The sequence below is a fragment of the Hemitrygon akajei genome, chromosome 27 (assembly GCF_048418815.1).
Source record: "Hemitrygon akajei chromosome 27, sHemAka1.3, whole genome shotgun sequence".
Taxonomy (NCBI): Eukaryota; Metazoa; Chordata; class Chondrichthyes; order Myliobatiformes; family Dasyatidae; genus Hemitrygon; species Hemitrygon akajei.
In genome coordinates this window covers 27,184,705-27,235,785 of record NC_133150.1, presented here as the reverse complement: position 1 = coordinate 27,235,785, position 51,081 = coordinate 27,184,705, and the positions used below count along the sequence as shown (strand labels likewise).

General features: G+C 38.2%; 1 protein-coding gene across 1 annotated transcript; it reads right to left on the bottom strand.

Annotated features, from left to right (window-relative positions):
• Positions 1-1,307: 1,307 nt before the first annotated feature.
• Positions 1,308-50,771, bottom strand: strip1 (striatin interacting protein 1). Its single transcript, XM_073030510.1, has 21 exons — positions 50,573-50,771; positions 47,776-47,845; positions 42,184-42,258; positions 41,272-41,406; positions 40,206-40,326; positions 34,269-34,337; positions 33,274-33,380; positions 29,996-30,123; positions 29,311-29,493; positions 28,510-28,730; positions 26,831-26,896; positions 24,751-24,814; positions 23,793-23,864; positions 22,664-22,738; positions 20,310-20,407; positions 19,686-19,812; positions 16,739-16,839; positions 15,235-15,301; positions 10,641-10,745; positions 6,405-6,609; positions 1,308-4,102 (listed from the first exon to the last, which is right to left on the bottom strand). The coding sequence occupies exons 1-21, from the start codon at positions 50,729-50,731 to the stop codon at positions 3,855-3,857; spliced, it is 2,496 nt and encodes an 831-aa protein (XP_072886611.1). The 5' UTR covers positions 50,732-50,771; the 3' UTR covers positions 1,308-3,854.
• Positions 50,772-51,081: the final 310 nt, after the last annotated feature.

Here is a 51,081-nt window from a genome sequence, read left to right as displayed (position 1 = left end):
AAACCAGTGTTTACTAAGCTGAATTTTAGCTAGAGTTAAAACCAGAGGTTCCGAGCAGGGGTTCCCAACCTTTTTTTAATGGACCAATACCATTAAGCAAGGGGTCTGTAGACCCCAGGTTGGTAACTCTAGCTGTGGAGGGATTAGCAAACATTTAGGATCTAATTGACCTGCCTTTCATCATGCATATTTCATGAACAGTTCTAAAAAAAATCTACAAAAGCAGGAATCTGCATTTAGAAGTTTAAGTTCTGTCACAGGACAAGAACACACTGGTTTATTTAACAACAGTAAAGAAAACCCATCTTCATATCAGAACAAATTTCTTAAACAGGGAATACAAGCTTGTGAGATTCAGTAGTGGACAGCTGAGTGCATATTTATGCCTAAGTGGAAATACACTTGAAGAATCAGAGTAGGAGAAATATCCCAAAGGTTCAGTAAGTATATGAAATGTGATCAGATCTATTACCTGCATTTCCAAAGTTAGTTGAGAAGGCATTTTTGTATGTTCTTTTATTTGAAGGGGCAAAGAAAGGTTTTTCACTTATTGGCAGGATATTGAGAAACACTACACTTTCCACCATGTGTAGAATTTAAACACATATGGTCACAAGGCAATGAAAAGAAAAAGCAATTTGAACTTATTCCCTCACTTTTGACATTTCTAATATAAACAAGTAAACTTACCACTTTTAAGAGCTGGACCTTGATGGATCAATGTTCCAAGCCACACATCACCTTGACTTGGAAATTTATTGCTAGTTCTTTATTGTTGCTGAGTTTAAATTCTGTAACTCCATTGTGGGAATACCTTCCCAGAATGACCTCAGCAGATCAACATGTGGATAACCACCACCTTCTTAAGCATCCTTAGGGTTGGGCCATAAATTGATGGTCTTACAAATAATTCCCTCATCTGAATAATAAATTTTAACATAATCAACAGTACTGGAGTTTTTAGAGATGTAAAGCATTATTTTGGTGCAGGATTGACAGATGGATTAAATGTGGCAAAGCAAATAATCTGGGTAGCTGGGCTGGATTGGCTAAAGGATATTTCCCGGCTGAAACTGTGGCTTTTTTTTATTACCTACCACTAAAAGCACTCATACCATTGTTATATTCAGCTCTAACAATCATAATACTGGATATCTGCAATTCTCCAGCATTGTAAGCTTCTTTTACCAAAATGATCCTCTGTGCAACCTTAAGCTCAATCATTCCCTTTCTGACTATCTTAGCATCTCCGCATCTCATATTTTTGAATGCTTCTGCAAAACCCATCTTTATGTCACAACATCTCCTTTGGGTTGATGTCCATTTTATTCCCATATACCTCACAAAGACCATATTTTTCAAAACATCAACAGCCTACTAGAAAAGACAAAGTAAACATAAAAAGATACAGCTCCATTAAAAAGAATTCAAAAACAAATTTTACAGAAATTACCTACTTTACTGACATACATAAAACCTTGTGTTAAATATCCACAACTATATTAATACAGCACCATAACAAGGGATACAGTGTGATTGCATTTTGTAGCAATGCTTTGACAGAAATGTCCTAAATTTCAAGGAACCTTTAGTTACTCAGATTAATATGCTTTGCAGGTATAAATTAACAAAAAGTCCGTGGTCCTGCAGACCTTATTCAGCATTTTGAAGGAAGAAAAATAAAACCGATGTACTACAGTTATCCCAATTTATAGAACAGCAGACCGAAGTATTAAGGAATTGGTGCAAGTAACTAGGTGAAGGAAAATTTTTAATTAAAATTTACATATGTAGGTACTCAACTACCAAAGCTAGAGGTGGGAATGTGCAAAGATTAATCAGGCCCTTATTGAATGCTGGAAATATAGAAAATGTGAAAACAGTAACATGAATATTTCAATTGATAACTGATCTGCTGCAGATTTCTAACATTTGCACTCTTAGTTTTTGCTCTTCTGATAAATAACCAGATTACATTAAGAACATTTTTATATTGCAAAATTAAAATATAATTATTATTTGAGAGCTAATAAGACGCAGAGTGCATCAGTGCAGTAATGTTGATAAACTATTTTCACAGCTTAGTGTATCATCCACAATGCTCAAGTCACAAAAGAACAGATAGCTTGATATCAATAAAATTTCAATAATTCCTCATCCATTTCACTCAACATATGGTTGCTTGAGGGCACATTCTTCAATATGGGAAATAAAACAACTTCCTTCTTTACCCTGTAAACATTACTCATAATCTGAAATGTTTTAACCTAATGGTTGAGGAACGTTTACAGATTCAAAATACACGTCACAGTTTTCAACGATTTTTCAGTATTATTGTCATGAGTTACTGTATCGCACATTCCTAGTGTACAAGAATGAACTTGAGTCTTGATCTCCAAAACTAGTTTCGTGATAAAAACAAGTGAAACTTTGCATCATGCATTAAATAATGTATTCAGCAAAATGACAAGGCTAATATTCAAACTAAAACATAAAACAGTAATGTTTTGTCTCGTCATAGTAGATAACAATTCTCAGTGTGCTTAACATTGGCAAAAGGCCATTAGGAATTAATACGTATTCTGAATACGCATGGATTCTTTGCATTTGGATTGAAAGTTGCATAATCAGTTGAATTTAGCTTACTAGAATCCTAAACAATGAAAGTGAATTGGGGGAAAGTTTTAATTTATTGAAATTTCATAAAACAGAAATTAATGGCAAATAATTCAATCCATCAAAATCCTACACATGGGAATGAAAAAGATGGGCTTTTTCACTGCAGTTCTCCAAAACTATTTTAGTTCACCGGAATTCCATAAGCTCTGATACAATGGAATTCAATGCTGTGAGATTCCTGGATGTACTTTTTGAATGGGCAATCATAATTTTGGTCATGACCAGGTGAGAAGAGCAAAAATACATTAAATCACACAACTAAACTTCAGTTCACAATGTCTCAAGGGTCAGAAAATCTGCCATTACATAATGATTAAATAGGAACAATTCAAAAAGTACACCAGATCACAATGCTACTAATCCCTCAGTTGACTACATCGCACAAAGTAGCTCTTCATAGTTATTAAGGAATATGATAAGCCCATAGTACTGATGAAACTAAAACAGGTTTAAAAAAAAGATAAAATTAGTCAAGTTGATATTGTGAACAAATGAAGAATTCCACAGTTTTAAGGTCCTGGGAGAAAGTACAGTTTGTGATGATCATCTAAACTGGGAATTGCGAGGAGACAAAATTAAAAGTAAATCAAGGACAGTTACATCAAAAAGCATTGCATTTGCATTCTTTGTCACCAAAAAGCATATTTGGTCCATTCAGATGTAAAAAATAATCAATTAACAGTAAATATCCAATTGAGAACTAGTCTAGTCACTTGACTCAATTTGCCATAGTAGTGGTGGATAATAATTGGTTGCCCTTTTGCTGACAACCTTTAGGGTGATATTCTTGCTTTAATTTTAGTAATCAAAGTAGACAAGAATAAAGCTGTTTCTTAACTGTTTTTTTTCGCTGTTTCTACTTTCTCATCAGAGTTAGTGGGCATGATTGTCTTCCGGAACCTTAAGTATATAATGTGAGAAGCAATTAAGGTGCTCAATCATCTGCCTCACCTCAAGCTAAATGATGCCTCACCCAATATCTACAAAAGCATTTTCCAGCAGGTCCTCATTGTACGGCATTTAGCCTCAAACCATAAATTAATAGAAAGTAACTTTGCTAGAATTCTTGTCATAAATTAAACACTATGATCTCTCACAGCCTGCAAAACCTAGCAACTTACTGTATTTATACACTGTTACAAACAATAGACTAATGTACAAAATAGAACTGGAAATTACTGCAAAAGCTCTTCCCAGCTGATTGGCTTTGAGAAAACTTCTCTTTCAAGCCAAAGATCATAGTTCATTTGGAATTCTTCCGGTAATACGAGTTGTTGCCCCAGGACGCTCTGTAAACAGTTATCCACGGGGGCAAAATCAGGGTTGCTTGGGTTTTTGTCATATCTGCGACTGTTAAACCGTTCGATGTTGGCTCTCAATGCACATTCCTCTGCTTGAAAATCCCACGGACGGGCATCAAGATCTAAAAATAATAATTGTAAACATCAGAAAATTGTATTTAAAACTTAATTTAAATGGATTTCCACCAGGTTTTCTGGTGTCTCAGATTTAGCTTGTGGTCATGAAAAATCTATTCCAGAACACTAATACTATCATGTGCCTTAAAGGGCTTTCAGATCTCTTCTCAAAGATTTACATTTTTACTTGAATATACAGTGCCTTGATGAAGTATTCAGCCCTCTACCTTTTGCTCACATAAATGAGTATTACAACTAGGGATTTGATCAATTTAACTGCAAATTTTTATTTGTGAATCACATGCTCCCTTCCCCCCACACAGTACAGCCTGAAAAACAAAATTATAAAGCATGAAAAACTAAAAATTCAAAAGCTGAAAAATCAGCTGTTCAAAGTATTCATCCCCTTTGTTCAGTACTTAGTTGAACCAGATCTCACAGCTATTACAGCCATAGTCTTTTTTGATACATCTCTATTAACCTTGCACAAAGTGATAGAGCAAAATTTGCCAGTTCCTCCATGCAAAATTGCTCAAACTGAGCCGGCTTAGTTAGAGAGCAGAAGTGGAAAGTAATCTTGAGGACTTGCCAGGGATGTCTGGTTGAGTAAAGATCAGGACTCTAACACTGAAGGACATCAAATATCCCTTTTTTTTGGCCTCTACTATGAAAAAAAGAGCATGTGATTCACAAATAAAAGTTCTCTTGAATTGATAAATCCATGGTTGTAATACTCATTTATGTGAACAAAGGTTTGGGGTTTGAATACCTTTTCAAGGCACTGTATACCTAAATGCAATCTTTAATATTTCACCCAAATAATGTATCACATCTGCAAATAGCAATAAAAATTAAGCCCAGATTCTGTATTTCAGTCATATTAGCTTGGAAACCCAATAACCCTAATTTTGAACCATTGTATGGTCTTTAGCCAGGCAGTTTCACTATTCAATTGACCCCTTTGAAATCAAAACTATCTGTCCAGAGTAAAGATCTTGCTTTAATTTAGCTTGAGTCAGATTTGGCTCAGTGGTTAACACATTTGCAAATCAAAAGAACATTGGTTCAAGCTTCACCCTAAAAATTTGAACTGGTATTCCACATTAATATTTACAATACCAGATTAGGGCCACCAAAGAAAATATGGAAGTATCCCCCAATACCAGATGCATTCATCCTTCCAGATGAGTGAAGTTGCAAGCCAGCGTGTTAGGAGCAAAAAAGTTAGTGATTAGTTACAGTAATGCCACTGAAGGATTGCACTCACAACAATCACAGCCCATTAGCATTGGATGGAGGTATAGATGGTATATTCATCATCTAGTAAACAGGCACTAATGTGTGATGGAATATTCTCCATTTGCCACAAGGACTGCAGTAAAATACAGTAAAATAAAGAAAAACTAATAAACAAAATAGGGCAAATGTAAATGGATGCTTGATAGTTGCATAGACAAAATGTCTGTTTCTATGACAATATTCTGAAAGCTTACACTATACAAGATTCATTAGTCTGACTCAGACAGCCATTTTCTCCATCATTCGTACATCTTGGCTGTAGTGTATGACTTCTATTCCAACACTGACATTAGGCACAAAAGAATGCTAATATATCACTTCCTATTTTTCCCTCAAGACATACACATACACACAACATTCTTTCTTTGTAGCTGGGCCAAAATCCCAGAGTCCTGATCTGACAGCCAGATGCAAGGAATGCTCTCAGCAGATCAAGGTAACAACACTTCAATGGCTTCTCATCAGGAAGTTCCAAAAAATACAGGTCTGCCTACATCTAAAGAACTAAAATGTTAAAATAAAGGCACCACTTAAGTTATTCTGAGGTGGGCAGAATTGGTATACTGCTTGCAGGTGTAATGCTATGTTTGGATGATTTTCTTGCAAATCTACAAAAAGACAAGTAGTCTCCCAGTATTCCAGCCATTATTCATCATCAACCCATAACCATAAAAACAGAAGTGTTATTTGAGATATCTTGTGATATTAAGATAGACCAATACATATACTTATAACATTAATGACTGCACTTGAAACAAATTAACTTCACATGAAGCACCAACATATTGTGATATAACAATGCATCCTGAGGAATCAGATGTCCCTTTTTAACTAATCTGTTTAAAATAATTAACACTTTAAATTGTCCTTATAACAAGTTGATTTTACATTTGATCAGATGAAACAAAAGTTATAAGCAGACATTTGATCACTGTAGAGAAAACACTAAAAGCATTAAGATTTGTATTTCTAATCTTATGTGTTAGAGAAATATAAATGGACACATACCATTTCCATAGGCCCAGTCATCATTCAGACGGTGGCGCACCTTTTGATAAATTGCAGACATCGTCTTCATGTTGCTCTTCCGCCACTGGCGCCCCAGGTATTTGGTTTGCACTTTCAGTAGCTTCAGGACGTATAACTGCATCATGGCTTGTTTGACCTTGAGTGCTCGTTTCAGTATTGGGGCCGACTTAAAAACGACAAGCATCTTAAAAAAAAACAATAATCTTTATTGAAGATAAAAGGTCCCAAAATAATCTTCTTCAGATAACTGATATTTTAGAAATAAAAAGCTTTAGTAATTATGTCAACCACAATTGGTAAGGTAATGAATTTCTAACAGGTTTTTGGAGGCTAGTAGCTATATTACCTTAAGTACTAAGTGCAAAGTACATTTATTATCAAAGTATCTATACTATATACAACCTTGAGATTCATAGGCAAAGAAACCCAATGGAACATCAAGCTGAACACCAGCCTGTCCCACTCCTCCGCCCCAGCTACCTGACCTTTTCAATCATGCCTGGAGCTTAAATAGGCCAAACAGCAGGTGGCTCCTTGCTATGGACCCGAGCCCTGCCTCTTCGTTATGTTCTCAGGCCTGGGACCTGCTGCAATTTAGTTCGTATGTAATAAAATAGAATGTCCACATGTCCTGCAGTTTTCAGTAATGAAATGGCATAAACATTTTGCATGCAAGTTAAGATTACCATAAGGATATGTACTACTGTATATTCTTGTCATTTTTTTTCTAAGACCTCCACAGGAAGCCCTCTATAGCCTAAGGGAGTCTAATTTTAATTTTCCCCACTGAAAATGGATAAGATTGTTTTGAATATAGTATTATTAAGGTACAATGCACAGATATTCTCCTAAATTGGTAGTTCTAAAATCAGGTTTGCTGTCTCAATTCAAAATTATACTATTGTCACACTGAAAAGGGATGGGGGATTGTAGAGCAAATCAAGAACGAAGTGTGTATCTTGTGTATAGCTCAACAATGAAGCAACCTTGAAGCTGACATATCTGTACGCCCCCAAGTTGAATTTTGCATGAAGACGTGTACACTGTGCCTTCAATTTTTTTTAAAGTGTCTTTAGTTTTCCTAAAACCCCTTCAGGAGGCCTTCTAATATGTCAAACTAATGTTAATTTTCCTTATTGAAAATTAATGGTTTTTTTAAGACTCTTTTGAAATATTACAAATCTGTACTTTGACCAGATCCACATACTGTTGGTCTACCTGAACTACAAAGAGAGACTGAAAATTTGTGCAATGGGTTTCTGAGGGAGACCAGATAAAACTTAAACCAGTCAGACGAATACAGTGGATTCCGGCTAATTTAGTCATCAGTTAATCATGGCAGCTGCTTATTTGGGACAACTCTTAACAGTAAAAATGAATTGAGAAAATAGCTGGGATTCCCTTCATTTAATTGGGACACTATGTTTCCTAATTGGGGCAGAAGACTGTTGCTGAAGAGTGTCTAACCAGCATCAGATGCACGCTCCTGAGTGGCCGTTACATACTACACCATGCTTAGAGTGAACTGTTTTTATATAGCATCAATTACATGTGCTTGTGTTTAAAAAGCAGTGATTTTTGTCACTGATAGTTGGTGAGATATAAGCTGTAAGACAATTTAGAACTGTTTTGCTCACCACAGGCTTGAAAGCAGTGAGTTAGATAGCAGGGTTAAGATGGCGCCAAGTGACTGCCTCTTCAAGCTCATCTGCAGAAACAGCTTAAATTCCTTTCTTTAAGGACTCTTTTTTTCCCCTTTTCAAGGTGGTTGGAGTTTTATGGAGGTCCAAATCTGCAATGGCACTCAAACTCACAATTGTAGGCCGTATCTTGGGTAATGATGAGTCTGAGTACAGAGAGGAAATTAAGAACCTGGTAGCATGGTGCAAAGACAATAACATATCCCTCAACATCAGCAAGATGAAGGAATTGGTTGTTAACTTCAGAAGACGTAGTGGACCGCACGACCCCATCTACATCGGTGGTGCGCAGGTGGAACAGGTCAAAAGCTTTAAGTTTTTCGGGGTGAATATCACAAATGACCTGACTTGGTCTAACCAAGCAGAGTCCACTGCCAAGAAGGCCCACCAGTGCCTTTACTTCCTGAGAAAGCTGAAGAAATTTGGCCTGTCCCCTAAAACCCTCACTAATTTTTATAGATGCACTGTAGAAAGCATTCTTCTAGGGTGCATCACAACCTGGTATGGAAGTTGTCCTGTCCAAGACCGGAATAAGCTGCAGAAGATCATGAACATAGCCCAGCACATCACACAAACCAATTTTCCATCGTTGGACTCACTTTACACCACACGCTGTCAGAGCTGTGCTGCCAGGATAATCAAGGACACGACCTACCCAGCCAACACACTTTTTGTCCCTCTTCCCTCCGGGAGAAGGTTCAGGACCTTGAAGATTCATTCAGCCAGATTTGGGAACAGCTTCTTTCCAACTGTGATAAGACTGCTGAATGGATCCTGACCTGGATCTGGGCCGTACCTTCCAAATATCTGGACCTTACTTTCCCTTTTCTATTTTCTAATTACGATTTATAATTTAAATCTTTATAATATTTACTTTGATTTGTACTTCAGCAAGCGCGAAGCACAGATTCAAATATCGCTGTGATGATTGTACGCTCCAGTATCAATTGTTTGGTGACAATAAAGTAAACTGCGTTTTTATTAAAACAGCAGATTCATTTGCGTTCCTGGAGCTCACCAGTCAACCATTTTCTGACATTTTTTGCCTCCAGGATACAGCTCTGTGGACAACCGATTCCAGGCTGGTGTTGCTGACTGAGGTGTCGCTGGAGAAGGAGCAGCAGGAATTTGCTGTGGCGGATGTATGGATGGAGGTCTCTGTAGTCAAGTGATCACACTTTCTCTCTCGATGGTGGGGAGAGTTTGCTGCTGATTCTCGAGTTGGGAATTTTGGAATAAAAATCGACGCGGCAGAATGACTATCAGTCTCCCCTCTCACTGTGAAATAAGTGATATCTCTCTGTTCCTTGTTAGTGAAAGCGAGAGCCTGTGGCATGTCAAAATGTCAGGTAAGCAACAGTTTTTGCTGACTGTAGATCATGGTCTCTCATTGGGTACTTTGCTATTGCTTGGTGGGTGCTGAAGCCTTTTGCTGAAACTGGAGGGGAGGAGGGAGAGGTTGATGTGTTGATGCTTGCTGCTGTTTTTCAGGGGAAGGGGAGAGAGGGCTTCGGGATTCTAACATCTATCTGTCGTTCATTATTTTGGGGTTCTTCAGTTCTTGGATGTCTGCGAAGACAAGTATCTCAGGTTGTATACTGTATACATTATCTGATAATAAACAGAACCATTTGAAATGCCAGAAATGGCCAGCAGTGAAAATTCACCCCTTCAAATTCTTCATAGTTCCTAACTTATTGAAGGCATTGACATTCATCTTGAAGGTTACAATGAAAAATGAACATTTGATGGAATTAATCATCAATAGCATTATGTAAAGGGAGTCCATTATCTACATGTTTACGCTGGTTTTGTTTACTTAGTCAATCAAAAGAATGTGGCAGTGTACATTGGATGAATTCCTCTGTCAATAACTATGAACTAATATAATCTTATAGTACAGTAGTAGTATTGATAGTGTTCTAATTTGCTCTGTATTTCATTTAAATACACAATTTGTTAGTTACAGTAAATGGTAGTTTGTCTTTTTTTTTTATACCTTTTAAGTACTTCCATGAAACTTTGGCTAATTGGGCAGCTGCTTAATTGGGCCAAAATATACGGGTCTTGATGTGTCCCAATTAACCGGAATCCACTGTATAGATGAGAGAAGGAACCGTTCAGTGGGATGCCAAAGAAATGTTTGAGATACCATTCTGAAGGATGTTCTCAATAGCCAAGGAATTTTTATTATACTTCTGGTGTAATGGGAAAAGCTTTCCTTATTAATCTGCTTTTGGATAACTGCCCTGGCCATGCATCATCAGGCATTGCTTCAACACTTATGACGGGGCAGAGCTGCCATTGGGACTTTAATTTGACCAATGTAGAGCCTTCAATAGGTAAAACTGGTTGAGAAACAACAAAGGCAAAAATTACAAAAGACTGTAAGCTTATTGTCTGCGGTGAAATTTCAATGGAGTACAGAAGAGCCATGGAACTATTAAATCACGCTTTTATGACGAGAGAACTATATATTACTTCTAATTATACAATTGACTTCCACAATACCTACCATGGTCCTGGAATGTTTCCATTTGGTCAATTTATTGAGAATTCGAAGGAGGTTAATACAAGAAAAGAGGTTCCGCCAGCAGAACTGGTTGTTATCACCTGCTTCCTAAGTGGTGCAAAAAGATATGAACTTTAAGGATCTTCTGCCATTAAAGAAGTAACATTACATTAACCAGCAGAGAACAGTAATCTTGTTTTTTTTAAGCTACGGTAGTTAGATAAAATATATTATTACACACAGGCATTGTAACTATATATAATTTTAAAAAAACACCATTTCCTTGATTATAACATTTCTCTGGCAGAGCAGTCAGGAGCTACTCTTTTACACAGCATGTGGACAGATACATGAATAGGCCAGGAATGCAGGAATGTAGATATGCTCAGGCAGATGGGATTAGTTCAAATTGGCATCAGTTATCACAGATCCCAAGGCCTGATCTTGTGCTATTCTGAAATACTGCAGAAGTATCTACTTAGTCTGGAAAAATACAATAGTAATTTTATGGACACTCTAAAATTGTTGCAGACTCCAAAGGCTGGATGTGGGAGCAGATATAGCCCTGGCCAAGGAAAACAGAATTAGAGGTCCACAATTCTGAATAAGGGGTAGGACAATTCAAACATGCCAAGAATGAAATTTCTTCATTCAGAGGGTGGCAACTCTGGAATTCTCTGCTTTCGAGTTTACAAAGCTCAGCCATTGAATTCATTCAAAGCAGTGATTGGTGCACTTCTGTACACTAAAGGAATCAACAAATGTGGGAATAGCACAAAAAGGTGGAGCTGAACCATGAAGTCAGAGGGTAATAGAGTAGAACACGAAGAAAGCCTACCCATGGTGACTGGGATACCATATAATCTAGTCCCATTTGCCAGAGTTTGGCTCATATTGCTCTAAACCTTTCCTATCCAAAGGTCCTTTAAATACAATGCTGCTGCCTCAACCACTTCTCTGACAGCCTGTTCCATATACAAAATGCCCTCTGCATGAGTGTCCCTCTAGTCCCTTTTAAATTGTTCCCCTCTTACATTAAATCTATGCCTTCTAATAGTTGACTCCCTTTCCCCAGGACGATAACTGCATACATTCAATCTATACCCTTTATGATTTTACACACTTCTCCAAGGGGCCCCTCAGTCTCCCCAAGTTTTATTGAATAAAGTTCTAGCTTGCCCAATCTCTCACTATAACTCAAGCACTCAAGTCCTGGTAACATTCTCGTAAATCTTAAGCACTCTTTACAGCTTAATCATACACAACACTCCAAGTGCGAACTCACCAACTGCACGGAGCAGATCAGCTGTGATCTTGAAAAGTGAAACAGGCTCAAAAAGCTATATGGACTACTGCTGCTTCTTGAGTTTTTATGTTAATTAAAAATTGCAGTTAGTGTAAAACTGAGCAAAAAGTTGATGACTACAGGTTTGTCAATGATAGGAATAATTTTAGACTTGCACTTAAAGGTATTGTCACATAGTCAAAGTGACTTGAGTGCCAACAAAGCTAGTGAGCATCGTCATAGATCTCTAATTTGCTACTTGACTTTTAATAAGATTTCCGAAGATTGTTTGAAACATCAGCTATTTTAAGTAGCTTTCTCATAAGTTTCCCCAGCTATTAACCTGTTCCAATGATATACCATTTACTAGATGCATAAATTTTACAAACAAATTAACCAAACATATAAAAATTGAATATTGTGGAAAAACATGGACATGTTTCACTATTTAGTTTAATTATTATTATTGTTTACTTGTTACATACACCTGTTAGGGTGCATTCTCCAGATAGCTAATGAGGTAACCGTAGCCTTCAGCCAGGAGATGTCATCAGGTGGTTCCCAACCTTCACAGAGTGCTTCAACCCTTAACCACGACACTCTCCAGTTGGTGGGCCGGCAGTGGTGGCCAAATCACCGCTCATCTGCTCCTGGCTTCCAGCTTCCCTCCTCTCGTCTACTCCAAATCCCACAAGAGGCTCGTTCTGCCTTTTCCCCCCATCCTACGCACTGCTTGTTTTTTGCTCCTTTCATCCAGGCCCAGAGCTGACAACCACCACCATGCTGATTTGGCTGGGAAACCTCTGCAGCCGATCTCCACAGGGAACAACCATGCCTGCCATCCCTTGTTTTTGCACTCCTGCATTAAGGGCTAGTACTTCAAGACCTTTCTCTTGTGGGCCTCTTCCCATCCCTCCTCCCAAGGCACCGTCAGTTCAACCAGAATTATCTTTTGGTCTTCAGTTGACAACAATACAATGTCCAGGCAGAGGGTTGTGTGCCTCTAGGAACTGGAGCGTCTGCCTCACCTCCGGGAACTGGAGCCTCTTTCCCACATCGACCCTCATCTCCCAGGATCTGGCTGTTGGCAGCAGATTTGGCTTTGGTTGTTTGGTTACAAAAGGCCTAGCTCCCTCTTTGATGAAGGTGATAGCCTTCCTCAAACCTGTGCCAGCTGTCCTCTTCTTACATCTCTCTCGCACTAGTGTGTCAACAAGAGCCAGCAGCACCTATACCACCCTTGAATTAGAGCTGTTTTACACTTGGACAGTATATGAGCCAGTGTCCCCTTTTGACCACAGAGCTTACAGTTCGGGACCTCTCTCATCCCCCACGTGTACAGATGTAATGGCGAAGGAAGGATGTCATACACGGATCACAAGAGGAAGGAAATACGGAAGGGCAACAGTCTCCATAACTCTGCCCATGAGATCTTGCGCTTGGGCAGATCCCATTTTGTCCAGGCACCCTGGGACACTTGTTCCACTGCCTTTGACATCCACTTCTCTTCCTCACGGATCCGTACTTCTGCCTGTACCATGCTGGAAGTGAACTGAGCCAAGGCCTTGATGCCCGATGCAGGGGTTGCCGATGATACCTCATATATGTAAATATATGTAAAATTTGATTAAAATATAGTTTAAAAATAATTTTAACGAATTATGAAGAATTTGTGAAGTTTCTCTATAGATGGAATCAGCTGTACTATCAACTCATTTGCCTGTAGGATGCACTGGCCAGTGTCATGAAAATAGTTTTAAAAATGAAGTAAAAACAGGGACAGAAATGGGTGACAAATAAAAGCTACATACAACTGTAGTTTAAAAAAAAAGAGGATTTTTGGGACTTCACTCTAGAGGACATTTGGCTCAGAATAAATTTTGTTAATACTGTCCTGCAGCTATTGGCTGAATAAGATAAAAATGACACATTCTGACTAACAGATTCACATTTGATCAGAAAATCAGAAATGAGCGTAGAAGGTTGGGGGGGACTTGATAGAGGTATTTAAAATTATGAGGGGGATAGAGAGAGTTGATGTGGATAGGCTTTTTCCATTGAGAGTAGGGGAGATTCAAACAAGAGGACATGAGTTGAGAGTTAGGGGGCAAAAGTTTAAGGGTAACACGAGGGGAAATTTCTTTACTCAGAGAGTGGTAGCTGTGCGGAATGAGCTTCCAGTAGAAGTGGTAGAGGCAGGTTCAGTATTGTCATTTAAAGCAAAATTGGATAGGTATATGGACAGGAAAGGAATGGAGGGTTATGGGCTGAGTGTGGGTCAGTGGGATTAGGTGAGAGTAAGCGTTCGGCACGGACTAGAAGGGCCAAGATGGCCTGTTTCTGTGCTGTAATTGTTATATGGCTATATATGGTTATTTATTTCCCAGGAGACAGCAAAGTGAACTTGCTTTATATCCCATGTTTGAATGAATAAAATCCAATAAAGTACATTCTGCCAGCATTTATCACTGTCTTAAACATTGACAGGTGTCCTTAAAAACATCCCAGTATTATGTTCCTTCTATTCATTCTATGTCTCCTTGTTCATAGGAGGCAGGTGGTTTTAACCAACACTATACTCTGCACTAATGACCTTGAAAAGCAAAGAAATGCAGATGCTGAAAATATGGAATCAAAACAAAAAAAAACCTACATTTACTCAGCAGGTTCATGACTCTTCTATGAAGAAACAATCTGAATGAACGTTCTCATCAGAATTGCATTTGCTTCTCCTGGAAGCTTGCTTCATCTGTAAACATCCTAATCATTGCAATCACATTTCGAAGATCGTGATAAACAACAATAGACATTATTTGCAACAGTCTTTGGGATGTTACCAAAGACCCCAGCAAATTTCATTACACAGTGGAGACCATTCTGACTGGCTGAATCAGACATGTATGGACAATCCAATGCACAGGATCACAAGTGCACTCATCCAGCTCCATCACAGGCACAACCCAGCCCTTCAAAGGAGATCTTCAAGAAGCAGTGCCTCAGGAAGACATTATCCTTCATTAAGGACCTTCATCAACTGGAACATGCCTTCTTCTCATCACTACCATTGGGGAAGATTTACAGGGGTCTCAAGACTTATACACAACTACTTAGGAATAGCTTTCTCCTCCCAGTCATCAGATTTCTAAATAGTCCATGAACCCATGGACACCCTCAGTATTCCTTCTTCTGCACGAGTTACTTATGTTGTAACTTATCACAATTTGTTGTCTTTTACTTGTATGCTGCTGCAAAACAAATTTCACATCATGTAAGGCAGTAATAATAAACCTTATACTGATTCTGATTACTTACCAAGCTCTCTGCAGTCAGTTCAGGTAGTTCATGTACAACACAGTAGGGAAAATCCAACACAGAAATACTACAGAAGTGTGGGTATAAATGCAGAAAATTAATGATAAACAAGTTTAAAAACAAATATCAATAAATACCCCTGTACTGATGACTATATAATGCATATGCACTGTTCGCCATGTTTCAGAATCCTTCTAAAACTCTTGCTCGTGAAGGTCAATGTGGATTCAAGTTCCATTCCATAGACTTGAGGAGATATTCTCAACACTTCAATGAAATCCAAAAGAACACTGAAATGGCAGGGACGCTTTCTTTGGGTGACTTTAAACCATAAACATTTACCACCTTAAATGGTCTGAAAAGAGTAAGAGGTTCCACAAATATTTAATCCACTATTTATCTATCAACCAAGTAAATTTTCTTAATTTTCTTTCATTCCTTTGTGGAATCTTTTGTATCAACTCTACCTATATTATAATAGAGTATTATACCAAAGACACTTCATTGCTCCTGAAGCACTTACGGACATTAAAATGTCATAAAAAGGCTACAGAAATTATTTTTTTCATAATTACCAGACATAATAGGTCATAAATCAATTACAATGTTTAAGTGTTTTAATATATAGATGTGATCAGCCATTTATGCTAGGGCATCCAATCAGAAATATATCTCTCTCATGCACCCCTGTATCAGCAACAGTTATACCTTTTTATTGAGATCCACACTGCCAAAGTTATTAGGAATACGAAATAATTGAATAATAACGTGGTATTTATTTTTGTTTAGAACAGTGCTACTTAAAATGGGGTAAAATGATTAGGACCATGCCTGAACTTCCAGTCTGGAGAAGGAGGGGTAAATATCTGATAGCAGTTTTTATCCTGAGGTCTGATCCAATCGTGCTAACATTCCAATGACCATTGTTCAATTTCATGGCAACAAACAGAAAGGATTATTCCACCACAAGGTGCATCATGCCAAAGTCAATGCATATTTTCAGCAGGTCTGATGAATTGCAACTTGGTCCTGAAGTCTGGCAACACTCTTCAATGATTAAAGAGTTCGCTAAATACCACCTTGGCACAACTGGCTTTATCTGCATAAACCAGCAATTAAATTGCTAAAAGTTTATCCTCTTTTATTCTATTATGCTGCTCAAAATACTGAACTAGGATAATCTACAAGTTACTGTTGTGCGTAAAAACGGATTTACAAAGGAAATTTTTAATGAGACATATTCAGTCGGTATATCAATCCAAAGTGCCACTTAATCTTAGAATACCAGTCTGCCACATTAATCTCAAGTTACCTACTTTGACCAAGATTACAGGAGGATCTGCTTAAAAAACGGAAGAAGCCAACAACATTTTAGATGAGCACAAATAACTCAATTGCTGATGAGAATAGACAACTCACTATGCAATTTGTTGGATAATGATTCAAGTTTTGGAATGATTATAATCTGTGATATAAATATCACAAGGGTGTTCAGAGACCTTACCTGTTCTTCGCTGTAATGTAGGACATAATATTCTGATTGAAGAACTTCAAAATAAGTGGGATGCAGTTCGCAAAAACCAGATGTTGTGCCATGTACTCAAACTGCAATAATACAACATTAAATTTAGGTTCATCAACATTGTCTCAATACAGGCAAAGAAAGAAAAAAAGTGTTATATTCATTCTAATAGCTCCTTGTTTATGTATTTGGCAAGTCCACCATCTTACTTTGCAATAAGTTCTACAGACCAAGCCAATACCTGATCAGCCCATTAGGAGAATTTTCAGTATCAAAGGTGTTTTATAAATGAGAAGGGTTACTTAAACTGCTGACCTCAGCAGTGGCAATGTTTAGGAGGACAATTATGATTGTAGATTCTGTTATGTTGATACCTGACATCAATGCCAAATTTATGTCTAATGAGTAGCCTCTCGGAGAAACTAGCTAAAAATCTCTTTGTCAGCAATTTACCAAAGGCTTTGTCAACCATAGTTAGTTTTATCAGGATCAAAAACTACCCAGAGTGTAATCAGCCTTGTGTGCTAAAAGTGGGAAGTGAGTAAACAGATCACTTGTATGGGCTGCTTAGAATGCATAGCTTGTTACTGAACTTTACATTTCTAAAATCCAGAAACTAAAATTGCTGCACTTTGACTATGTATTAAAGCCATTCTAGGAGCTTCCTCCTTATTGTCAGTTGGTCCAGAAGTTTAAAAGTTGTGGTTGAATAATCAGTTTTCATACTTTGGAAATGCATGCAAGGGAATTGGGGTGGAGAAGACAGGAAGTAAGGAGAAAAGAGGAGTGGTTTGAATATTTATGTTGCAGAATGCCTAAAGAAGTGATAACCAGGAGGAGGGTGGAATAATTGTCTGACTTTATGTCCATTGCTTTGCTTCACTTCGCCTGCAGTAACTACACTCTTGCTTTTTTCAATCAGTTTTCCTTTACACCCATTAAAAATACCTCTTTGACCAAGTTGTTTTCTTTGAATGTCCTTTTAGATGTGGTTCTTTTCTCTCACCTTTAAGGAAGCTTTTCAACATCAATGGTGCTTTCTAAATGCAATATACAGTATATAACATTGTTATAAAATAATGGATTATATTCCATATATTGCATTTAGAAAGCATCAGTATTTAGATGAAATACTGAGTACAGTGCAGAAGGGATAGCAAGATTGAAGAAAATTTCATTATATCAACAGAAACCAGCAATTGCAAAAGAAATCACAAATATGCTTAGTCTATGAAGCAAAACAAAACAAAAATGGGAAGTGAATCTAAATAAATTGCTTAAATGTACAAATATGAGAATAACTAAAAAAGGATGAAAAGTGTTGAAGCTGTGGCAAGGGTAAATGATTGCTTTTAAAAGGGCAGGTCTATTAATTAGCAAAAAGGACAGTAGTACTAAAATATAATAAAACCCAAGACAGCAAATGCAACTGCATTAAAAGGCATGAGGATTTTAAAAAAATGCTTATGTCCCATATATAGCCCAGCAAAAGAGCATTTTGTCCATTCCTAACAATTATAGGTGTTTTCTGGGAGCTGGGTCTTATGTATATCAAATATAACAGGTTCCCTTCACTGAAGTTATCTTGTGAGCTTTCAAACTTATTTTATTACCAAAGCAACTGGATTTTAATTTTCAGTATCACAATGTAACATGATAGAAGATGAATCTGGGACTTCTTAGTTCAGGAATGCAATTATTGATTTTGGTGACTGTAACTCCTCACAATCATAATGTTAGCATGCAGGTAAAGAAAAGCAGCAGCTAAAACCAGCTGGGATGATTGCTTAAGATGATGACGTAACATATATAGGCACTGATATTGATCGATTGCAAATATTGACAAAATGCTCATTTTCTTTCAATAACATTTCATTCACTAGTTTTTCTTTGTTTCTGGTCATCCTATTTTTTATTTGTCCAAATCCAAACAGAAGTAGTTCAAACTTATCACATGTAGACAATTTTCAAAGCAAAAGATACTATTAAAGCAAGAGATTAATTATGATGCAATTAAAATATAGTCTGAGGGATTAATAACCACAGGGTCTTGAACCAGTGGGGACAACTTCTCTCAGCTTACCTTATGCTGTCTTTGAACTGTTCCCACAACCTATGGACTCACTCTTAAGGACCCTTCATCTCATGTTCTTGACATTTATTGCTTATTTATTATCTCCTTTTTCTTTTGTACTTGCACAGTTTGTAGCATTTTGCACATTGGCTGTTTGTCCGCCCTATTAGATGTGGCCTTTCACTGATTCTATTAATATGCTCATACACACACACACACACACTTTTTTAAATATATGTATGTATGTATATATGTATAATGTGTGTGTGTGTATCTTTTTCTTTCTTTTTTTGATAATAAATTTACTTTAAACCTTAAACTTTGATTTGAAGTTGGAGAGGAGACTCATTTTGATTTTTGTGAAATGTTAGACTGAGACATTTTAGTTACAGCAAGTGCAGAGTGACAGAAGTCTTTATTTATAACAAATGTTTAATCTAATATTTGTTAGAGGTACATAATTGAGACTTCTCAAAATGACAAGTCAAGATTTAGGAGAAATCACAATCCGGCGATCACAGAAGTTTTATCAGTTTCAAGAGAAGAGATTTACCATTTTTTTCCCTTTAAAAAGTGCATGGATATTTAAATTCCAAAGACATTGGTTTTACAGATCAGTGATATTAGTTGGTAAATCTAAGGTATCCCAGATTCAGCTGAACTGGGAAACTATTGTTCCTAAAGTGGCATTCTCAATTAGGATTTACATATACTGTATAATGTCCATCCGTATTAAATACAAGAGCCAAATCTGTTCCAATGACACCAACACTAGGCAGAGCAAACACTTGGATAGAAAACACTGTTTGCCAAACTAAATATTAATGGGTTAAATGGTTCATTAGCATTACTTACCTGATAGATGTGGTTGAGTTTGAAGTGCTTAAGCAGAAGTAATAGGACAGCAGAAATTGCTTTCACAATGATCTCTTTGTGTCTGTTGACATCTACTCCCAGCTTCATACTCTGTAGCACCGTGGTACTGTTAGGATAAAGTGCGCATCACTGCATTACTGTACGATGGGGTGACACAGTCACTGAGGCAACAGAAGATGAAGAGGCAGAAATAAAGCTGCTGGGATAAGAGGAGTGGGGATGAGAAATAGTTATTGGCCTTTAAGAGCTAAAGGGAGAAAGCGCAGGCCTTAAAGAAAGCCAATGTGGATGAAGAGTTAAAACCCTTATAAATGGCAAGAAAGTACTGACTTTATAGAGAACTAATGGTGAGAAAGAAGGCTTACCTGTTGGAGAATAGGATTTCACTAAATGTAGCTGATTACAGAAAAAAGATCTCATTGCTTCTGAGACCAACAGCAACTTACCAAAATAACTTTAAAAAGTTGCAAAATATTAAGTGAATACAATCTTAAAATTATTTTCAGCGGGTGCTAGAATTTTTATGGGGAATTAAGATTCAGCTTTGAATGAGCTAATATGGGAAATCAACACCCCTATTCCTAAAAGGAGGAAGATACATACGGCATTTCTTCTGGTAGGACATCAGCAAGAATGTTGATTGAGTCAGTTTTTGCTTTTGAGGTTGGAGCTGCAGCCAAAAGAATCTTCAGTAAGGCAATCTATAAGAATAGTTGAAGACAGAAGTTGAAGGAGGTTATTTTTTTCTAATAAGATTTGCATTAAAACTCTATTGATAAACTTTATAAAGGTTATCCTTCCAAAAAAAATGGATTAAAGAAAAACAGCATGACAGCCTTCCAACAGTGCAAACAATAACGACTGAATCTTGTGAACAATACTACAGCTCAACTGGCATGTGAAAACGGAGAATAACATCCCTAGAGAGCAAATAGTCAGGACTGAAAAGAGGGTACAAAACACACATCCTGGAGGTTTCATTTAACTCCTTTGCAAGATCATAAATTTAAAGACATTATTCTTAAATGTTTTTCGTGTTTACTCATCTGAGTAGCTAGCATTAGAGCCTGTCAAATTTTGTTTCATGAACTAGATGTGGTGATGGTGCAACATGGGTAAAGCAATAGCTAAAACTGAGCAGTGAGACTGTTCAATTCTGATGAACGATCGCATGCAATTGCTTATTAACTTCAAATAGTGACAAAGATGAACATGTTTGTCCTATTTCTAACATTTAGTCTTCAGTTAAACTTGGTTCAACTTTCCCTAAATTTATCCAAATTCTATTAGAAATAGTAAAAAATATTCAAAGATAAAATAGTTAAATAAATAATAAGATTAAAAATAAAAACGAAGTAGTTTCCACAGTTAGACTCTTTTTAAGCTCCTGTCTTTTAGTGCTTCATCTGAGCATGACGCTTCATTTCTACATCTGTAATGGACAATAATTTGGACTAAATCTTGTGTTATACATTTCCTCTCAGTGAGGAAATGGTATACAGCAACCAAATGGAAGTAAAAGGGCAATGATAACATCAGGAACAAATGGGGACATAAATGATTATTAAATTGAGTTTCGGATTAAAAGTACAAAAACTGACCCAGAAAAAAAATCTGTGTCTTAATCAGGTTATTTTCCAACCTAAAGCAGGTAACTGATATTTCTGAAGCACCATTGATAGAGCAAAATAACAGTAATATATGGACACAGAAAAACCAGGAATTATTCCAGGGTAGAACCTCCCTAGAAGAGGAAAGGGAGAGACTGGATGACTATACGTACTATAGATGATAGTAGTAGAAAAATGTACAATTTTAGACAGCGCAGCAAGTAAAGTGAGTTCAACTACATTTCCTTAATTATGATATAATTTGTTCAAAATTAAACATGACAAAAGCTAGTGTAATTGATTATTATTTTATACAAAAGCAAAACAATAAGGATATCAGTAGTCTTTAACAGAAACAGAAAGTGCTATAAATATTTTGGCAGTCCGATCATACCTGTGGCGAGAGAGCTAATGTTTCAGATCAACACTTTTGCTGATATATTTTAACAAATTCTTGAACATTTATTCTGAAAGACTAAGAATAATAGACAAAGATACAAAAGAACAATGGGAAGCATTTAAAACAGAGCTTGAAGAACCTAGTAAACTCCATTCCTTCAAAAAATCAGAACACACTAAAATAATGAAATCAGTGAATGAACAGCATCCAAAGGGAAGAAGAATGAGTAAATAAAAAGCAGGAACGATGAAACTAAATGATTAAATGTCATGTAAAATATTCATGTATTAAAAGGGAAAAACTAGGAACGGAACAGAGCAACAATATGAGAGACCAAAAAAGATAGTAATAATGAAAATACTACACTTTTGCTCTAGTATTTGACAGAATGACTGATCAAGTTTATGTTACTTTGAATGTGAAATGACACGCAAGGGAAGGAGGAAATAAATTAACCACCTCAGTAGATTAAAATCTCTAGGCCAGGCAGAGTACATTTATAAATTTTTAAATAACCCAAGGAACAGATACCTTCAAAATCATTAAAACATAATAATCATAAAACTATAATGCCAGATAATTAGCATGTATCTATCTGTATAGCTATAATGAAATAACCTACAACATGCCAAATGGAACTATACAACATACAGCTGAGCATCTGTATGATGTAAATTCTATTATCTTACATGAAAGGAGAGAATACAAGACTATCTAGAGAGCAGAAAACGTAGTCGTGGAGTAGTTACATCAAATGGTATTGATGCAACAAAAGAGAAGCAAGGTTAGCATTCAAGTTTGAATGAAATAGAGCTTTACAGTGAAAAAGACAGTGAAGGAAAAAAAGGGATGCAAGCATTGTATGAACACAGCAAAGACTAGCTGGCTCACTTCTGTGTCAAGTATCTGTACAATCCTAAGCCAAAAATATACAAATTCATACTAACCATGTATTGAGGCAAACTGGGCAATATACCCTGATAAAGAACTTCAGCTGGTGTCAGGTCAAATTCCTCATCTCCCTAAAAATAAATAAATATGATCTCATAAATTATTCTAATTATTCCTGAAATTGAGCACTGCCTAGAAAACGCTGGAGGAGGCATACCATTATGATTATGGATGCCAAGTTTATTACAGGGAAGCTTTGTGGACTAACCACAGTAGTAAAGAGTCAAAACATTTTACACAAGTGCTGACATACATTAGGTTATAAAGATTAACTTAATAGATTGAACAGTAATAGAAACCACCAGGTTTTGTAAAAGCACAAAATAAATTTATACTGCGAAGGATAATGAACTGAGCAAATATTACTTTGTTAAAAATTCAGAAGCTTAATGGTAAATTACAGAGCATAATCTATTGTTTTATTGGGGATCATGCTTTACAGTGAGTTATCTTACTGTTGAACAATATATAAACAAAACCATTGAACCAGACTTGATTCATTCATATCTCAAATTCAATTATTCACTTTTATTCCATAACCCTTGGCATTCTACTTGACTAAAACATTTACATTTTGCGCTCAAAGCTATCAGTTATCCATGGGTCATCTCAAAACTTCTGAAGAAAAGCTTAGGTTTCCACCATAGCAAAAAAATACTCCAGATTTTAAGATTATCCCCTTTCATTTTGGTTTCATAGACAGGTACCACTTTTCCTATCAAACAATTATTGTTTAGAAAGTTTTAATTCTCCTTGTTCAAAAAGAATCTCTCGTTTATCAATCCAAGACAAAAAGTGTGTTCAAAACTAGATGCAATAATCTGATTTAGGGAACAGGGGAGGATGTATTTATTCCCCCTCCCCAGATGTTTCATGATTATTTTGCTAATAAACCATCACTTACAGGCAAATAATTATACTATTCCCTCAAAGAATATCTCCTGCTCATGAAAGGATGCAAGCACATTTTTTCTGTCTTCATCAGACAGGTAAAAACAGAAAATGCTTGAAATACTCAGCAGCTGACCCGATTTCCAGCATTTTTAGATTTTTTTTCAGATTTCCACCATGCAGTTTATGCAGATCTACTTGTACATGACCAGACCTTAAAAATACCACCCATACCGCAGAAAGTGGCTTTTTCAGATATTCCTCCTCTTTCTTGATCTGGACTTCAGCAATTGCAATGTACTTATGCTGTAGAGTAAATAAACAAGTGCATATATTGTTAGAGAAAATCTGCACATCTGTTCAAAAATACATCCAATAAATACTTAACCACTGATATTTTTAAATCAATATCAAAGGCTACAGTCTTGGACAAAGAAGCACTTTCCATGTGAAACATTCAGTGAGAAATATGTGTTTTTGAAGTACTAGAATAGATTCCAGTTAACTGGGCCATCAGTTGATCGGGGGTAGCTGCTCATTTGGGACAACTCTTAAAGAATGAAAACTTATCGAGAAAAGAGCCAGATTTCCCTTCGTATATTTGGGACATTATGCCACTTAGCTGGGACAGGAGACAGTTGCTGAACAGTTTCTAACCAGTGTCAGTTGCGTGAACTTGTGCGGCAGTTAGAAACTACAGCATGCTTAGAGCAAAGTTTTTACATAGTGTTCAGTTGTGTGTGCTTGTATTACATTATCCAGCAGTCAAAATATTTTTGTGCCTTTTCTACCCGAATTCATGCTATATATGGCAGTCAACTATCACATTTGCTCATTCGCATCCCAACAGAAGCCTGCCAAAGTGACCGCTCTGGTTTAGGTCACATTTGTTACATCCACACTTTGATTGGTTATGGCAATCACATCTTAAGCCGGACAAAGTAAGGAGCATTTATCTTTACTGAATGAGTTTAGCAAACAAAAATAAAAAAATCAGAAAAGCAACTGCTATCCTTTGTGATGAATCATTAAAGGGAAAAAAGAAACATACCAAAACACCTGGATATAGTTTCCTCTGTAGATTTATTTCAAATATCAAAAAGGCAAATGAGTTCTACAAAAATCTAAGATTGCATAGTGCAGATGATATGACCCTCACCATATAGGCTAAAGTTGTATCTCCTTCACCTACCTGCTTAAGGGTTTTGATACTTTCATGGATGGGTCGTGGTAATCCAACCACAGTATCAGTATCACTGCAAAGGAAATTATGGAATAATTTTTTCAGGTTCATCTCTCAATGCAATTATTCTGCAATTCTTTTGGGTCTACATAGATATTGTTCCCATTCACAGATTAATTTCTGATGAAATACACAACTTTGAAATGCTAATGGACCATTTCTACTATTTCTATTCTTAATATTGAAATGTGGCAATTTTAAGATACATTTAGGTTTACCATTCTTATACAGTGATAGCTACTCAACTATCTGAAGCTAAAATTCTATATTGGTGAGAGCTTCCTGAACTAACTTTCAAATGTTCCTGACATGACCTAGGGCCATCCTTAGCATTCTGGAAGTGCACTGCGGATCTATTCCAAGATATCTGGCTACTAGCTGTAAGAAGCAACCATATCATTGTACTGTAAGTCACCATTAGGAACTGATTATCCAAGGATGGAAATTATATTATAGACAAAGCAACTAATCAGGTAGAACCAAAAATGTTAGTTAATTGAGTACAATCTGGGATCAAGGAAGATGGAAAGGATGTTAACTCAGATATTACCATTTATGAGCAAGACACATTTGTTTGGAATCAGGTATTCAAATAAAAATTACAAGAGGAGTTAAACGTCTCAAAATTTCAGAAGCTATACCCTGCATGGTATGGAGGGAAAAACAATGAAAATAGCCACATTGATCCTTGTGATGAAGCCATGTAATAACTGAATACAATTTACCATACTGACTTGACAAATCTGTTAATGACTCAGATATCTAATGGAATGCTCTAATCTCACTATTAACTTGACCTCAGGTTGCGTTTCTATTAATTACTGCCTACTTCGTGTTACATAAATCTGCAAATATAATATTTTATTAACTCTTCATCAGCAATGAATTTGAAATTGTTACTTGTAACCATTAGAGAGCAATTAATTCGACTTCTTAATGATTTGGAAGAAAATGAATTCATTTGTTTAACAGCTTGAGAGTAACTTAATCGAAGGTTAAATTATGCCTATATCAGATTAATGAGACACAATAAACCTGAGCCCCTCAATGATGAATTCCTTAGTGAGGAGTTAAAGGGTATTAAGGATATATTTTAATTCCTTAGCATATATTTGCTAAAATATTAAAAATCAGTTTACTTATAAAACTCGACCTGTAAATGTACATTAGGTCAATAAAGAATTTTGTTGTACAATGGGGTGAAGGTTAACATATTTCTGAAGGACTTAAATCTCACGTTTATTATATAACTGACACAAAGTCCCCTATTCCAAAAACCTTATTAGTAAAAAGCTCATTTTAAATGTTAAAATTCTGAAGGTGAAATAAATGAATACTTTTCAATTGCAGACATGGACATGAGGTTTAGAGTTGCTTGCTAATTGACCAGAGACAACTTCCAGAAACAGTGTCATAAATAACAGTGAGATGAACAGTGAATGATTCTGGGAATGAGAGGGTTAACATATGAGGAACATTTGACCACTCTTGGACTGTACTCCTTGGAGCTGAGAAGAATGAGGGGTGACCTCATAGAAACATTTCTAATGTTGAAAGGCATGGATAGAGTGGATGTGGCAGTTATTTCCCATGGTGGGGGAGTCTAGTACGAGAGGACATGACTTGAGGATTGCAGGGCGCCCATTCAAAACAGAGATGCGAAAATTTTTTTTAACCAGAAGGTAGTGAATCTATGGCATTTGTTGCCACGGGCGGCAGTGGAGGCCAAGTCATTGGGTGTATTTAAGGCAGAGATTGATAGGGATCTGAGTAGTCAGGGCATCAAAGGTTATGGTGAGAAGGCGGGGGAATGGGACTAAAGGGGAGATTGGATCAGCTCATGATGTAATGGTGGACTGATAGGCCAAATGGCTGACTTCTGCTCCTTTGTCTTATGAAGTGACCCAAGTCCTAAGCACAATAACAGTAGCAACAGTAACTCACAAATTTATAAATTTTAAGAACACTTACTAAACTTGCTGAAAATAATAGCCATTACCACGAAAAAAAATCAGAAAAGAATACGCACCTTCCTAATGTATAACCGATGAACTTACTTCTGCTGGATTCTAGAAAAGTTTCAATGTCTTTTTCTCTGTGAGAGCAAACAAAAATTGCTTATCATCATGGGAAAGACCTAACAAAGTCTGCTGCAAAGTTGGAAATTCAAAATTCTCCTACAATACTGGAAATCTGAAACAAAACGGAAAATGCTGAAAATACTCAGCAGGTGAGTTAAGATGCAAGTTATGATGAACCTATCTAGTTGAGCAGCCCAAATTGTGAATACCTACTGCAGTACACTGGATTAAAAGATATTCAAACAAATTGTTGCTTCATCTGGAAGTACTATTTTCGTCACTAAGTAATGGAATACAAAAAAATAGGCCACCAAGACTCTCAAGCCTGCCCTGCCACACAATATGACCTCAACTCCTGAGCTAGCTCCCAATAATTATAAAAATGGGGGAATTATCCATCTCCATCTTAAATATATCTAATGATATGTGCCCACCAACTGGGAGCAGAGAATTCCAAAGATTCACTAGAGCAGAGAATTCCAAAGATTCACTACCTCAGAGAGAAGAGATTTCATTTTTACATGACCAGCACTTGACTTTGGAAATATGTCCCCTTGTTTATGGTTCTCTATCTCGAGAAACTATCTCAACCTCTACCGTCAGCTCCCGCGGAATCTTATATCTTTCAAAGGAAGAGGTAACATAGCAAATGCTACAATTCCTCTCTACTGGAGAAGCCAAGGTGACTGCTTTGTGAATTAATTGTGCTTACTTCAAAGTGACAAACCTGAGCACGTTATTGCCTGTAAATTCAGCTCTCCAACCTACTCTGCCTTCAGTCTGTGACCTCCTGCAGTTGTAATGTTAGGTTTTCTTTTCCATTCTTCAGTTGCTTTCTGACAATGCTGAGTAATGCTAGCACTTAGTTTATGTTATTAAAAATTAAAATGGATGGAATTCTTTTGTTTGGTAGTATTCAAAATTTATCATCTGAAATTTTCATCTCCAAATCCCAATATAAAAGTCAACTATTGATTAGTTTCTCCATGGAGCAAAAAGATAACCTTGAATTCTCAACACAGCCACGTAAGTGTCAAAAAGTATTTTTACAGGTGGATAACCTGTTAATCATCAGCCTAAAATTTTAACATTCGTCACCGTATTCACTTTAATGGAGGGATATTAATGAAAGTGAAGTGACAGCCTAGGCAAGGGCAGAAGTAGAAACTCCTGCCTTTAACTTACACATCAGATTGAGAAAGAACTGTTGTAACCAACACAATGAAACATTGGAGGAACTCAGCAGGCCAGTCAGCATCTATGGAGGGAAATGAACAGTCAATGTTTCCGATCAAGATTCTAGGTTAGGACTGGAAGAGGAGAAAAACCAGTAAAAGAGGGTAAGGGGAGGGAGAAGAGCACAAGCTGATGGGTGATAGGTGAATTCAGGTGAGGGGGAAAGGCAGGAGTACGGGGGACAGGGTTGAAGGGAATGATGTGAGGATCTGGTAGTTGATAGGTAGGAGAGCAAAGGGCTGAAGAAAGAATCTGCTGTAATCAATGTCAGCAAATGGGAACAAGCTTTTGTTAAACAAATACATCAACTTTTGCATGGGAAGCTAGTGATACAGCCCAAAAAATTAAATAGGCAGACCCATTTAGCAAATGTCTACGATATGCTCCTTACCTCACTTTAGGTGCCCAAGGCAATCCCTTGGGAAGAGATAAACGCTCACAGGTTGGGTGAGGAATTGGTGGCGGTAGAACCTCTTCCCTTTCCAAAGGAAATGTTTCTGTCTCAAGTGAGTTATCATTATCGTCATTCTCATCATCATCCTCACGGGGGTCTTCAGTTTTGTATGGGTCCTTCTCATTATAAGCATCCAAATTATCTTGCTTCATAAGTGCCTGAATTTGGAAGTACAACAAATGAACTTTCACAAATAAAATCATTTTCATCAAAACAAAAATCAATTTCTTCTGTCCAAATTTTTCAGCGTACTTTTGAAAGATCCTCTTCACAATGACTCTTTGTTCCCTCTAAATGCCATCATATCAGATTTGCAGAAGTCTGATTACTTTCCATACAACATACAAATGGTATATTCCTCTCTTTTTATCCCCAGTCCTTTAAACAAAATATCTTGTAAATCTATTAAAAACCAATGGGACACTACAATTCCACAGCAACACTGTGACAGATTAAGTTCTACTGAAGGGGAAAAAATCACAGAAAATTGTTTTGGTTTTAAATAAGAAGTAGCTAGAAAATGTGAATGGCCAAAATAACCCTAACACAAAGACACTTCTGATAATCAAATTTAAGAACATAAAATAACAAATAATTTTTGATTGTCCCCATGTTTTAATTAGTTAAAGTAAACCAGATACAATTAGCCTGTGAACCTAAGAGTTAAACTGAAGCTATGCTAATTTATTGTTACATTCACCATTTGATTGTACATTAGTGAAAATACATGCACCTGACCTTGTGCTCTCTGCGGGCTCGCTTCTGCTGCTGTTCTATTAGGTCTGAGGCAGATGCTGGCGGTGAGGCAGCTCTCATGTTACGGATAACTTTGATGCTGTCTTCAGGAAGTGGCGGGAGACCAAGTGCTTCACGTTTCTTCACTTTAAGAACCTGCAAGTCTTCAAAGCCTCCCAAAGATAACTGTTTCAAAAGTAAAATAAAAAAGAGATCAGCAGATGTTTACCTAACTCGTCACAAATCCAACTAATTACTCAGCTGTCAAAGTCAGCTGAAAAAAGGTAATTTTTGGAGCATTTGAATAATCCATAAGTCTTCATCAAATTCCTAGTTCAGCAATCAATGGATCAATGGATGTTCTCAAACGGCATTGCAATGGTCATATATGTGTGAACAGGATATTCAGCTTTAGAAGGAACCATAGCTGACCCTGCCTCTATATCCACTTGTCAGCTATTTTCCAATACAGAGCAATTAATTACAAATACATATATATTTAGCCCATCTATATTAAATTTTGACAATTCATAAAACTAACTCAACACAAACCAAGCAAAATATCAGTATATTGCCCTGATTTTACGTAAGTCTTTGACCCTAAACCACTGAGAAGATTGACTAAAACTGGAAGATCAATATGTATGTTTCAAAATTGCTTATTTTATAGAATGCCTGTTAAACTTACCAATACAGTTTTCCAAAGCAGCAACAGAACCTTCTTCATAGGGAAATGGGGAGCATGGCCACTGCAGAACTTGGTTACCATTCCAAACAACATAACTGAAAATGGCTCGTTGTTGTATAAGGATACGCCTATAAAGGGAAAAAAGCCATAATTCGCACATGCAAGTGAATAAATTAAAGCAAATCTTTAATCACAATTCAAATTAGCACTTTTAGTACCAGAAGTATCTCACTGAAACCATGGGTCAATAAGGTACCTCATGCAAGACTTACTGAGAAAGTAAGGAGGCATGGGATCCAAGAGGACATTGCTTTGTGGATCCAGAACTGGTTTGCCCACAGAAGGCAAAGAGTGGTTGTAGACGGTCATAATTCTGCATGGAGGTCGGTGACCAGTGGTGTGCCTCAGGGATCTGTACTGGGACCCCTACTCTTCGTGATTTTTATAAATGACCTGGATGAGGAAGTGGAGGGATGGGTTCGTAAATTTGCTGATGACACAAAGGTTGGGGGTGTTGTGGATAGTGTGGAGGGCTGTCAAGAGGTTACAGCGGGACATTGATAGGATACAAAACTGGGCTGAGAAGTGGCAGATGGAGTCTAACCCAGATTAAGTGTGAGGTGGTTCATTTGGTAGGTCAAATACGATGGTAGAATATAGTATTAATGGTAAAACTCTGGTCAGTGTGGAGGATCAGACAGATCTTGCGGACCAAGTCCATAGGACACTCAAAGCTGCTGTGCAGGTTGACTCTGTTGTTCAGAAGGCATACATCAATTGTTGGCCTTCATCAATTGTGGGATTAAGGTTAAGTGCCAAGAGGTAATGTTGCAGCTCTATAGGACCCTGGTCAGGCCCCACTTGGAGTACTGTGCTCAGTTCTGGTTACCTCACTACAGGAAGGATGTGGAAGCCACAGAAAGGGTGCAGAGGAGATTTACAAGGATGTTGCCTGGATTGGGGAGCATGCCTTATGAGAACAGGTTCAGTGAACTCGGCCTTTTCTCCCTGGAGTGACAGAGGATGAGAAGTGACCTGATAGAGGTTTTCAAGACTATGAGAGTCACTGATTGTGCGGATAGTCAGAGGTTTTTCCTCAGAGCTGAAATGGCTAGCATGAGAGGGCAGTTTTAAGGTGCTTGGAAGAGGGTACAGAGGAGATGTCAGGGGTAAGTTTGTTTTTTTAAAAAAAAAATTTATTACACACCGAGTGGTGAGTACATGGAATGGGCTGCCGGTGACAGTGGTGGAAGCAGATTTGATAGGGTCTTTTAAGAGACACCTGGATAGGTACATGGAGCTTAGAAAAATAGAGGTCTATGGGTAACCCTAGGTACTTTCTAAGGTAAGGACATGTTTGGCACTACTTTGTGGGCTGAAGGGCCTGTATTGTGCTGCAGGTTTTCTATGTTTCTGTTTCAAACGATAATTTCATACTACTAGAACAAGAGAGATACCAGTGAATATAACAACAAGTACAGTTAAAGAGGCAAGGGTTTAGAAAAAGGTAGGAGGGGTTTTGTAAAACATAAGCAGCAAATATATGGAATTCCAGAACACCAAAATTAGTGGAAAAAATAAAAGCAGGGATCCACTAAAGGGTCAGAATTGAAGAAGTGTGGAAATCTAAATATTGGATTTCAGTGCTTGGGAGCTAAGGGAACTTGCCACAGTATTGGGCAACGTTCAAAACAAAGAGTGAATTGCTAAATCTGAAGTCACTGAAAGCCAGCATGGATAAAACATGTTTGGAGCAATTTAATGTATGGGCAGGAAAAGTTTGGATGAGGACACATTTATAATGGTCATAAGATTTTAGGACAATGAGGAAGGTACTATAATACCCAAGAACAGAAATAATAAAACTACAGATGAAGACTTCAGATAGCAGGAGTCATGGTGTGGAATTTAACTATCAAGGGACTGTAACAGGTATGTGATCAAACTTACTGACTGTTAAAATTCCTTGGGATAGGAATAATCAGGAAGCTGAGTGCTGTGTTAGGCCCAAAATTCAGCATGATCAAATGGATATTAATTATTTGATCACATTAATTGCAAGGACTTTTGTTGCCATCCTAGCCAGTGTTCCAAAAAACTTGGTTAACTAGTGATTCTACCAAACTTCAATATGAAAAATAGTCTATGGGTTTGCACAAGTTAAATTAAAAAGGGGGCAATAAAAAGTTTGTGATATTATTTAAACACAGAAACATAGAAAATGATAACGAAAATAGAACCTTGAATCAGCTTTCATATTGAAATATAGCCATCTGCTATCTTGCTGGAAGTACATTTCAACAGGAGCTGCAATTTCCTCCAGCTAAACTATAGAGTCACAACCTCAAATGTTCAACTACTTTTATCAATTCTCTCCCACCCAAGGCAAAACTAAAACCCTATTGCAGGCTGGGTATCAAATTCAAATGTGCATGTATACGATTCAGTATGTCCAGAAGGTTCTCTTCTGCCATTACAATACCCATCTGTAGAGGAAAAGTGGGATGAGGGACATCTTAAAAACAGAAATTTAAGAGTGAATGAAGCATAGAGAGTTGAAAAGTATTGACCATTTGCTCTGAAGGATTAAAATACCAAAGTATGGAAGTTAGGCTTCAGATGACAAAATTTACACAGTAAGTAAAACATGCTGGCTGTGCAAGGACAAGCTGATTTTACAACAAAATAAAGATTTTTTTAAAAAAGTTAAATTACAAAGAAAGCTTGAATAAACTTAACCTGTATAACCTTGAAGTTAGGTATAAAAAACAATCCAATTAAAATATCTGAAATGTTAAAAGGACCTGGGTTTGCATACAAGGCAGGCACTAATACCTATAATAGGAATTCAGAAAATACTTTATTTAACTCACAGGGTGAGTAGAATACAGTAGAAAGCTTTCTAGTGCAGAGTAGTTGCAAAACAAATAAACATATACGCATTTAAGGAAACTGGATAAAATATGAGGGAGAAAGGAATAAGATATGAAATATGAAATAGAAGTGCAAATATTGACCAGCTAGGCTTTGTTTCTTTGATGTAAAGATGTGATATTGAGGGCTGCTATAAATAACACACTGTAAGCTAAGCTCAAACAGGGAGAAGTGAGTGGAAAAATAACAGGAGGGGCACCCTGCTATTCCTCTCAATGATTAAGATGGAATTGAAAAACACATGGAAGCAATTCACTAGGAAATATGATGCAACAGGATTTTTAAAATATGCACTTCTTTTCACTAATAATTTTTCATTAATTAGATAGAATTTACTTCCAAACCTAGGTCTGTTCTGAAGGTCTCCCTCATTGCCCTCCATTCTGGACTATCATCATCCATTTCCTGACGGATTGTTTCCACCATCAGGTACATAATGTTCAGCAGCACTCTGGGAAATACAAGTATGGAGCAAATTAGGAAACAATCAAAATGCAGGTTGTTTAACATGTACTTGATTTAGAAAAGCCACATAAACACAGTAGCTGACCATAAACAAGAACACACCAATTAATGTCTTTACTGACTATTCTTCACAGTCTTAGCAAAGCTCTGCAGTATAGTCTTTGACCGTACACCTTTTGATGGTGGCATTATAATAATCCTTCCCTTATCAGCAAGTTTTAATAATGGCTTTGCTTTATGGTCTTGGCAACAACACAAGCTAGACCCAATTGCACAGATATACGCATAAATAACTTGACCACTTTCACAGTTTATGCTTTCAAGTTAGGATTTGGAAAAAATTAGACATATCAAGAACATGGATACAAAGCGGGCTGTCAGGAGGATTTGAAAATTCCAGTTAAATGTCATCAGAAGTATTTGTATGTACTCTATTCAGGCCACATCCTGGCCAGGCAGTAGTTCAGGTCATCAAGAAATAAGGAAGACAGAGCCATAGAGGCAGTATAAAATTATAACCAGTCTGCTCCCTGGTATTAAAGAAATGAACAAGATGGAATTCTATAAAAGCTCAAGTCTTTTTTTATCAAACAAAAAGATCAAAGAGAATATTTCCCACAAGGATAAAATATGATGAATGAAAGATATGTAAAATTTGGAATATTTATTCAAACTAATTCATGACATTAGATGCATGGGACAGAATCATAAAGTTCAAATTTGGAACTAATGCCGAGGAATTCTGCACAAAAGTAGACTTAGGGATAACTAGGTTAAGGAGGCAAAACCCAAATGCATGTTACAATGAACTAAGTCCTTGCCTAATGAATGAAATACAAGAAATATTATCTGTATCTATTTTGTTCTGTCGTACCTGAGATCTGTACTGTCAGCCAGGGAGATTGCTGGCTTCCTTACTGCATTACTACATGCAGCACTGTTGCTGGAAGATAAAACCATGAGGTTAATAATGTGAACACAGTCAAATGCACACAAGTATTTTTATGAATTATACAGAATTCAAAAACTGTTAACAGCATTTGGGGTGGGGTGGTGAGGAAGGACGACATAGCAGAAATAGTAAAGCACTACTAAAGAGTCTCTGTCCAGAGGCATAAACAAAAAAACAAATTTACTGGCAAAGGTGTACTTTGTAAGTGGGAGGCCATCAAAACTGAAATACTGAAAGTACAAAGCTTGTCAGAATAAAAGGTAAATGTAACAGGTGTAGGGAATCTTGGTTTTCAAGAGATATTGAGGCCCTGGTTAAGAAAAAAAAGGAAGTGCACTGCACGTATAGGCAGGTAGGAACAAAGGAGGTGCTTATGGAATATAAAAAATCCAAGAGAACACTTAAGAAAAAGGATGGCTAAAAGAAGGCATGAGGTTAGCTTAGCTGACAAGATGATGGAGAATCCCATGGGAGTCTACAGCTATGCTAAGAGCAAAAGGATTGCATGGGACAAAATTAGTCCTCTGGAAGATCAGAACAATAATCCAGATGTGGAGCCAAAAGAAATAGTGGTGATCTTAAATGCATTTTTTGTATCTGTGTTTACCCAGGAGATGGACACAGAGTCTACAGAAGTAAGGCAAAACTGCATCAACTTCATGAACTCAATACAGATTACAGTGGAAGTGGTATTTGCTGGCCTGAGGTAAATTAGGGTAAGTAAAACCCCAGGGCCTGATGAGGTGTTCCATCAGACCCTGTGGGAGGCAAGTGCAGAAATTACTGGTGTCTGAGCAGAGATATTTGAATCATCATTAGCGACAGGTGAGGTTCCGGAGGATTGGAGGATAGCCAATTTTGTTCCACTGTGTAAGAAAGATTCTGAAATTAAACCAGGAAATTATAGGCCGGCGAGGCCGACGTTAGTGGGAAAGTTATTGGAAGGTATTCTAAGACACTGATATATGAGTATTTGGTTAGACATGGACTATGGTTTTGTGTGGTAGGTCATGTGTAACCAATCTTATAGTTTTTCAAGAAAATTACCAGGAAAGTTGATGAAGGTAACTTGTCTACATGGACTTTTGCAAGGAATTTGACAAGGTCCCACATGGGAGGTTGGTCAAGAAAGCTGTCGCTCAGTTTTCAAGATGAGGTTGTACATTGGATTAGACTTTGGCTTTGTGGAAGAAGACAAGAGTGTGGTAGTAGATGACTGCTTCTCTGGCTGGAGGCCTGTGTTTAGTAGAGTGCCGCAGGGATCAGTGCTTGGCCCACTGTTGTTGGTCATCTATATCAACAATCTAAATGATAATGTGGTTAACTAGACCAGCAAGTTTATGGATGACACCAAGACTATCATGGCTTGAAGCAGGATCTTAACCAACTAGAGAAAGGGGCTGAAAAATGGCTGATGCAATTTAATGCAGACAAGTACAAGGTGTTGCACTTCAGTAGGACCAACCTGGGTAGGTTTGACACAGTGAATGGCAGGGCACTGAGGAACCTGGCAGAACAAAGGGATCTGGGAACACAGGTCCATAATTCCTTGAAAGTGGCGTCACAGATAGATAGGGTCTTAAAGAAAGCTTCTGGCACATTGGCCTCCACAAATCAAAGAAATGAGTACAGAAGGTGGGATGTTATGTTGAAGTTGTAGAAGACATTGGTGAAGCCTAATTTGGAGTATTGTGTGCAGTTTTGGCCACTTACCTACAAGAAAAATGTAATTAATGTTGAAATAAGATTTATAAGGATGTTGCTGGGTCTGGAGGACAAGATATATGGAAAGATTGAACAGGTTGTTAGCACTTGAAACATAGAAGATTGCGTGGAGATTTCATATAGGTATACAAAATTATGAGGGATTTAGATAGGGTATACGCAAGCAGCCTTTTCCCACAGGTTAAAGACTAAAAACGTCACAGGTTAAGGGTAAAAGGTGAAAAGTTTGACAGGAGGTTGAGTGTAACAAGCTGCCAACACAAGTGGTTCAAGCTCCATTTCAACGTTTGGATAGGTACATGGATGGTAGGGGAATGGAGAGCTGTAGTCCCAGTGCAGGTCGATGGGAGTAGGCAGTTTAAATAGTGCATCATGGACTAGATGGGCTGAAGGGCCTGTTTCTGTGCTCTACTTTTCTCTATGACAATCTAACATCATTACAATAGTATCACTCATTGTTCAATATCCAGATTTTGATTACCACTATTTTCCCCATTATTTATCATTTTTATTTATTTAGTTTTGTAGAGATACAGCATGGACTAGCTGCTTCCACCCCGAGCCACACAATCCACCAATTTAACAGCCTAATCACAGGACAATTTACAATAATCTACTAACTGGTACGTCCTTGGAATGTAGGCAGAAACCAGAGCACCCACAAAAACCCTTGAGTTCACAGGGGGATGTACAGACATCATCAGAACTGAACTCCAAACTCCGATGCTCTGAGCTGTAGCAGTGTCACTTCTTTGCCCATTCTCCCAATCTGTCCAAGTTCTGCAGACTTGCTACTTCCTCAACTTTACCTGCCCCTCCACCTATCTTTGTATCATCTGCAAACGGCCACAAAACCGCAATTTCCGACAACCAAACTGTACACATGTAATGTGAAAAAAAGCGGTCCTGATCCCGATCCCTAGCTGAGACCACTTATTACCAGCAGTCAAACAGTATAGACCCCCCCACCTTTATTCCCATTCTTTGCCTCCTGCCAATGAGCCAAACTGCTATCCATGCTTGTATCTTTCCTGTAATATTATGGGCTCTTATCTTGTTAAACAGCTTCATGATTGGCACCTTGTCAAGGACCTTCTGACTCTTCCTTGGCAATCTTGCCTGTTATTTCCTCAAAGAATTCCAACAGATTTGTCAGGCAAGATTTCCCCTTAAAGAAACCATGCTGAAGAACTACTTTATGAAGAACTACTTTATCAAGCACTTTCAAGTAGCCAAAACCTCATTCTTAATAATGGACTCCAAAATCTTTCCAACCACTGAACCACTGAAACTTCTTTTCTTCTGCCTCACCCACTTTTTGAAGACTGGAGTGACATTTGCAATTTTCCAGTCCTCCAGAACCATTCCAGAATCTAGTGATTCTTGAAAGATCATTACTTATGACTGCACAATATCCTCAATGCTACTTCTTCTAGAACCCTGGGGTGTAGTCCATCTGGTCTAGGTGACTTATCTACCTCAGACCTCTCAGCTCCCCAAGCACATTTTGCTTAGTAATAGCAACAACACTCACTTCTGCCCCCTGACACTCTCAAATTTCTGGAAACCTGCTAATTTCTTCCACAGAGAAGATCAACGCAAAATATTTATTGTTTAGCTGCCATTTCGTTGTCCCTGCATTATCACCTCTCCAGTATCATTTTCCAGCAGTCCAATATCCACTCCTGCTTTTTTAACTCTTTATATATCTGAAAAAAAAACTTTTGGCTTCCCCTTTGATATTTTTGGCTAACTTCTGCTTTCCTGCTGTCTTTGACTTCCATTGCCACCAAATAGTTCCCTCATCCTCCCTTTAGAGTACTTCATCTTTGGGATTTATCTGTCCTGCACCTTCTGAACTGACCCTAGAAACTCCAGCAATTCCTGTTCTATCATCATCCCTGCTGGAGTCCCCTTCTAATCAACTTTGGCTAGTTCCTCACTCATGTCTCTGTAATTCCCTTCACTCCACTGTATTAATGATACATCTGACTTTACCCCTCCCTCTCAAACTGCAGGTGAATTCTATCATATTATGATCACTGCTTCCTAAGGAGTCCTTTACCTTAAGCTTCCTGATCAAATCTGGTTCATCACACAACACCCAATCTAGAACTGCCTTTCCCCTAGTGCACTCAACTACAAGCTGACATAAAAAGGTATCCTGTAGGCATTCTACAAATTCCCTCTCTCGGGATCCAGCACCAACCTGATTTTTCCATCTACGTGCATATTGAAATCCCCCATTACTATTGTAACATTTCCCTTATTACATTGCTTTTCTATTTCCCTTTGAAACCTACATCCCACATCCTGTTTGAGGGCCTGTATATAACTGCCATCAGGGTAAGTAATCAAGAGTGGTGTAAAGTAAGGGTAGTCCATCCACACTGGGCATAGCTGATCATATGGACTGACAGCACGGTGCATCACTGCCGCAGTAACAAGGGACACAACGTGATATGAGTATTTCCTTGCTATGGCAGGAACAAAAATCTGACCGGAGCAATTGAGTCATGACCAGTGATTTACAGGGATACATTTAAGGTTTTGAAAAAAGCTGGCAGAGATACGACTGTTATTTCCAAGGACAGATTACAGGATGAGCTTTTAAGAACCATTTAGACAATGGTGGTTTTAATGGGTGGGAACATTGCGACAGTATATCAGTAGAAACCACTTATACCAAGCAAAATGCTAGCCAAGATGAATTATTGGATGCTCAGAAAGGAAATGATATAACAGCACTGGAGGGTAATGAACAATATCAGCTTCAGTACGAACTAGTGGAAATGACAAAGAAATTATAGAAAATATTTGCAAATATTACGCATTTTTAAAATCTCAAAAGCAGATGGTTAGCTGCTAAAAAAAGGGGAGAGAAGCTTTATGCCTTGCCTATTGAAACTTTCATTCAGTTCTGTATATAGATGAGCAATCCTTTCATCTGAAATGTGCAAATGCTTAAAACTGGGACCTACACTGTATTTAGGAGACACTGTCATTTCTGTCTGTGCTGTATGAACACTGTGTCACATAGTGAACACTAGCACACAGACTTTACAATAAACACAATGAAGACCAATCATAAAATTTCTCAGAAAATTTTTGATTTGATATGGCCTTGAGAAACAGGGTATCCCTTCTTAGGCACCATTTCCCATGATTGTCTCAGCATGGGAAATAGCTGATCTTCTACCCTTACAGAGTATAGATAGAACGGCATATTCACTCCAGGGGCATTTGAAGTCAAAATACAGTTCTGTCTTCCAGTGCATGCTTTGAGTATACAGTGACATCATGCTGTCACCTTTATACTTATTGTGAACAATGTAAAAAGCAATGGATGAACTCAGAGGTCAAGGAGGCCAGTTAATGTTCTGGTAGACCCAATGAAAAGTCTTGACCCTAAAGGTCGACTGTCCATTTCTTTCCATAAATGCTGCCTGATTTGCTGAGTTCCTCCAGCTCCTTTTGTGCTGTTCAAGATTCCAGCATCTGCAGTCTCATGTGTCACTAATTGTATGCAGGTCAATTTTTTCCCCAAACTTTCTATGCTGAAAGAACTTACTTTGTGTAGCATGGCATTCATGCTCAGTTGGGGGCTGGCCTCTCCCATTGGTGCTGCCCTCTCGTGTTCAATCGGTGGAATGACAGGCCGGATTACTGTGAGATGTACCTTCAATTTATGGGACACGTCGCTCAGTCTTGGAATATATACATTTTTTTTGCATGACTGTTTTTTTGTTTGCTATTTTGAATGAGCTGCATTGGTTTGGACCTTGGTCCCAGAGGAATGCTGTTTCGTTCGTATGCATGTATGTATGGTTGAATAATAATTAAACTTTATTTGATTTATTTGAAGCCTTACTTTCATTCTGACAATGGCACTATAGAAGCACACATTCCTCATTCTGTTTTACTGAACTGATCTATGTCGGTAACGGAAAAGAACTAAACAATTAATTAATTACCCACTTTCCCCCTCTCATAGCTCATTAATAACCAGTCAAAAAGCTGCTTAAAATTCAAGCAATGATTTAGAAAGCAAATAGCCAATTATTTCACTGTGTCATAAATGCTTGGTATAACACCACCAGACCCCATGTGTACATAGGTACTTTTGGCACTTACTCAATCTCCATACTGAGAAGCTCCACCAATGCAGTGAAGGTGCCAACTTCGAGCAACAGAAATACATTATATCTCATCCACTGCTGGACTTCTCCCTCAGAGTTACATTCACCAAAGGTACCTGCAAGCCAACATAAAGAATCGCAACACGTCTGCATTAATTTTGTTCATCTAAAGTAAGAATCAAATTTATGTAAGAATTTAACATGGATGATGCTCCAAGCACTTCAGATAGCAGTATCTTGGAGGACAAGGACAAGGTGAGGTTGGTTAGGATTCTGTCATCTTTCTCCATTTAAACAATTACTATTATTCAATCAAAGTGGGCGGCCTCATATTTCCCCAATTTATGCACCATTTACCACATTTTGTCACCCAGTTAACCCGACAAATTTCTTTGCAGATTCTACGTCCCTTTCACAATTTACTTTCCATTATCTTTATATCATCAACAAGCTCAACTGCAATACATTCATTTCATTCATCTAAATCACTAGTATAAATTATTGCATAGTTGAGGCCTGTCACTGACGTCGGTGACACACAAATAGACCACAGAAATACAGCAGGTAATAAGGCCCTTTGCTAACTTGTCAAGCACTCATTTATACACCACTCCTGCTCTAATCAATTTTACCACCCCACATTCTCTTATGAACCCAAAAGTTATCCATTTTTCCCAATTCTGCTAACCAATCCTCTATCCATTATATTTCAACACCATGAGTCTTTATTTTGCATAGTAATCTTTTAAGTGGCACTTATCGAATGCCTTTTAGAAATATACTATATCTACTGGTTCTCCTTTATCCACCCTGTTAACTATATAATCAAAAACAACTGTTATAAATTTGCCAACTACAGAAAAATTACTTTGAAGGTTGAAGGACAATTTCAAACATTTCAAAGCATTAAGGGAAACATAGAGCAAAGAGAGAGTATGTATGGAAATTAAAGCTAGGCCTTTTAGGAGTACTAATTTGCTGTGGCCTAGATCTCCAATTTTCACTCAAAACCAACAAACAAAAAATAGCTTTAAAATAGTCAGATCAGTTTAAGATATTACCTTGAGCCATATACAGAATGGCACGAGCCACTTTCAGTCTCTTCTCTCTGGCAGTCACCTCCAAGCCATCCAGTAATCGCATAGCATGAGCCTGATGCTCTGAGAAATCCACTTCTGTCCATTTCTTATCTTTCACTGCACAGCAAATCATTAAGAGCACTTGTTATTCATCATCAGCAATGACAATAAGCAAGTCTATTGGAGTAATATATCATCTGATCTCTTAAAAAATCAAGACCTATTTACAATTGTATTTACCGTATATATTCACAACTGCAGCAGCCAAATAATGTAATTAAGCTATTACTTAAAACCTGGTACTTTGTACGTTCGTGCCAAAAGTAGAAACAGTTCACACTGCAGGCAAAATATCATAACAAATTGCACAATTTCAGAGAATTAATCTGAAATGGCACCAGAGAGACAAACTTTAACTCCTTAATTGAGCAAAAGTTAAGAGATCATTTTCCCAATTTCAACTTTAACATTATAAGAAAGCAATTTAGAACATATTTACAGGAAAGAAATAAAGTTATCTGATTTTGCTCTAAGGACAGTAAATATCCAGAGCAAGAATTTGGGAATAGTTGGACAGTGGAGTCCAGAGATGAGCTAAAAGTAAAGTATAAATGAAAAGGATCATGGACCTGGAAAAAGTACTGGCATTAGGAAAAATTTTAACTCAAGATTTAAAAAAGGCAGCAAATCATCAATGGGAAGCTTTAAATGTGAAATGGAATATAAACCAAATAAATTGCTGAATGGTAGTTTAGAAATAATGTCACGATTTGAGTAAAAGATTACTACAATATAATACTAATGTATCAAGTCTTTGAGTAATTTAACATCAATTTTGACAACATAAACAGAGAGAGAAAAAGAATTATATACAAGCAAAAAGTTTGTCATTACCATGAGTCTTGAATTCATCCTCAAAGCATTTTCTATTCAGTTGAAGCTCAGGACCCTCTGTATAGCTGTACAATTCTAATAAAATAATAATAGAAATATTTTGGAGTGTTAACTAAGAATAGACCTTATATCTCTACACCTTGTTCACATTAGAATCAAGTTGTACTTTGAACTCACAAAGTCCCTTATAGAGATACTTAGTTCATCATAAGTCACTACTGTGGTTCCACAAGACTGGAAGGTGGTTGATGTTTAATTGTTAAAGGATAAAAAGGACCTTCTAAGAGAGCCTGCCTTCGGTTGTAGGGAACTGGAGGAAATCTACCATCTCTTGGTTAGTCAAGGTCTAATCAGGAATAGTCAGCATAACTTTGTGCATGAGAGGTCATGGCTGACAAATCTGGTGGGAATTTTTTTGAAGAGGTAACTAAGAGGTTAGATGAAAGTAAACCAGTAGATGTTGTCGATACGGACTTTAGTAAGGCCTTTGACAAGATACATATGGAAAGCTGATCTGTAAGGTTAGCACAATTGGGATTCAGGGAGAGCTAGCCAAGTGAATAAAGAAATGGGAAGCAGAGGATGATGGGTGAAGGCCAATTCTCTGACTGGAGGCCTGTGACTATTGGGGAGCTCCAGGGCTTTGTGTTAAGATGTCAGTTATTCATAGTTATGTAAATGTTTTGGAAATGAATGCACATGGCTCAATTAACAAGTCTGCTGAGGATACTGAAATATCGTGAATAGTGAAGCAGGTTACAATGAATTACAAAGAGATCTTAATCAATGTGGGAGATGAATGAGAAATGGCAAATGGATTTCAACTTGGATAATTGCAAGTCATATCAGCATAGGTCTTATATGGTGATTAGCAAGTCAGTGATGAGTATTGGGGAACACAGGATCCTGGAGTACAAGTGCACAGTTCACTGAAAACAGCAGTGCAAATACACAGGATGGAGAAGGTGGTGTAAGGCCTGCTGGTCTTCGTTAGTCAGGGAGTAAAGCTTACAAGTAGCATTATTAAGTTGCAGTTATACAAGTCATTGGTGAAGTTACATTTGGATATTGTTTTGGTCACCCTGCTATAGAAAGATAATGTCAAGCTGGACAGGGGCAGAAGAGATCTACAAGGAAGTTGCATGGACTAGAGCGTCTGAATTAAAGGGAGAGAGTGACCACCTGGATCTTTATTTCCTGAGTGTAGCAGAATGAGAGGTGACCTCATTTAAGTTAATGAGATCATGAGGGGTATGGATAAGGTAGACGGCCATAATTTTTTTGTCCCCCAGGGATGGGTAGACCAAGACTAGAGGGCACAGATATTAGATAAAAAGAGAGATTTAAAAGAGACCCACGAGGTAACTTCTTTACAGAGAGTAGTGAACATGTGGAATGAGCTACTACAGGAAGTGGTCAAGGTGAGTACAGTTGCAATGTCTGAAAGGCATTTTGATAGGTACATACAGTGGCATATCTAAGGTATGGCAGGAATGGCACATGTCCTGGGCACCACTTGAAGGGGGGGGGGGGTGCCACTGAGTAGTTTCTATTAAAGACAGACAAGCTATCCATGGATAGTGAAAAAAGAATTTTCTTCAGATGTATGATCTATTTTTTATCATGGGTGAGAAGCACAAGGATGGCCTTTTTTCAGAGCACTGTGTAAGAAGACCATGAAACGTTTCTTCACAGAGGAGGAGGAAAGTGGAGCTGAAGGACAGAAGAGACGAAAGTTGGAGGCGGAGTAAGCCCTTCTTTGTAAAGCCCGGAACACGTAGTTTGACACGTTCCATGGAGTCGTCTGCACCTGCTACAAGTTTGTTAGAATCTGAAGGTGGATCAAGCACAAACTCGTCACAAGCGAGGAGGAAGTCAAGTCAGATAGATCCGAGTATGACGAGATTAAGAGTGAGGCTGCCACAGAGAACGTGGACATGACAGGAGGGGAAGTCGGTGGCGGTGGTGGTAGTGGTGATGTTGAGTTTATTGACAAGATTTTACCTGATGAGATTGAACCTGACAACACTGAACCTAGTGAACTGGATGGTGTCAAAGAGTCTCTAACAGTCATACCAGAAGTGACTGAACAGCATGACATTGGACTTTTGAAGTTCGACAAGGATACTGTAAAAGCAATTCTGCCTGATGCATTGAGAACAGAAATAATAAAGCTGGGTTCGAAATATTTCCAGAACAGTGAGGGGCCTTTCCTACCAACAAATAACCGCTTTATGAACAAAACTTAGTTCAAGAGGAAATTGGGAAATGATCGTGGTGAGGAAGTGATTCGCTCATGGCTGGTCCACTCCCCTTCTAAAATGTCTGCATTTTGTATCTGTTGTCTTCTCTGTTCCCGGTCAGACCATCAATCCTCATTGGAGCAGGAAAGTGGATTCAACCAGTGGAAAGCACCTGAAAGGATGTGTTCATGAATATGCCAAAAATCATCAGGAATGCTTCACACAGTGGAAAGAAATTCAGCTGGAAACAGAGGAGTTATTGATGCGGTATTTCAGTCACAGATTGATTAGGAAAAGCAGTAGTGGTGTGATATCTTGACAAGAGTCCTTCACTGCATAAAATTCCTTGCGACTCAGAACCTGGCTTTGCAAGGACACAGGGAGTCACTTCAGCTAGACGATGACTCCAATGTGGGAAATTTCCTTGGCTTACTGAAACTACTGGCCATCTTTGACCCTGTCATAAAAGAACACCTCACTCATTTGGAAAGTCATCCTGGATCCACGTCTCATCTTTCACCGGGTGTCCAGAATGAATTCATCCACATGATGGCATCCACTGTTCGCCAGAATTTACTGAGAAGTATTCGTTAAGCCAAGTACTATGGTCTCATGTTCGACTCGACTCTTGATCAGGCAGATGTCAGAAGTAGTGAGGTAAGTGGAAGTTGATTTTGAGTCCGTGTTAGAGAGTCCTTCCTTGGTTTTATCCAGATAAGCCAGAAGGATACAGAGAGTTTGGCTGAAGACATCTTGATACAGCTAGAGAAGGATGAAATGGAGCTACAAGATTGTCGGTCACAGTGCTATGACAACGCTGCTGTGATGGCTGGACACAGATGTGGTGTTCATCAAAGAATAAGTGAGAAAAACAACCTGGCAGTGTTTGTGAATTGCGACAATCACTCACTCAATTTGGTGGGTGTACAGCAGGATCAAAGATGATCACATTCTTTGGAACTATTGAAGCTCTCTACATGTTTTTCTCTCGTTCAACACAGCACTGGGAAAAACTCAAAAACACTGTGCCTGTGGTAAAGTCGGAGTCCGAAACCAGGTGGAGTGCAAGAAGAGAAGCAGTGAAGCCTGTTAACAAGTACCTTGAGAAGTACTTCAAGTTCTCCAGGGCATGATAGACACTGAAAACAAGACTAGTGAAACGAAAAGTGACGCAACGCAGCTGTACAACCGCATGTTGAATTACAATTTTCTGATTTTGCTAGGATTTTGGAACAATGCACTCATTCGTATTGACGGTATTCAAAAGAGGCTGCAGGATCCTAGCATAAACTCCAGAATACTGCCCTGGATTTGAAAGCCCTCCGAGATCATTTTTATGATTGGTCGGTTAGTCACTCGAAGGAGTCGGTCTCTGTCAAGAATGGAATATTGAAGTTGAAAGACATCAGAGACGAAAGGAACAAATGGCTGATGAGAACTCGAGAGACTCTGGGTTAACAGCTAAGGAGGAAATGGAAAGAGTCATGAAGGGAACACTCGACCATCTTCACAGAGACATGGATGAAAGGTTCGCTCATTTGCACGACTCTGACGCCAAGTTTGGGTTCCTTCTCGATGTCAAGGGACTGTGTTACGACGCCGATAGTAACGACCTAAAGAAGAAGTGAGAAAATTTGGGTGAATTGTACAGCTCTGATGTTGATGGACAGCAGCTAGATGAAGAAATTTTGGATTGCAGAATGTTGCTATCAAGGCGGGTCAACATGAAAATATCAAGACCTGAAGAGCTTCTTGAATTTATTGTTCAGTATGGAGATGAGAGCGCCTTCCCCAATCTTCGCATTGCTATTCAGATAATGCTAACCATCGCAGTTTCCATCGCCAGCTGTGAGAGATCATTCAGCACGTTAAAACTAATAGTTTCGTATTTGAGAGCCTCCATGGGTCAAGGCAGACTCTGTGATCTTGCTCTGCTGAGTGTAGAAAGAGAAGAAACCGAAAAAAATGGACTTTGACCAATTTTCATCAGTGAAAGCAAGGAAGGTGCAGTTATAATTTTCATGTAGTGCCATAATTTGTTAATTAAAAGATTAACAAGCTTGACTTGCATTTTTGAGCTGATATTATGGTCAAGAAATCTAAAAGATGGGTGTCAGATGTTTGGACAGGGGCACAATTTCAGTGCTTGCCATAGGTGCTATTTTCCATAGATATGCCCCTGGGTACATACAGGGGCACTAGCAGGGAGGATAATATGGTGAGGACAGAACAAATGGGCCAAAGGACCTGTCTCTGTTCAATGACTCTCAGTGATGTAGTCAATTGTCAATCATATAAATTGAAATGGATGCTGATGGAGCACAAGTGGCAGTGGGTAGAATGGCTTCTTTCCTGGACACTAATGCATTTCGTGAATCTAATTTAACCACTTCACTTTTTTCAGTACATTATTCCCACCCTCGCTCTCATTTTTCTTCCCAAGTCACTAATGGGAAATGGTATTATTTGCTCCCGTTTTTGTTTACACCTGATTTTGCCATTAATACATGTGTCACTCAATCACCTTTCTATGATTACTTATCCCGTCCTCTTGTACATAACCATTTCATTACAAGCTAAGCATTTCATACTTACTCTTTTATCCACACTCAGAACAAAATGGGAAGGGAAATGGATGAAGTGCACATGACAAGGAGAGGAAAGGAAGTTTGAGGATCATGTTCTCTAACTCCCACAACCCAACAGAATCTGCTTGTGCACAACTCTTTTCACTTCACACCATCTCTGGCCAAGAGAAAGAAATCAACAATGCAAGCAGAATCTATTCTCTGTTCACAAGATTAGTCTTAGAAAAGAACACCACAGAAACAGGCCCTTCGGCCCATCCGGTCTTTACTGACCTATTTAAACTGCCTACTCCCATTGACCTGCACTGGGGCCATAGTCCTCCATATCCCTACCATCTATGTACCTATCCTAACTTCTCTTAAATGTTGAAATTGAGCTTGCATGCACCATTTGCACTGGCAGCTCCTTTCACACCTTCATTACCCTCTGAGTGAAGTTTGGCCTCATGAAGCCCTGAAGCTAGATTGACTAGTAAAATATTACACTTCCTGTCACTCCACTGTATGTCACCATGTCCAGTTGCAATGATGAAGTGTCTGTAAATTTCAAATGCCAAACAACTACTGCTGCAAAATGATGGAAACGATTCTCCCAATTCTGAGATATAAAGCTTGAAAGAACCCGCAAAGGTCAGAGCTGATGCCTCACTCATCATTGCATTTATTTATCCACCAGGTTTCACATCTACCAATATCTCACCTTACTACATTTTATTTGAAAAAATTTATTTTGTAGATTATTAAAAATTTTTACTTTTTACCTGAAAGCTCAGCTGCCCATTTGTCACTGTCAGAATATTCAAACTCAAGGTCCGGTGACTCAGAAAAACCCTAGGATTTAAAAGAAAGAAATCAACAATCCAATTAAATATCAAAACAGACAGTCTACACAGGGAAATTCTACAATACAAATATAATATCAGAATTGAAACTGTTGAAATAATTGTTCATAATTTATACAAATGTTCATAATTCAAGACGTCTAAATTTGCATATGATGTCAAATACCTAGCCAACATAAAGGACACTTTCTTAAAAATTAATTTTTCATGACATGCACATATCTGGCATAACCAATGTTTAAACTTATCCCTGAACACCCTTGAGAAGTTGGAGGTAACCACCACTTCTTGAACGGTTTGCCTTGGTTTTTTTTACATTGCTTGTTAGCCAGTCTCTGTCCATTCACGTGCAGCTTTTCATTAATTCTATAATATTTATTGTCTTCTGTGCAAATGCAGCAAGAAAATGAATCTCAGGGTAGTATATGGAACATATACTTACTTCAATAATAAATTTACTGTGAACATTGAAATCAAATGCCAATTAAGCAGGTATTTGTTCTAGGTATTGTTGAGAGTTGCTGAAGTTGGTCTCATCTAGGCAATAGTCTATCTTGCGCCTTGTTTATAGTGGAAGTATCTTGTGGCATCAGAAAGTGAGTCACTTGCCGCTGGATACCCTGATCTTCTGGTCACAGTATTTATGTGGCTGATCAGGTTCAGCTTCTGATTGACTGCAATACCCAAGATCTTAATGGCAGAGAAGTAATTGGATATGATTGAACACCAAGTGTACATGCGTGGACCTACATATTGAAAATATTTATTCCCTTGCTGTTATAGATATACCACTATCAAGCCATGCCTGAATGATATCCTATTTTTAGATGTATCCAGTCATGGACGGTTTTCATTTCCTGATGACTTTTGAGTGGAATTGTACAAATCAGTGTACATCATCATTATGACTGATTAACATTATAAACTGTTCAAATGATTTGGGCCGAGAACACTAGCTTGAAGAACTCCTGCAGCAATGCCCTGGGACTGGAAAGATTGATCCCCACCCCGCCTCAGTAACTGTAACTATGTATGAAACAGATTCGTGTTTTCACCTCATGCCAAGGAAAAGATTTCTGACCGGCAATCTGACCTGAAACTGTTTCTCTTACTTTGATACCATTTTACCAATTTCCAGCAATTTCTGTCTCTTTGCACCCGCCTCCCACCCCCCCGCTCCCCCATGATTACAACATCTGCACTTCTTTTAATTTTGAGAAGCTGGAGTCCATAGATCCCTCATAAGTGACAGAAGCAGCACAGGATTAAACAAACAACTCCCGCACCACATCATCTTTGGAAGGGTCTGCATTCCCATGTTGATCTCATTGATCACATCAGAAACCACAAAAACACCGTAGGTCCTTGATCGTCAGAAGTGCATAACCAATATACTGGTTATTATAACACCTACGGACAGAATTAGGTCATTTGACTCATCAAATCTGCTCCACTATTTCAGCACGGCTGATCCATTTTTCATCTCAGCCCCAATCATCTGCCTCCCCCACCCCACCGAATCCCTTCATGCCCTGACCAATCAAGAATTGTGCCTTAAATACCCACAAAGACTTGGCAGTCTGACCTGTGGCAACGAATGCCACAGATTCTCCATTCTGGCCAAAGAAATTCCTCATCTCCATTCTAAAAGGAGTCTTAGACTCTCCCAACACTGGAAACATCATCTTCACATCCACTGTATCAACGCCTTTAACCATTCAACAAGTTTCAACTAGGTCACTCCTCATTCTTCTGACGGTGAATACGAGCCCAAAGCCATCAAACACTCTTCACATGACAGGCCATTCAATCCTGGAATCAATTTCGTAAACCTCCTTTGAACCCTCTCCAGTTTCAACACATCGTAAGGGGACCAAAACTGCTCTCAATACTTCAAATGAGGCTTCAACAGTTCTTTATAAAGTCTCAGTACTACACCCTTGCTTTTACATTCTGGTCCTCTTGAAATGAAGGCTAACACTGCATTTGGCTTCCTTACCACAGACTCACCTTGCAAATTAGCCCTTAAGGAATCCTGCAGAAAGACTCCCAAGTCCCTTTGCACCTCAGCTTTTTGTATTTTCTCTCCATTTAGAACATAGTCGACACTTTCATTTCTTCTACCAAAGTGCATGACCAGACACCTCCCAACACTATATTCCATCGGTCACTCATTTGCTCATTCTCCTAATCTATCTAAGTCCTTCTGTTGACTCTCTGCTTCTTCAAAACTTCCTGCACCTCCACTTATAAATGGTACAATCACTTACTGTACTAGTCTATATTATAGTAGATATAATGCAGAATTATTATTATTGAGTGTTGCTGAAGTTGGTCTCATTTAGACAATAGCCTAATATTTGCAGAAAAATACGAGCTATGAACAAACTATAGCTATAGAAAGCCAAAGAAAAGGGTCATGGGGGTGAACACCTGAGTGACCGGGGAGAGGAGAGGTAAGGGGGTACAAGAATGCGGTGGGGAGACAGAACAGTATGGAAATATGAAATATAAAACATTGCTAATAAATGCTTGGAACAGCAAGACACCGAAGAAATCACTAACCGGGGCAGCTGATGTTGAGCTGACATCAACCCACCCCCTCCCCATCATCAACACCTCCTCACTCCCCCACCACCCCCGCACCCGGTCTGCTCACCACCTCCCCTCCCTCTGTAACTCTGCCCCGGGCCCATTGCCTGCTGACACTCCTCACCTCCGAATCTTTTCTCTGGTTCCTGAAAAACTCGCGACCTTTAGGCAAAGCCCTGGGTTTGCCAAAGCTGTTGTTAGCTGGGGGTGTGGTGGCAGTCACGGCTGTGGTACCTAATCCAGGTCCGGGCCCGACGGGCAACGGCCCGCCGCCCGTCTCCATCGCCGGCTACCCTCTTCTCGCGAGATCCGCAAAAAACATATTGACGTCAATGTGACATCATCAAAACAATGGGATAATTTCCCCTTAACGACATGGCCGTCCTGAACTCTTGCGTTACCTTCTCAATATGGACGCCCCAAAAATTATACACTCGGCACCTAGCAAAGTAGCCTTGGAGCTGTCGGTTGAATAATTCGGTTTGGAGCAAAGGATTGAACCTGCAGTTGGGAGTTGCTCTCGAACAGAAAGTGGGGGGTGGTGCGATGGCAGGTTCTGACCGAGAAGACAGCGAACGAGAGGTGGTATTGAGTGATCGGAGTTGTATGGAGGACGGCGAATGGCAGGTTTCT

Excerpts from the sequence above, each read along its gene's own strand:
- strip1 (XM_073030510.1), bottom strand. The coding sequence starts at position 50,731 with ATGGAGACGGGCGGCGGGCCGTTGCCCGTCGGGCCCGGACCTGGATTA. Across the intron at positions 19,813-20,309 it reads GTCCTACCAGAAGAAATGCC|TACCACGGTGCTACAGAGTA; the intron begins GTATGTATCTTC and ends TTATCCTAACAG. Across the intron at positions 6,610-10,640 it reads GGAAACATTCCAGGACCATG|ATGCTTGTCGTTTTTAAGTC; the intron begins GTAGGTATTGTG and ends TTTTTTTTTAAG.